General features: G+C 48.6%; 2 protein-coding genes and 1 non-coding gene across 3 annotated transcripts; 2 read left to right on the forward strand and 1 right to left on the reverse strand.

The window, feature by feature from the left end:
* The first annotated feature begins 11,479 nt into the window (after nucleotides 1–11,479).
* Nucleotides 11,480–20,212, forward strand: CCDC86 (coiled-coil domain containing 86). Its single transcript, NM_001038574.1, is given in 4 exon segments — nucleotides 11,480–12,237; nucleotides 17,152–17,281; nucleotides 19,024–19,098; nucleotides 19,277–20,212. Coding segments are annotated over 4 exon segments (1,065 nt in total). The 5' UTR covers nucleotides 11,480–11,497; the 3' UTR covers nucleotides 19,397–20,212.
* Nucleotides 20,087–28,933, reverse strand: PTGDR2 (prostaglandin D2 receptor 2). Its single transcript, XM_015461227.3, has 3 exons — nucleotides 28,729–28,933; nucleotides 25,201–25,295; nucleotides 20,087–22,870 (listed from the first exon to the last, which is right to left on the reverse strand). The coding sequence occupies exons 2-3, from the start codon at nucleotides 25,205–25,207 to the stop codon at nucleotides 21,642–21,644; spliced, it is 1,236 nt and encodes a 411-aa protein (XP_015316713.2). The 5' UTR covers nucleotides 25,208–25,295; nucleotides 28,729–28,933; the 3' UTR covers nucleotides 20,087–21,641.
* Nucleotides 28,934–42,730: 13,797 nt separating this feature from the next.
* Nucleotides 42,731–42,803, forward strand: TRNAF-GAA (transfer RNA phenylalanine (anticodon GAA)). Its single transcript has one exon. It is a non-coding gene; the product is annotated as a tRNA-Phe (tRNA).
* The last annotated feature ends 16,868 nt before the right edge of the window (nucleotides 42,804–59,671 follow it).

The following is a 59,671-nucleotide window of genomic DNA, read 5'->3' on the forward strand; positions in this document are numbered from 1 at the left end:
CTACGAACAAAGCTAGCGGAGGTGATGGAATTCCAGTTGAGCTATTTCAAATCCTGGAAGATGATGCTGTGAAAGTGCTCACTCAATATGCCAGAAAATTTGGAAAACAGCAGTGGCCACAGGACTGGAAAAGGTCAGTTTTCATTCCAATCCCAAAGAAAGGCAATGCCAAAGAATGCTCAAGCTACCGCACAACTGCACTCATCTCACATGCTAGTAAAGTAATGCCCAAAATTCTCCAAGCCAGGCTTCAGCAATACATGAACTGTGAACTTTCAGATGTTCAAGCTGGTTTTAGAAAAGGCAGAGGAACCAGAGATCAAATTGCCAACATCGGCTGGATCATGGAAAAAGTAAGAGAGTTCCAGAAAAACATCTATTTCTGCTTTATTGACTATGCCAAAGCCTTTGACTATGCCAAAGCCTTTGACTGTGTGGATCACAATTAACTGTAGAAAATTCATAAAGAGATGGGAATACCAGACCAACTGACCTGCCCCCTGAGAAACCTATATGCAGGTCAGGAAGCAACAGTTAGAACTGGACATGGAACAACAGACTGGTTCCAAATAGGAAAAGGAGTACATCAAGGCTGTATATTGTCACCCTGCTTATTTAATTTATATGCAGAGTACATCATGAGAAACACTGGGCTGGATGAACCACAGACTGGAATCAAGATTGCCGGGAGAAATATCAATCACCTCAGATATGCAGATGACACCACCCTTATGGCAGAAAGTGAAGAGGAACTAAAGAGCCTCTTGTTGAAAGTGAAAGAGGAGAGTGAAAAAGTTGGCTTAAAGTTCAACATTCAGAAAACGAAGATCATGGCATCTGGTCCCACCACTTCATGGGAAATAAATGGGGAAACAGTGGAAACAGTGTCAGACTTTATTTTGCGGGGCTCCAAAATCACTGCAGATGGTGATTTCAGCCATGAAATTAAAAGATGCTTACTCCTTGGAAGGAAAGTTATGACCAACATAGATAGCATATTCAAAAGCAGAGACATTACTTTGCCAACAAAGGTCCGTCTAGTCAAGGCTATGGTTTTTCCAGTAGTCATGTATGGATGTGAGAGTTGGACTGTGAAGAAAGCTCAGCACCAGAGAATTGATGCTTTTGAAATGTAGTGTTTGAGAAGACTCTTGAGAGTCCCTTGGACTGCAAGGAGATCCAACCAGTCCATCCTAAAGGAGATCAGTCCTGTGTGCTCTTTGGAAGGACTGATGCTAAGGCTGAAACTCCCATACTTTGGCCACCTCATGTGAAGAGTTGACTCCTTGGAAAAGACCCTGATGCTGGGAGGGATTGGGGGCAGGAGGAGAAGGGGACGACAGAGGATGAGATGGCTGGATGGCATCACCAACTCGATGGACATGAGTTTGAGTGAACTCCGGGATTTGGTGATGGACAGGGAGGCCTGGCGTGCTGTGATTCATGGGGTCACAAAGAGTCAGACATGACTGAGTGACTGAACTGAACTGAGTCACTAAGTTGTGTTTGACTCTAGTGACCCTGTGCACTGTAGACCACCAGGCTCCTCTGTCTATGGGATTTCCCAAGCAATAATACTGGAGTGGTTTGCCATTTCCTTCTCCAGGGGATCTTGCTGACCCAGGGATAGAACCTATGTTTCCTGCTTAGCAGGAGAGTTCTTTACCACTGTACCACCTGGGAAGCCCTAATATATATGTTTGTAACAGTACCTTAGCATAGTAACAGCTTCTGGAAAACCCAAGATCTCTCACTGGTAAATGGGCTTCCCAGATGGCTCAGCAGTAAAGAATCTGCTTGAAATGCAGGAGACATGGGTTAATCCCGGAGTTAGGAAGAACAGACCCAGGGTAGGTTAAAAGGTTGGTACCCTTTGAACTAATAACTTTCCAATATTTGTTTACGATGAAGAAATCATTTTTCCACTAGCGAAAACTGTAACCCTTCTTTCTTTATGTTCAAAATAGAGTTGTATCATGTGCACCAAATAGAACTCTAGTTATTTGGAGTTGTCTTTCTTCTGGTTCTTCCACCACTCTAACTGGAGAGCATTCCTCACTCAATTCCAGACTGCAGAGGTGACTTGCTGGGGGATAGTAACAAATCTTTTTCCAAATATAGCAGCCAGGTGTTTTCAAGTGTCCATGGTTTATTGTTCTGAAACTGTTATTCTCCCTGGAGTTTTCTTTTGCAACCAAACAGCTTTTTAGGAGTCATTTTAAAGGCTTGTAGATATGTTCTTGGTGAAGACCCTATTGCTGTGCACTATTTAGTTTCAGAATCTGGGCTTCCCAGTAATGCCCATTCCAGGGGCTGTCAGCTGACGGGTCTCAGGCTCTAACAGGCCAATGGATACAGCATCTTGCTATGCGCATCATAAAAACACCCCCACGAAGGTGGGTTGGTGCTAGGGAGGAGAAGTTTTTCTTCTTATTTAAGGTATTACCTACTTAAGTATTTAATTATCTACCTAAGGATATTAGAGCAAAAGGGACACTAATTTCCTTTCCACCAGCTGTGTGAGGATTTACAGGTGGAAATCCGAGTTAACTGGAAGCAGATCTCTGATGAATCCCTGTAATGTTTCAGTGTTCCTCAGAGTCAGCTGGGGAAGCTGCCCACCTGGACAGTCTCTCAATCCCCCCGGACCTGCCTCCCTCAGGAAGTCCTCCTAGATATCTCCTCACCCTCAGGAGCCTCAGTGGGTGAAACCCTACAGGTTTGTGACTGGGCCTCACATGCCTCTCTGGGCTGTTTGTCTTACCTCTCCAGCTGGACTCAACATAGCTTGACAACAGCATCCCCATCTCACATTTATCTGTGGTTCCCATGATACCCAGCACACAGAAGGCACAAAGAGATTGCCTAAATTGATTATTTTTCTTTTCTTTGGCTGTACCATGCGACTTTCAGGATCTTAGTTCTTCAATCAGGGATTGAACCTGTCCCCTTGGCAGTGAAAATACAGAGTCCTAACTGGACCTCCAGGGAACCCCCTGAATCAATTCTTATTAAGATTGATTCTAAATTGATTCTAGACTGATTCTAGATTGATCCTTTAGAGAGTGTCCAGGAAAAAATTAATCACACAAACTTCTTAGCATAGACCTGAAATCCCTCAACTGCTCATCATACAATTAATGATTCTCTTTTCCTTTAAGAAAAGCTTGGGACTCTCAACTATGAACTATTAGCCCTTAACTCTTTTGAGTGTGTTAGTCACTCAGTTGTGTCTGACTCTTTGCAACCGGATGGGCTATATAAACCCACCAAGTTCTTCTGTCCATGGGATTCTCCAGGCAAGAATACTGGAATGGGTTGCCATTCCCTTCTCCAGGGGATTTTCCAGTCCCAGGTATCAAACCTGGGCCTCCCACGTTGCAGGCAGATTCTTTACCATCTGAGCCAGCAGGCAAATTTCCGTATTATTCTTACTTCTTATCTAGTCTGTTCTCTACTATGATTCTCAGGAAATTTCCACTTCAATATGAGCTTGCCATTAGCTAAAAAATCATTTCCTATTATAATAACTAGAACCTGGTAATGTTAATGAAATTGTCTTGAGAAATCATTATCAGAATGATTGTGTCCATCAATGTGTCCGCTTGATGTTTCATATGCATTCACTCATTCGTTCAACGACTATTGAGCAACTGCTAACTGCCAAGCATTTACTAGTCTGGGCTCTAAGAATATAGTAACATACAAAATAGAAAAAAAAAATCCTGTCCAAGGGAAACTGACATTCTAGTCAGTGAGAAATAAAAAATAAACAAGTAGGCAAGTCAAATATATTAATATATTGTGACTAGAGAACAAGGAAAGGCTTGCTATTCAATTTGCCTCTAATGAAGTCATGAGGCTCCAATTGGGTGTCATCCTTGCCAATCATACATACCCTGGGAGAAGGTGCAAAAAAGGCCACAAGACATTCTCTCTTGAGACAGACTCCTGTTTATGAGAAAATACCTCCTGTTACAGTTAGTACTGCTGTATAACAAAAGTAACCATTTTATCATGCTTACGGATTCTGGGGCACAGAACTTGGACGTGGCATAGTGGGGAGAGGTTGTCTCTGCTCCACGATTTCTGGGACTTCTGCTGGGAAGACTCAAAGTGGGCAGTGACCTGACAGGTGGTGGCTAGAATCCTCTGGAAGCACCTTTGCTCATGCCTGTCAGACAATGTGGGTTGTCAGCTGGGACCTCAGCTGGGCTGTCAGCTGGATCACCTTCACCAGACTCTCCATGTGGTCTCTTCATATGGGGTGATTTTGGCTTCCTCACTGTGTGGTGACTAAGTTCCAAGAGCAAGCACCCCATAAAAGTCAGGCAGAAGCACATGGGATTCTTATGATCTAAGCTCAGAAGTCACAAAGCAACAGTTCTGCCATCTTTTTGCCAAGGCAATCACAAAGGTCTATCCAGGTTCAGGGACTGGGGGAGAGGGGGCAGGGCACAGACCCTACCACTCAAGGGAAAAGGTGTCAAGGTCACATTGGAAGAAGAGCCCATGGATGGGAGATACCATTGCAGCCAACTTCTAAAACTGCAGTCTTCTAAAACACCTTCTGTGACTAATTTCAACAACCAAAAAACTGGGGGGTATGTAGATCTACCCAGAGTCATCCCACAGGCAGAGAACTGAAACTACTCAAGCAGAAAGTGATAACATCTGAGGGTTATGTAATATTTTATTTTGAACAGAAAACAAAAGAGCGGTGGAATAACCCTTTAGTCGTCCAGCCCTGCTGTGTGTGGAAGGCTTACAATTTCTTAATGACCTGAAATTTCTGTCTTGGGACTTATTTTTAAAGAATGAAAAATTAGTCCTAGGCTAAAGAAAGAGTTAATTTTTTAATTTAGGTCAAGTGCTTAAAATATAAGAGGCAAGAGGTGTGGGCAAAGGCACCTTGGGAGGCAGAGTCATGGATTCCAATCCATTCTCTGCCTTTTCCCAACTGCCTGTCCCTGGACACGGTCCTTCACCTCTAAAAACCAGGGTGGTAGGGTTAATTTCCTCATGAGGTTTCCTGAGATTAAATGAGATAATACCTGCAAACGCCCTCCATGCTGGGCAGCCACTCTGGACAGAATCTTTATCTTTTAAACTGCTAATGGAACAGGTGTATTTTTGTATTTTTTAATCTATAGCAATAAAATGTCTTCTCATCAATGTTGCTATAATTTTTACATCCTTAAAATCTGGCATAGGGACTTCCCTAGTGGTCCAGAGGCTAAGACTTGGAGCTCCCAGTGCAGGGGGCTCCAGATTCAATCCCTGATCAGGGAACTAGATTTCACATGCCACAACTAAGAGTTCACATGCTGCAACTAAAGATCCTGAGTGTAGGAACTAAGAACCACACAGCTAAGTAAATAAATAAAATTTTGAAAGAAAAAAATTTATCATAAACACTGTGCTTTTAAATCTGTAAGCATCGGAATGGGCCTTTAGGGTGAAATGATCTATATGTTTCTACAACAATCCTTCAGTAGAGCAAGCCTTGGGGGTGTGAGGTCTGAAAGGATGAGCCTGGCTGGTCCACTGAGCTCTGGGAGCATGAACTTCTGGATGCAGAGTGAGAGGAACAGAGAAGCAAGATTAGTGACTAAGGGAAAACCTCAATGCTGCTCAGTCTGATACAGGGCTGATTTTTGTTCACCGCTAGAGTGTGCAGAGGTGGAGAGAGAGTGAAGATTCTCCCACCAAAGGGCCAGCAGATGCCCATCCTCAAGTTGGGACCTCATTGGCCAGTGAGTCAGAAAAGGGGCCTCATGATTTGTTCCTTGGTCACCAAGGCAAGTTCTCTAGGGGTTGCCTTGGAGACGAGACTGCCATATTGGATGGGGGAGATAACCCTCGCCGGAGAAGATATGGCATCAAGGAGGGACCAGAGCTGTAGAGAAACCAAATATTAGAGGAAATGAGAGGAGAGGGATAAGTGAACAGTGAGGAAGGGAGGGGAAGTGACTCACTGTGAAACTCTGTAGTTATCCTGGTCTCAGGAACTGAGTTGGGTGTGAGGGTGGGGGAGGGGTGCCTGCCTGTCTGTCAAGCTTGCCTTCCATCCATAAGGATGAAGCCCCCAGCTGTCATGTGTCCAGGGTCTGTAGCTCAGCCATCTAAACTCAGCCCCATGAAGCTGAGATGGCTCACAGCCAGGGGATGGCAGTCAGATTTTGAGTTGAGAAGTTCTGAGCTTAGGTTCTGCCACTTAACATCCACATGATTCAGCAAGACATATAACCTCTCTGTGATGCTATTTCCTCACCTGTGATGGGGCATGAGCTTCTGTGTCTCGCTTCTTGGGGTATCTTCCTCCCAGTTGGCATGGGTGTGAAACAGGAATGACAATTCCTGCTCAGCCTTTTTCAAAGGGCAGTTCTGAGACTCAAGTGTTTAATATCTGTGCCGCCAAGACACTGTAAGTGCCACTGAAGCAGGGACCATGACTGCCCTGCTCCCTGCTGTACTCTTAGTTCCTCTAGAGTAAACATTCCATCAATATTTGGTGAGTGAGTAAATAGGAGGATGATGGGAACTCAGGCTGTGAGCCATCCAACCAGGTAAAGCAGGAAAGCTTTCACTCCTTCTGCAGGACACAGGTCCTCCAAGTGTGGCCCACAAACCAACAGCCGAATCGCCTGGGATTTGTAGAAATGCAGAATCCCAGGCCTACTCCAGACCTACTGAATCATCATGTCTGGGGTCAGGGCCCAGAAACCTGGGTTTCAGCAAATCCTCTGTGTGATTCTGAAGCTCACCCGAGTTTGAGAAGCATTGCTGTTGGACACCGTGGAGTGAGGGTGAGATGGGGCATGAGCTTCCATGCCCCCCTTCTTGGAGTGCCTTCCTCCCACCAGGCACAAGTGTTCATTCCCCAGCCCACCCCAACCCTTGCTTGGTCTGCCCAGAGCAGGGGAATAGGCTGTGGAAGCTGTGCTGGGGGGTGGAGGGGGGCCAGCAGGAGGAGGTCTTGCTACCACACATATGGTAGCATGTCCACACCTTCCTGTTTCAGCAAAACCTGCAGATGCTGAGAGGGGATCAGGAGATAAGCTTTGCCGGTACACAAGAGCTTTGCAAAGGAGTCCTTTACCAATCCAGCCAGCCTCTCTGTACCCCAGCAATACCCAAGGTCCCAGGTGCCACTCCTGCCCTTCTTTCCCCCTGGTCCCTCTGCTGAAGTCTCTGCCCCGTCCTGTTGAGGACTGGAAACTCCCTACAAGCTGCTGGGAACACACAAAAAAGATAAACCTCCAAGATAAGAGCCTGTGATAAGAACTGATGCGATAACCCCACTCTTACTGCAGGTTCTCAGTAGAGCCTGATTCACAGTGCCCAGAGCAGCTGTTCACACACGCAAAGGAGGAGGGGTGGCAAACACTGAAGGTGGAGAGATGGGTCTCCCAAAAGGTCAAAGCAAAACACAACAAGGCCAAACGACAAGTCCTGCACTTGTCCAGAAAGGCCAGCAGCTCACGTCCAGCATCCTGGGATCGGCAGCTGGAACCAGATGGAGGAGTTCAATTGGCAGATGCCTGTTGAGAAAGGGGATGGCTGCCTGGCTGTAGTGACAGGAACCATGGAGCAGGGAGGGGACAAGTCCACTCAGCTCTCTGTGGGGCGGTCAACCCTGGGTACCTGTGGGAGCCCTGGACATCACATTCTGGAAGGTTGTAGACAACCAGTGTCTTCTCCAAGGACTGACTGTGTTGTGGGAAAGACAACTAGAAGAGCAGATGTCTGGTCAGGACAAAAGGCAAGTCTAAGGAAGCTACAGGATAAATGTCTTCAAATACTTGAGAACTCTTGAGCGGAAGAGAAAGCATCCTGGACCCATGTGACCCAGTGAAGGTCAAGCAGGGGCAGCCCAAGTCTGGAGATGCCGCCTCCTCATCCAGGTCCTGTCCTCACTCCCGCCATGCTCAGCCACGTCCCAGTCGCCAGATCCACCCTCCCAGACCAAGAAATTCCTTACAAGTCCTCAGCCGGTTTCCTGATCCTGAGCACAGTGGATGTGAGAGTGGGGGCTTGGATTTAGAATCAGGAAACCCCAAGTTCCAGCCCTGACCCCACACCTTGCAGTGAATCTTTGGGTCACCTTGTACCAAATCACAGCCTCTCCCAGCCTTGGATTTCCTTGTGGGTAAGCTGGAGAGGTTCCTCCCTGCCCCTTCCCTCATCCAGCCAGTGCTGCAACCCACCTCCTGCACCAGAGCCCCAGGGGATTAAATGAGCACCCAGGGGAGATGGACACTAAGTGCTCTGGGAGTGCCTTAGGTGATGTGACTGCCAGGATCCATTCCCCCACCATCTCCGATCTTGGTGCTGAGCAGTGGGTAGAGGTCCCTGCCATTTCAAACCCTCCCAACAACAGTGCCCATGGCTGGGTGGAGGATTGATGGCTCCCAGACGAACACTTGACCCGTATCTTCCATCATCTGTGGGTACACGGTTTCCTTCAGTCAGCAGATCTTAGGTTACATAAAAAGCCAGGGTATTGCTCATTCAGCACACTCTGCCCTGCCCATGTATGCACTGGGCCTCAGCTGTGGTGGGGCTACCTGATACCCAGCATCTCCCAGTAAGCCAACCAGGATCAGTGTGAGGAACCAGTGAGGGAGGCCCACGGGAAGGGCAGTTGCAAGGCAACTAAGCTCGCCAGTTCTGGAATTGTAGTCCTTGCTCCTTGATGTAGAGTTATGTGTCTTTAGGCAAACACCTTAGCTTTTCTGTGCCTTGGTTCCCTTACCTGGATAACAGGGAGATTCACTCTTAAGAGTTGTGGCTCTGCAGCCAGAAGCCCACATGTAGATCCCACCTCCACATTTCTCTGCTGTGTGACCTTTACAAGTGTTCCAGCTTCTCTGTGCCTCAGCTTCTTTATCTGTGAAATGGGAGTAATAATAACAGCACCTGCCTCATCGGGTGGTTATAAGGACTAAATGGGCTTGTACATACAGTGTGCTTGAAAGAATGCCTGACTCAATAATTGCTTGCCCCAGAGTTTTTGGTTGAGTTTCTCCATAGCCAACTCAGGGACAAGGATTTAAATGCAAATAGTCTATTCAGAAAACGACCCCAGCAAGCACCTACAAGGGAGTGGGAAACTGAGGTGGGGACACAGAAGAAACCAAAAGACGGTGTATAAATGACCAGGTTTCTTCGTAAGAAATGGGGCTCAATCCTGCTTGGGCCTCTGGGAGTCTGTAGAAGACCCACCCTTGTGAGCATCCTTTCCCCCAAGATCAAGAGGTTGGTCTATCTGCAGCAGAAAGACAGGGAGCACAAGAGAACAGTCTCAACAGTGACTGCCATATGAAGCTTTTCTGAAAAAATTCAGGAGTGTCCCCGGGACCCCTGCACACCACTTATAATGACAATGACAAACTGAGCCCAGGTGGAAGAGAGGGTTCTGGGCCCTTACTTCACTTGATGCCTCCACTGGGGTTAGGGGCCTCCTTACCTGATCTGAAAGATGTCTGTAAAGCATTGCCTGCTCTTAAACCCCCTGGCAGGGATCTGAGATCACTCTCTGAAGTAAGTTTAAGCAGAACCAGGATAGGATCCAACTGGCATTTGAGAGTGGGCTCTGCAGGATGGGAACTCAGGAAGCAGGGAGAATGGAAGGGCCCCTGGGGTAGGGCGGGGTGGTATGCAGTCTCCTAAACAGCCCTGGTGTGGATCCCAGTGGCAGACTATTAAGGCCTCCAGGTTGGGGCAGGGAATTTAAGGAACTGAGACTTGGGGGTTGGAAGAGCTGGGCAAAGAAGGGACTGAGTTGCTTCTGCCGTGGAGAGCTGCACTGCTGGCCTGGGGAAAAGCCTTGCTGCACGGCCTTCCTCAGTCCAGCAGTAAGGGGACCGGGGATGCTGAGCCTGTGGGTGGAGCCTCTGAGAGTGGCCAAGAAGGCAGGGACTGACACAGGATTTCAGTGCAAGGGTGCAACTATTTCTGACAACTTGGAAGAATACTGGTGAAGCCATGCCATCATCCTACCCTTATGGGAGGTAATTTCAACAAGCTAACCTCACTGGGAGGCACTTTGAAAGTTGTGTGGCACCAGCTAAGGGGTGAGACGTCTTAAGGGATCCTCACTCCTCTTTTTGATCATCCAGAAACCTTGCTGGGTTTTAATCCTCCTTACCTCCTCTCCATCAGCCGTCAAGACACCCGGGGCCCGATCTGACACTCTCACCCCTGCTCCAGTGTCGTGTCCACAGTGACTCAGCAGATGCGGGCTGTGCCCAGCACTGAAGCCCTTGGATGTCTGCCTGGCCTCTGAGCAGGCAGAGTCCTACTCTGGACAACTTCCCAGGCCTGTTCATAACTCCTTAGGTTAAATACTAATGGTTTCTAAAAGAAGTCGCTGGGACAGCAGGGCAGGGTGTCTGGATGCCTGAAGGGATCCCCAGGCAATTCCAAAAATACACTGGAAAAGAGCTGGAAGGTATGTGGTTGGGCGATTTCCAAGATGTTCTTCCTAAGAAAGGCAAGTGCTGTGAGTAACTCAAAGTCCCCATCTGGGTCTCACACAGAGGAGGGAAGGAGGCAGCCTCACACGTTGGGGCAGGGACAACTATGTTGGCTGAAAGAAAGCTCAGAGATGATCCGACTTCTGTTTCTAGAATGGAGAGGATACGCAGCTGAGCACCCGGGGGTGCCACAGTACAAACAAAGGTGGTACATCTCTCACTGGTCCCTTAACACTACGTGTAAAGCTGAAAATGTTGCAAAGGGAGAGCTGCAGATTTTATGCTTGAGCACAGAATGGGAGAAGAGAAAGCAAGGATTACACTTTCTTTTGGGGGGGCAGCACCACTCAGCATGAGGGATCTTAGTTTCCCCTTCAGGGATGAGGGATGGAACTCGTGCCCGCTGCAGTGGAAACTCTGAGTCTTAACCACCGGACCCAGGGAAGTCAAGTATTACATTTAACACACAATTCAGGACTTAAGAAATTTCCCACTTCCAGGATCCGCCAGCTACCACTCACTCTGGCGGTCAGGAGTACCCCGACAGGACCAAACTAGTGCAAAAGCATCCACATTTTGTACAAATGAGAAAATCGAGGACCCCTGTCCAATTGCACAGGAGTGAGTTAGCGGTAAAGTTTCCATCCAGCCTTGCCTTCAGATTCCCTGGATGTTTTCCCAATCCTCTTGTCTTCCAAAAATGGGTCCCTCTCTTCCTTTTTCCGCCTGCACATTCTCTTAGCCAGGAGACAGGGTTCTTAGGAAAAGCAACTGCGGGTCTTTATCTGGGACTCGTCAATCACAAGTAAATGCGCCAATGCGCTTTGCGCATGCACCTAGTGAGCCCAGCCCCACCCCCATCCCCGGACTCCAGCCACTCCTCTTCGCCCATCACCAACATGGCCTTTGCGGCAATAGCCTCTCTTGCCAGGCACAGACGTGGCGACTTCTGACGTCATAGGACGGCGCCGGTAGTCCCGGAGGCTGCACGTGGGCTCGGAGTTGGTCCTGGAGCCATGGATACGCCGCTGAGACGCAGCCGGCGGCTGGAAGGCCTAAAGCCTGAATCTCCGGAGAACCCTACCTCAGTTTTGCGGGTGAGACGGGCCCTTGTGGAGTTCGAGTCGAACCCAAAAGAAACGGGGGAGCCTAGGTCTCCACCGGGCCTGGGATCTCCTAGTCGTCAGCCGGAGACAAGCCCAGGATCACCCAGTCTGCCGAACGGGCCAGCCTTGGGGTCCCCTCGAAAGCAGCCAGAGCTGGACTCAGGGTCCCCCGAAGGTCACCGAGATCCAGGCCTGAATTTTCCCCAAAATCAGCCGGAATCGAGTCCTGAATCCCACCTACTTCAGCCAAAGCCAAGTGAGGAGTCACCAAAGTTCTCCCAGAACCAAGGAGAAGCGGACTCGGAGTTGCCCAAGAGTAAGGAGGAGCCGACCCCGGGATGCCCTCGACATCAGTTGCAGCAGGACTCAGGTTCACTAGAGCCTTTCCCCGGTCAGAAAGCACTGGGTCCCGAGCCCTCGAAACCACTGCAGGAGCTGACACCGCGGTCGCCCGGCTCCCCACGGGATCAGCATGAACCGAGCAAGCCACCTGCAGCTGGGGAGCCGGCGAGAGAAGGCCCCGCGCCAAAGAAGCGAGAAGGTTCTTCGGCCCAGGCTCCAGCGTCCAAGAAGCCGAAGGAGGAGATTCCTGTAATCCCGAAGGGGAAGCCCAAGTCTGGGCGGGTGTGGAAGGACCGCTCAAAGAAGAGGTGAAGTGGGAGACAACAGGGCAGCATTGGGGTTTTGTGTGGTACTGGGGCCTGGGTGCAGTCTGGAGATAGGCCATGGGTAAAAGAGAGCTCACATCAGTGGGAAGTCACACAAACAGGTCATTATAACCCGAATGTGGTAAAATGCCCTGAGATCTCAGGCGGGGGTGCCCTCAAAGGACCCCTGGATAGCACTCTCCTGTCTGTGTTCATTCAACACACAATTTTATCCTCGTCTCCGCCTTCTCTAATAATGGGGCAGAAGCAAGTATACCAGCAAGGGAGGTCTTCATGGACCAACATCCATTACAGTTATTTGCCTTTTTAATAAAGGCGTTAATAAGCACCTAGTATAAAGGATGCTCGGAGAAGGCGATGGCACCCCACTCCAGTACTCTTGCCTGGAAAACCCCATGGATGGAGGAGCCTGGTGGGCTGCAGTCCATGGGGTTGCTGAGGGTCGGACACGACTGAGCGACTTCACTTTCACTTTTCAGTTTCATGCATTGGAGAAGGAAATGGCAACTCATTCCAGTGATCTTGCCTAGAGAATCCCAGGGACGGCGGCGCCTGGTGGGCTGCCGTCTATGGGGTCGCACAGTCGGACACGACTGAAGCAACTTAGCAGCAGCAGCAGCATAAAGGATGCTACTAAGCATTCTAGTACCTATTGTCCAGGGGAAGGGTCTTTCAAACAGAGACCAGCATGCATCTTGGCATTTAATCTGCCCATCAGCTCTCTGAAAACAGCAGGCATTAAGATTATCCTCATTTTACATGTGAGGACCTCTTGGCTCAGGGAGGCTAAATGAGTGGTAGAGGCAGGACCTGAACACAGATCTGACTCCAAAGTCTGCATGAAAGCCTTTTACCTATGCTCTGTAGATCCCCCTTGCACTGGATTGCAACCTTCTTTTTTCTTTTAATTTTTTATTGGAGTATAGTTGATTAACAATGTTGTGTTAGTCTCAGGTGTACAGCAAAGTAATTGAGTTATACATATGCCTGTATCCATTCTTTTTCAAATTCTTTCCCCATTTAGGCTGTGACGTAATATTGAGCAGAGTTCCCTGTGCTATACAATAGGTCCTTGGGGCTATCCATTTTAAATACAGCAGTGTGTACATGTCAATCCCTAACTTCCCTGACTATCCCTTCTAAAGGGTAGGCATGAGGTCGTGTCTTTCTGTGCTGCAGGCAGTGAGTACTCAGTTAAATGCTTGTTGAATGAAGGAACAAAGAGGCTCAGCTGATTAAGGAAGTGTTTAGGTTGCCAGTAAGGAGAGGTCCTGGGAAATCCCATGGACAGAGGAGCCTGGCGGGCTACAGTCCATGGAGTCACACAAGAGTCAGACAAGACTTAAAATCACTTGGCAGGCAGGAACTTGTGACAGTGAGGGACCAGGGGGAAGGCAGTGATTTTAAGGAAGAAGCAGAAACTTCCTAAGAATTGACTGTATATCATGCTTTGTGTGCTAGGCCTTTTGCAGATGTCATATTGCTGAATCCCCTGAAGCCCAAGGCAGTGGGAATTATTCCCCTCCCGCATTAAATGGAGAAGAATCTAAAACAGGGAGTGATTTCCTACAAGTCACCAATCAGAGACTTTGGACTGTTGGATTTGGAGAAGTGGGTGGTGGCACTGCCCCTCCACATCAATGCCAGCAGGTCCCAGAGAATGCTGGGGCCACTGATGGCCAGGCAGGACCAGATGAAGAGGCTGGTTCTGGCGGGAAAAGGGTGATGAGCAAGTTGAGTGTGGGAGCCTGGTACTTGGGAGGTGGAGGGGGGAGATGAGCTCGCTGAGCGAGAGGGGGCTGCCTGCTCCCACGAACAGGCTCAGCAGAGGATACCAAGAAGCGAGAGAAACAGGATATTTTGTCCCAGCTCACTGCATGAAACCCTTCCTGATTTCCTGTCATTTGCCTGGAGACGTGCTCCAGACTTCTCCCTCTCCTCCACCATCACTGAGCATCTCTCACGCTGACCTCCCCTCCGTGTGCCTCTGTGGGTGATGCTCCCTCCCAGCTCAGGACGTTTGCACATACTATTCTTCTACTGAAAGGCTGTCCCCCTGGCCAATCCCTGCTCATCTCTCAGGGCTCAGCTTAAACTCCCTGGGAAAAGCCCTCTTTTTCCAGCCCAACAAGGGTCAAGTCCTCAAGCTATGTGTTGTCATTGTACTTCTCTTTTGTTAACACCACAACTTGCACAAATGCTTGTTTAGTTGTGTGATTCTTGTGGGCTGCCAGCTTCCCCTCTAGACCAGAGGCTTCAAGAAAGTGGGGATTTACCTCTAATGGCTGAGCCCAGCACATGCTAGACACTGAGTTGAACAAGTAGATGAATGAAAACAAAAGGTAGTTCATTCATGTAACCAATTTACATTGCATCGAGCTAGGGTCTGGGGGTAAGCGTGGCTGTAAACAAAACATTCTGGTTGTGAGAAACGGGTAACCAACACATGGTATGTCAGTAACAAGTAAAAGAGCGGAGAGTGTGGGCCGTTGTCACAGTGATCGGAGATAACTTCACTGCCCCAGGGATGTGAGCAGAGGCTTGAATGAACATATCGGAAAAGAGTATCCATGCAAGGGGAACAGGAAGTCCAGAAGCAAGCCTGTGCTCCTGTGTTTGAGAGAGAGTCCAGAGGCCTCATCAGTGGGCAGTAGGGGTGCCGTAGGAGGAGAGTGGTCAGAGGGGTCACGGGGCGAGGTCACGCGGGTCCTTGCAGGGACCCAAGTGCGCAATGGAGCCATGGGAAGTATTGAGCAAAAGAGTGATGCAATCTGACCTCTGGGAGGACCAGTGTGACCTGTGGAGGACAGACTGTTCCTAGGGCAGGGGCGAGAGCAGGGAGACCAGAAAGGACTGCTGTGGTAGAATTAAAGCACCTTCAGAAGCTGCACCAGACCTGTGGATAAGGGCCAGAAGGGTGGTGGAATGGGTGTTTGGGATCTTTGAGGAAGCAGCTCTGGCGGTTGGTGAGTGAGCCCCAAGACCATAAGGTGGGTGGGGGGCGGTGGGGAGGCCAGCACCTGCTACAGCTGCGGGGGGGTGGGGGTGGGGGGGTTCGAGGGAGGCAGCCAAGGCTGGGAAGGCCCACCTCCCATGTCCAGGCCCAATGCCCCCTTCTGCCCAGTCTTCCCGGAGTGAGCCAGCTCCCATCTCTAAAAGGTGGATTCACTGAGCACCTACTGTGTGCAAAGCACTGGGCTAAGTGTTTCTCGGGCCGAGAGCCACTAACCCTCCCACCACCCTTTGCAATGGCAATGACCCTCGTCTCCAGGTAACACAGACTCAGAGAGGCTACCTGGCCCACTGTCACACAGGTAGTAAGTGGTGGATCCACACCTGCCTTCCTTCAACCTCCAGGTTAAAAGCAGTGCTCTGAGACGGCACTGCCTCAGTGTCTTAGCTATCAGTCACCTATGGCTGTTTAAATTTAAATAGCATACAATTCAAGTTCAAAATTCAGTTTCCTGGTCACCAGCCACCTTTCAAAAGCTCAGCAGCCAGTGTGACTCAACGCTCCCTGATTGGCCAGCATAGATAAAGGGCATCTCCACCTCTACAGAAGGGTCTGCCTGACCGCTGCCCCAGGGGGATGCAGCACAAGTCCTGCCTGAGGCTCCGTGTGTCCGGCTCCCTTCTGCCTTGTCCCTTCGGGGGCCTGGTGCCCCAGTCTGAGATGCCCGGCAGTAAGGGCAGGGAGGAAGTCCATGCAGCAGGCCCTTGGGGAGGGCGACAGGGAGCAGTGGGGGGTGGGCTGGGGTGGGGCAGGCAGAACTGGGGAGGGAGGAAGCAGGCTGAGGATGGACAGGCCTGGGGTCAGGGTCCAGGCTGTATGTGCCAGACTCCTAGGGAGCAGGCAGGGGGAGAGATGAACTGGAAGAGCAGTATTGAGCCTTCCCTGGGGGTGGGAGTGGGGCCTGTGCGCGGTGCCCACTGCAGCCTTCAGAGCCCTGCTTACTGTGACCACTTGGGCTGTGATATAGTGGATGCAGATAAACAGGAGCTCTGGAAAGTCAAGAAATTATTGAGGGAGGTGGAAAGGCCACTACGAAAGGATCTGCTGAGAAGGAAAGAAGGCCCGTGGGACACCTGCACCCAAGGTTTCAAATCCTTCAGGAAAAAAGAAAGGGGAGGGGCATGGTTGCAGAAACCCCCAGGCCCACATCACCAGTCTAGGCAGCCCTCAGCATTTTCCTGGTTTTGTTCCTTGTTCCTTCTTGCTCCTCAAAGTGTTTTTCCTTTTTCCTGGAAGATTTTACAGCATATCCTACATAGGTCATCCAACCCCTAGATCCTGGTGGTGTTCTTACAGAGGTGATCTCACTCCTCCTGTGACCTTGTCACTGTCACTCTCTAGAATATCCAGACTTCCCTGATGTTGCCTAGCTCCCACTCTGTGTTCACATTGCCCCTGCTGGGAAGAGAGACTCTGAATCACTGCAAGGGACCTTGACCATTCACATGTTCTGAGATGAAACGGGCACCCCGGTAGGGAGTGAACCCTGCTCCAGAAGCATCCACACTCAGGGCCCCTGTGCTTGGCCAGAGCAGTGGAGCTTGGTAGCAGAAGCCGTTTGGCCTGGACTCTTGATCACAGACTGCTCCTCAGGAGCAGGATGACCTGGAGCAATTATTTAACCTCTCTGAGCCTTGGTCAGCACCTCTGTAAAGTGGAGAGAATGAGAGTACCCACCTCAGGCACATAACCAGGGCTTCAGAAATGGCCTTGGGTGTGACTGGGGGCCCTTTTCTGCCCCAGGCCCGGACGGTCAACTGCCCGGGAAGCTGGCAGGTGGGGAGGTGATTCTGACTGGGTTCTGGGGAAGAAGGCCCAGAGCCGAGAGGAGGGAGGGAAGCAGGTATTGCACCGGCTCCTTGAATGCCTGCTCCCCCGTCCAGGTTTTCCCAGATGGTTCAGGACAAGCCCCTGCGCACATCCTGGCAGCGGAAGATGAAGGACCGGCAGGAGAGGAAGCTGGCCAAGGACTTTGCCCGGCACCTGGAGGAGGAGAAGGAGCGGCGCCGGCAGGTGAGGGGCGGGCTGGGCAGGGGCTGAGCGGGTGTTGGCCATAACAGGAGCAGGTGGGGAGAGGAACTGTCCTCTAACCCAGAGACCTTGGGAAGACAGGGAGCTGGGCCAGAAGCAGGAGCGCAGTCCAGAACCCCAGGGTAGGGAAGCCCAGGGGAACATCACATTTAGCCAGGAGGCTTATGTGAGCCCCAGGGATGGGAGGAGGCCCAGGATGAAGCCCCCTGGGCCCTCACTGGTGATCAGAGCATTCAGTGAGATGGGTTCGGGGGTCCCTGCCCTGGACCTGCTCTGATGGGAAGGGCTGACGAATCAGAGGCTTTATCCTGGGTGTTGTTGCCAGTGTCCTCTGAGACACAGCTCCCACACATCAGCAGAGAAGGCTGCCTGCAGAATCCTCCAGCTCCTCCCTGATACCCAACCCAAGGCCACAAATATCCCATTAGAGGTTCACGCCCAACCTCTTTAGTCTCCAGGAAGCACCAGCAGGCAGCACCAGAGAGAGGGGTTGCTGGTGTTGGTTTACCAGGAGCAGAGTGGTCAGTGGGACCTCACTCACCCGGGGGTCCCAGGGGCCCCCAGAGAGGCAGACACCTCGTCCCCAGCTTGTGGGCCCTGCCCGCCCTCAAGGGGAGAGGTGGGCCAGTCACTCAGTCATCTGTCCCCCGCCTTGAGTCGCCCCAGCTCAGCTCCTGTGGCAGAGACCCTGCAGGTGGTGTGGCTGCCGCCGTGTACTGGGGCCTTATCTCACTTCCTGTGCGGCCCTGGCTCCTTGGGCAAGACAGAACCTTGTCACTGTCCTCTTCAGAGGTGCCCCTGCCCAGCCCCCAGCCCAGACCTTCCCCAGCCTCTGGGGAGCTCAAGTGTCAGTTCTCCTTTCTCCCCACGGGCTCAGGCCACCCCTTCTACCTTGAGTTGCCAAAGCCTAAAGAGGCCCCTGACCACACACAGCCTTGAGGCTGCCATCCCTGCCCCTGACTACCAGGGACAGTAGTCAGCGTAGCCATTCTGGAGGAAGACTCCATCTAGATTCACCTTCTAAGTGTCCCCAGTGGGCCGGTACTGTTCCAAGCCCTGTGTATGTATTCGTTCATTTAGTCCTCAAAGCAATCTTAGGTAATCACATCTTCACTTTAAAGATAGGAGGTAGAGACCCAGAGCTTAAACCACTTGGCCAAAGTCACCCATTTAGGAAGCAGCAGAGTCAGGATTCAGACTGACCCAGGTTGCTCTGGGGTCTCTTCTCTGTAGCCTTCGCCCTTCCTAGCCCTGCACTGGGGTGACCCTTGGGAAGCCAGCCCTCACCCTTGCCCTTGCATTCTAGGGGCTTGTGGACTTCAAGGAGGAGGGGGACGCTGAGAGGATAGAAATGAGGGGAAGGGCCAGTGATCCCTTCTCCCCAGGGGGCAGTTGATGAGGGGCATGGTGCAAAGGACCACTGTCCACGTGAGCCCGAGTTTTCAGGTGGGGTACCACCCATGTCTTACACCTGATCGGATGCCCACTTTCTCAGGTGGAGTCAGGAACTTCCTGCTATAGCAGGCCTCTGGGGGGTGGTCCCACGGGCACAGGGACAGTTTCCTCGCTGGCTCTCCACCCCCACAGCACCAGGAGCAACCGGGAGCTGGGATAAGTGGCCCTTTGGCCCTCCTCCCTGGGAATTCTCTCAGCTCTCACTGCCTCTGAGACCAGGTCGCCTCAGCACCCAGACCCATACATACTTCCTTCCCCTTTGTGTCCAGGAGAAGAAGAAACGCCGTGCCGAGAACCTGAGACGCCGCCTGGAGAACGAGCGGAAGGCGGAGATCGTCCAAGTGGTGAGTGTTGCCCTGCCTGGGGGATAGGCTGGATGTCAGGTTCCAGACACCCTGGCGCCCCTCCCCCACGGCCCCCCATTTGTGCCATGATCCCAGGCCCCCGCGGTGACCTCCCTTTCCTCAGGGAATGGGGTGGAGAGCCCAGCCACACTGATGCCCTCCCCTCAACCATTCCCAGATCCGAAACCCCGCCAAGCTCAAGCGGGCGAAGAAGAAGCAGCTGCGATCCATCGAGAAGCGGGACACTCTGGCCCAGCTGCAGAAGCAGCCGCCACAGCGGCCGGCCACCAAGGTCTGAGCTCAGGACAGCCAAGGCCTTAGGTGGCCAACCACCGTGTCACACACGGCAGCCCCTGGGCCATTGGCCACACACCTCCCCTGACCCAGCACTCTGGCTCCGTGGCTCCCAAACAGGGGCTCCACCCAAGCCGGGGCTCTGAGCCTTCAAGGGCCATCGGGCAGGTCTCTGTGGGGCAGACGGAGCCTGGAACAGAGACTGGAAGACGGAAAAGGGTCAGCCCTCTCCTCCCCCCTACTCCCGACCACTGCCCTCTTCTCTCCAAGTGCCTTCAAACTGAGTAATTTCTGCTTCCTCAAGGAGCTGAAGACTGGAGGGCGACTCCCCAGTATGTGTGGGCTCTGTCTCAGGGTCTTGGGTCCAACCCAGGCCAGGAGACTGGAAGTCAGGAATCTAGCTCCCTGCTGAACCTTTCCAAAGGCTGTTTTGGATCCCTCTGCAGCCCACTGACCCTGTCACCCAGGAGACTAAATCGAACTCCACCACACTTTGCAACAGTTAAGGTTGTTGTGAGGGAGGTGTTTTGCAGACTAAATCGAACTCCACCACACTTTGCAACAGTTAAGGTTGTTGTGAGGGAGGTGTTTTGCGGGCGGGGCGGGGGAGGGGGGCAGTGTCTCTCTATCTACCCCTTTCCTGTCTCAGACTCTGCAGAAGCCCCCAGAAATCTGATTAATTCATGCCATCCAGTCTCTAGCAAAAAATCTTTATTGAACATTTGCTGTGTACCAGCACAATTCTAGGTGGCAGGGAATACAGACAGAAGTCCCTGCCTTCAAGGAGCTTTCATTCTGATGGATAAAACATAATAAACAACTAAAGTGTATCGTGTGTCAGATGGTGCCAAGTGCTGAGTGAAGCAAGGGAGCAGGAAGGAGGGAACATGGGTGAGGCATCAGGATGTGATGTCTGTTTAGTCAGCTGTCCATCAACTGTTCCGTTTGCCTAGCATGGGAACAAATGAGTCAACACTGGGAGCCCCGCTGCAGGTGGTAGTACAGGGAGCCCTGAACCATGTCCCAGAAGTTTCTCACCCGGCTCTTCCATGGGTATTCCATCAGCCAGACGTGTACTGCACCAAATGCACCAGGCCTGGGATGCTGAGCCAAACAGACAGGATAGTGGAGGTGCTGCAGTAAGTTACCCCTCGCACCTGCCAACTGAGGGTCAGAGCTGCAGCCCCTGTGAGGTCAGGAGGAGAGGGACGCACAGATCTGGGGGTTACCAGCATTGCCTGGAGGGCATCCCACGGAACTGAAGGCCGACACATACGTCAGGTGAGCTCAGAAAAAGGGCTGTGGTCTCAGAGGTTGCCAGGCACATTCAAACACTACAGACCTCAGTACAGATACTCACTGTACTTTAACTAGCCCAGGTTTCCTGAACATTTGACCATAGCACCCCTTGCTTTTGCTATTTTGGGCAGTGCTGGGGTAGACAGAGATGGGGGCTCCCACGCAGCTACTATCTTAAGGACCTTGGATATGGGGTGGGGGGTAGGGGGGCTCTTTCACATACTAATAGTAATTGAACAGGTAAATGCCAATGGTTAGTATGCAGATCCTCTGTGTTGGGCAGGTTATTTAACCTTCCTGCACTGTAATTTGCACATGGTATCAATAAAAAGTGTGGCTAATAGAACTTGACCCTCTTCCCCAGACTGAGATAAAGCCTATATAGGTCAGTAAATGACACCTAAATGACCACAGTTGAAAAGGTTAGCCCCAAACAGCACTTCCCAAACCCTTCCTCTCACTTTCTGCTCCAAAACTACATGACTGGTTTAATGTAAAACTCGACCTCACCCATCACCAGCTAAAATAGCTCCAGGGAGATGCGTCCTGTGTATCCACTACCCTAGCTTGAGACGTCTTAGGGTTTTAGCCTTGCATTACTCTAGGGAACTTGTTGGAAAGAGGGAATTTCAGTCCCGCCCCCCTCCCCAGCCCCGCCGCGCGCCCTCGGCCGGGCCAGCTCAATCAAGACAGAATCCCTGGATAACTCCCGCGCAATAATGTTTGAGAAGCACTGCTTTAACTCACTTCTTTTCTGAAAAGAATTCGGTGAGTCACATGGGGGGCTTTAACACGCAGATAGATTCCTTAGCCTCCCTTAGACTAAGAGCCAGGGTATCTACATTTGGACGTCCGGCCCTGGGGAAGCTACTACGCGCTATCATTCCCAGCCCCTGCCTCCCCGGGGAGAATGGAATGGTTCTGAGCCGGGCGATTCGGGTCCGCGCCTTCTACCCCGAGGTGGTGCTCAGCGCCCGGTTCAGGGGGCCCCGCTCGTCCTGGGATGGGGTGCGGTCCCTCTGCGGGGGCGCCGCGGGGTCGCCCCGCAGCCAGTCGAGCAGGCGCGCGGGCCAGAGCGCATGCAGGCGGTGGCCGCTGCTCTCGGAGATGGAGGAAGCCGAGGCGTTGGTGGAGGAGGCGCGGCGGCGGCGGCGGTTACTGCCCCCGGCGGCCAGGTCGCTGTCGTCCACCAGCACGCTCTCCAGCACGCTCCGCAGCGAGCGCCGCAGCTTGCGCAGCACGTCGGGGCAGGTGAGCACGTAGAGCAGCGGGTTGATCACGCTGTTGATGAAGGCCAGGCTGGTGACGAAGGGCAGCCCGCGCCACACGAGCGGCCGCAGCGAAGGGTTCGCGTGCGCCCGAGCCTCCATCACGCTGAACACGTGGTAGGGGCCCCAGCAGAGCGCGAAGGCCGCCACCACGGCCGCCACCAAGCGTACGAAGCGGCTGGACCGCCGGCGGCCGCGGTGGCGCAACTGTGCGCTCACAGCCAAGTGGCTCGAGGCGATGATAGCCAGCGGCACGGCGAAGGCCAGCAGGAACTTGCTGACGGCCAGGGCCGTCTGGCGTGAGTCGCACGTGGCATTGCGGTCCGGCCCAGGGCTGAGGAGCAGCACGTTGTAGTAACACATGATGCGCCCGTCCAGCCGCGGGATAGTGTCCCGGAACACGAAGTAGGGCACAGTGTTGATCACGGCCAGGACCCAGAGCGCCAGGCAGACCTTGTGGGCCGCGGACACCGTGCGGTGGTTCTGCGCCCACACGGGCCGTACCACCTGCAGGCAGCGGTCCAGGCTGATGGCGCTGAGCAGGAAGCCGCTGGCAAACATGTTGAGGAAGAAGATGGAGGAGTGTAGCTTGCAGAAGGTGGTGCCCAGCTTCCAGGAGTGGCCCACGGCCAGGAAGTAGGTGAAGAAGGGCAGGGAGGCTGTAGCCAGCAGGTCGGACAGGGCCAGGTGCAGCACCCAGGTGGTGACCACGGTCTGGCGCATGCGGCAGCCCACCACGAAGAGAATGAGTCCGTTCTCCACCAGGCCCAGCAGCGAGGCCAGCCCATGCAGCAGCACCGACACGTGGTCCATGTAGCGGATGCTGGAGTTGCTGTGGCTTTGGAGGCGGCTCATCTGCTCCAGGAGGGGACAGAGCGGCTTCGTCGTGACATTGGCCAACATGGTGGGCTCTGCGGCAGAGAGGAAGAGGCGCTGTGGTGGGGGGCAGTTCTGGGCAACGGGGGACCCTGGCCAGGATATGGGACTGTGTCTAGGTTATAGGGTTGTTGGGAGAAATAAATGAATTAATAAGTATACAAGCATTTCAGGGGCTGCCCTGGTGGCTCAGTGGTAAAGAACCCACCTACCAATGGGAGACATGGGTTCAGTCCCTGGGCTGGGAAGATTCCCTGGAGAAGGAAATGGCAACCCGCTCCAGTATTCTTGCCTGGGAAATCCCATGGACAGAGGAGCCTGGTTGGCTACAGTCCATGGGGTTGCAAAAGAGTTGGACACGACTTAGCGACTAAACAACAACAACACCATTATAGGCATTTCAAGCAAGAGTAAGCACAAAGTAAGCACTATATCAATGGCGTGATTAAGTAGATAATCTAAGATCAATTGGAGAAATAGGTACCAAGGTCAGGCCAGGGGGGACTCACTTTTCCCAATCCCCAGAGCACTGGGGCATGAGTTAGGCTCCCCTAAAGGGCAGGAGGATTCAACTGGGCTGGGGGACAGGAAGGGAAGGAGTCTGTGCCTTTAAGGGGTGCCTTCCCTCCACCCACCCCTAGCACCCCCCAGACCTTGCCTCCCTGCAGATCTTCCTGCCCTTCACTCCTACAGTGGTGGCTGGTTGGGTGTGTGGCTGCAAACAGTGGAAGCAACCCCCTCTTTGATAGTTGAAGAGGAAATAAGATAAGAGCAGGGAGAGAGCTGGGCAGGAGGAACTACCAGATTTGGGCTCTGGAGGCCCAGTAGGGCCAAAAGACCTCTCCCCTGCCCAGGGGCGGCCACAAGCACTCTGCCAGTTCCAGGAAACCCAGCCTGATTCATTCATTTATTCACTCACTTACATACTCATTCAACAGCTCTTTATTGAGCAACTACTTAGGTAAGTGCTGGAGAAGCCAGCCTCTGGCCAGATGTGCAGACATCCCAGAAGTGCAGATCCACAGCCTCATCAAGAATCCAGGACCACCCAAAGTGGAGCCAGTGGAGATCAGTGAGGGCAGAGAGATTGGGTTTGGAGGCTGCCTGCAGGAGGTCAGCAGGGTAGCAGGGGGCAGGAAGTTGGATCGTCCTGGGCCCCCACAACATGCTAGGAGCCGTGGTAGGTCCTTTATGTAAGTGTTCTCCTGCTCATGGCTTTAGAAGAAAGAGGCTGGTACTTCTCTCCATCCCATTTTTGCAGATGAGGAAACTGAGACCCAAGTGTTTGCATCACTTGCCCAAAATTTCCCAAATAACACAGGCAGGAGGAGAAACAAGAGTTTAGCACTCAGTCTGTTCTCTTTCCTCTGCCTCTGAGCTCTAAGCATGAGGTGATGGAGGGAAAGAAGGAAAAGCAAGGCGGGGTCGGGGGAGGGGGGTGGTCTTCACTATCCATCCTTCCACAGGAGACACTTTTGGCCAGGATGAGAAAGTCCACACCCTTCTCTAGGGACCACGGTCCTTCATAGGATGAGGGCCCAGGATGTCAAACTAGAATTTCCTTGACAGGTGAGGCACCTGGAGCTGGGGACCTGCAGGTATGAGGAGGGGAGCTGTTGCTTCCTAGAACGCTAGAATTTCCCAAGTTCTAGAGTCTGCAGAGCAATTACACTCACAATGACCCAGTGAGACCCCATTTTTCAGAAGAGGAAACAGAGGTTCAGAGGAGCAAATATCTTACCCAGTGTCCCTCAGCTGCCAGGAAAGGGGGGCTGCAGGAACTCCACTCCCAGCAAACACACACATGCCAGCCCCTCCCTGTGCTGAAACGTTCCCTTTAGCCCCGTCTAAGTCCCCTGAGGATGCTGCGAAAGCATGTCCTCCTGTTCCCTGGGGTCTGAGCCAGAATGGACCTTCTGGCTGACAGAGTCTGGCCCCCAGCCTCCCAGGATTCTCAGGAAGCCTAGCAGCAAGGGTCCTGTTTTGACAGAGGGCTGGGGGCAGAGAACACTAGGTTTTTGGTGTCAGAGACCTGGCTTTGAATCCCAGCTCCTTGACTTCCTGGCTGGGTGAATTTGGGGTCCGTTACCTTAGGACCCGCTCTTGGAATCCTTCCACCCAGATGACTCCTGAGTCTTGAAAAAGAAGCTTTAATGGTCTATCACTGTGACTGCTGTCTAGTAATTACCTAAGGAACTGTGGTCCTTCCCTCCTCAGAGCAGTAAGTCCCCTCCAGTCTTCAGTAAACCCTACTCTCTGCCATCCTAGCTGGTAACAGTCCTCTCCCCTGATAAAACTATGCCCTCTCTCCTGGGTCCAGAGAATGCACTGAGGCTGCCCAGCCCCAGAGCCACCGTCTCCTTACCTGGCATAGAGGGCACACAGGATTCCAGCCCCAGAGGCAGTCAGCTCCTCGAGGCAGACAGGAGGCAGCGGGCAGGCAGAGAGAGGGGAGGGAGGCTGAGGGAGGAAATAGCTGTTAGCCCCAGAGTCAGTGCGTGTATATTTAGGGGAGGGGTGCGGGGGGAGGCGGAGACAGCTAGAGAGTGAGCTATTACACTGGTGTTCAAGTAACATTCATCTCCATTGATGGGGACTGGACGTAACTGCCAGCAGCCCAGCTCTTCCTGTCTCTCTTTACAAAGGCGATTTTGCAAAAGCCCAGGGTCAAGTGTAAGTGCACATGGAGAAATAGGTGCAGGGCAGAAAATGTGAGCCTGTGTTCATTTTGAGAGTGGCAGGTGTTTAGGAGAAGTGCTTGAGGAGAAGGGTGTCCTGTCCATCTGTCCTATCCTGGACTGCCCTCCCTGATGGGGTCCCCTGACCCCATCACCCTCAGGAAAGAAACTCATGTGGCTCCCGCCATGTGTGCAGGCAGCGCAGGGGCCAGGGGTAGGGGCAGTCTGGGAAGTGGCCCCGAGGGCTCTATGGCCAGGAAGGCAGGGTGGGGCTGTGGTAAGAGCATGGGTCTGGCTGGCCAGGCTGCCCACAGTCCTAGCCAGGAGGTAAGCCACTTCCCCTTGCCTGCCCCTGCTTGGCCATCTGTGACCAAAAGTGACAGTGTCACCTCCCAGGCTGACCAGGTGCCCTCATTCACAACGGAGCCAGCACACAGTAGGTGCTCATAGAAATCAGGTTTCTTCCCTTTGGAAGAAAAATGGGTATAGACTGTTGGGCAAGAGCAATACAGCTTTTATTTCAAATGGACTGGGAATTCCCTAATGGTCCAGTTCTCACTGCCAAGGGCCCAGATTCAATCCCTGGTCAGGAAACTAAAAACCCCACAAGCCATGCGGGGGAGGCCAAAATAATAATAAAAAGGTCTGGGCTCAGACCCCACGGATGAAATGATTGACCTCCTTTTGCTGACCAAGCTTCCTGAGGTCAGGATTCTTTCTCCAACCTCAGCATCTGCTGCTGCTGCTGCTACTAAGTCGCTTCAGTCATGTCCAACCCTCAGCGACCCCATGGACTGCAGCCTTCCAGGCTCCTCCGTCCATGGGATTTTCCGGGCAAGAGTATTGGAATGGGGTGACCTCAGCATCTAGCACCCAGGAAATACCCCAAACACATTAAGAACTCGGAAACCCACCCGCTGCCACAGGATTGACTCTAAAACGCTTCCATTTTTGGTACAGGCTTACTGTAGGGCCTGGCACTTGATAAATTTGCTGAGAGACTGCAGTTCCTGAGTGAGGAATGTGATGGGGAAACTTGCTCACTCTCATCCAAGATAGAGATTAGTAAGAGCCTTGATTAAACAAATGACTAGCACTAGGGCAATGTCCCCTCTCCTCTTAGTGACAGAGGAGCCCTGTCCTCTGAAGACAAATGCCTACAGCCCTCAGCGGGTGCTTCCATTCCACTTTGGGGAAAGTACCTTCATCTTCATCCCACCACCACCTGACCTGCTGAGCACGGACATCCTCTAAGGCCACGCAGGCAGCGGAGTGTGGCCAGTGACCTTGGGCAAGTAACATCGCAGCAGTAAAATAGTAATTTTTTTTAAAAGATGCTCCTGCACAGTTCCTGCCCCAAAGTGGTGCACAAACTGCTCTTTGGGCTTAGAAAGAATTCCCTCTTGGGGCTTCCCTGGCGATCCAATGGTTAGGACTGCATGCTCGAAATGCAGGGGTCCTGGGTTCGATCCCTGGTCAGGAAACTAAGATCCTACATGCCATGAGGCACACACAAAAAAGAATCCCCCCTTTCCTCCTAAAGGCACATTTTAGCTCCAGGGCATCAAGCTTGGGACAGGACCCTGCCCTCCTCCTGGCTCTCAGACTTTCCTCATCCGCTCGACCAGCACATACCCTTGTGCTGTGAACACCCTGTACAACCTCTCCTGGCGGCCCTGCCAAGGTGCTTCTCACCTGAAACCCTTGCTTCTCTGATCCTTCCCCCATCTCTCCAGTTGAAGACTTTTCCAGACCGAAACCCTCAGTACTCTGACCCTCCCTCCCCCAACCCTCGTTTCCAATCCCGTAATCACTGTGGTGACTTGCTTCCCAACCATCCGGGGATGGATATTTTATGAAAAGTTACTAAAACAAACAAGACAGTGCTCCAGATGAGCAGAGCCCTGAGGCATTTTCTAAACAAGGAGGCAGGGCTATTTGTTCCTGAGGGGCCTGCGGCTATGCTCCCATGGTGGAAACCGGCCTCCCGCGTGAGTCCCACAGGCTCCATCTGGAGGTTGCCTAGGCAGGATGGAGTTGGGGCAGGGAGCATGGGGAGAATGTGCCTCCTCTCCAGATTTCAGAAGTCTCAAGCGCTGGGTTTCAGCACCAGGCACTGACCAGAAGGAGTCTCATGAGTGCTGGAGGCTCAGAGAGGGGATCCCTGGCTGAGAGCAGAGGACAGGCACTCCCGGGAGAAGACACAATCAGAAAACCCTGTGGAGGCCTCCACAGTGTCAGGCCACTGCTGCAGGCAGGGGGACACCCAGACTAGCAGAGGGGCCCTCGTGGAGCCCAGAGTCCAGAGGAGAGTGACATGACCAGGGCTTTCAGCTGGTAGAGAATCCTCCTGCAATGCAGGAGACCCCGGTTTGATTCCTAGGTCGAGAAGATCCCCTGGAGAAGGGATAGGCTACCCACTCCAGTATTCTTGGGCTTCCCTTGTGGCTCAAGTAAAGAATCCGAATGTGGGAGACGTGGGTTTGATCCCTGGGTTGGGAAGATGCCCTAGAGCAGGGATAGGCTACCCACTCCAATATTGTGGCCTGGAGAATTCCATGGACTGTATAGTCCATGGGATCTCAAAGAGTCAGACACAACTGAGTGACTTTCACTTCACTTGGCAGATACACCAGCCCACCGCATGTTCAATGTGCGTCAGAACCTCCTGGGGGGCTTGTGAAGCCCAGATTTCTGGGTCTTCCCAGAGTGTTGGATCCAGCGTGTCTGTGGGGGCTGCCTTGGTGTTTCCATTCGTGTCAAGTTCCCCGGGAGATGCTGACACTGCTGGTTCTGCTAGGATGGAGAGCTCTGGGTCCTTGGATCTGGTGCCCTCAAAGCCGGGAGCAGCAGGGTCCTGGTAGCACTGGAAGGAAGGGGGCTGTCCACTGACACCCCCCACCCCAGGACCTAGAGACAGATGCAGCCACCTCCAGACCACAGACCCTAGTCCCTGAAGCACAACCTTCTCCGTGGCTTACAACCTGATGTCAGAGCCAGATAGAGCCAAAGTCAGGTCCGTCTCCACATGAAACACATGTACCGCCCTAGAGGAGACAAGCTGGAGCCTAACAGAGCTCTGCGGGGGCTCTGCCAACTGTGGAAACAGTCCAGACTCCCAACGCCACCCTCAAGTCCTCTTGGGATCCAGTGCAGCACCCACCCATCCCCGACCCCTTCCCAGTGTCCCCAGCTACCCCATCCCCTCTGCTCACCTCTGTGCCTTTGCATATGCTGTTCCTGCTGCCTGGAATACCTTTCCCCCTCCCTCGCTTATCCTGCAGGGCCCTTTTCTGAGACCATCAGTGTCTCTGGGCTCCCAAAAGGATGCTGTCGGCATCAAGTGTATTTAACGTACAGTCAAGGGAATGGGCCAACTGCCCCCCAGCCGTGGGGCCCAGCCCAGAAAGACTTTCTCCCTCTGGCCCTGCCTTAGGAAGTAGGTTTTCATGTTCCTTTCTGACCTCTTTAAAGAAGTAATCAAACAGGAAGTGAGATGCATGACAGGAAGCAGGTGAGGCCTACCCTAGAACCCTCCAGCCCACTATACTCAGAAGGCCGTGGAGTTGACCACACACAGCAGAGTAGGACCCCCCCCCGCCCCGACATCTTGCGGGAGGCCTGGGTGGAGCTCCCCAATGCCATCATCATACACAGTGGAGGCTTAGCTCCTCACATGGTCAGTAAGCCCCTGGGTGACCTAGCCCTGCCTGTACCTCCACCTTCATTTCTGCTTCTCCCTAATCACTTCCTAACATCAGTCAGCATTTAGCACCACCTCGCCACACCCTGTGCATATCAGACTATTACTGTGCCCTCGCTTATGCTGTTTGCTACCTGCTGTATAATACCATTTCCTCCCTTGGCCTCTTTGTGAACTCCTATTCATCCTTCAAAACCCTGGTCAGAGGTTACCTCCTCTGGGAAGCCCTGGCTGAGCCTCTCAGACCCTACCTCCTACATTCTTGCCTCACTTCATATACTGTAGCTTTGCCCTCCATAGTAACTTTCATAGGCCTGCTCCCTATGCTCATCACCTTCATCAGCAACTGAAGAACCAGAGATGATTTGTATTTTATCTCATCACGAAAGCCAAGCAGAGGACCTGACACGTGGGAGGGGTCTCAATGAATGTGAGCAAAAAAATGAATCTCTAGTATCGGAGATTAGACCTGAAAAAGCCCCCCAGCTCCTCATGGCGACTCGTCTGGACCCACTGTTACTCATGGGTACAACCTTGGGGACTAGTCACTTCCTGTTATCATTGTTGCAGAGAAGAAGCCAATTCTGACTCCATGTTGGAACTGTTTCTTTGATTTGCTTTTAGTTGCTTTTGTTATTATAATCATACAGAATGGCCTGCCTCAGAGCATCCTGCCCCTCTGCTTGCCTGTCTCAGTGCATTTGTTCAAAACCCTGTCCATCTGGAGATGGCAGAAAGAAAGAAATGAACACATCCCCTGCCTGAGGCTTGCCATTTTAGAAGATGTCTGCAAGATTCATGGCCTTTTTACTTTGCTTCCTTATCTATGCCCCCAATCTCTAATCTATAAAAGAACCTGGCATCCAGACCCCAATAAGATGATTACCTTGAGATGCTAGCCTGCCATCTTCTCAGTCTGGTAGCTCTCAATTTAAGTCTCTTCCTTGCCTCAACCCTTCATTTCTCAGATTCATTGGTTCATCATGCAGTGAGCAGAGTGAGCTTGGACTCGGCAGCATTATTAACTAATAACTTTCTCAGACCCATGTGTATGCCAGTTACTCCTCACCAAAAAATGTACATGTATATGTTTTATGTGTGTATATATATGTATGTATGTATATATATATATATATATGGATTTAGGCCCCACCCAGATAATCCAGAATGGTGTAGTTTTGAGGTCCTTAACTCAGCTACCACCCTTATGGCAGAAAGTGAAGAGGAACTAAAAAGCCTCTTGATGAAAGTGAAAGAGGAGAGTGAAAAAGTTGGCTTAAAGCTCAACATTCAGAAAACTAAAATCATGGCATTGGGTCCCATCACTTCATGGGAAATAGATGGGGAAACAGTGGAAACAGTGTCAGACTTTATTTTGGGGGGCTCCAAAATCACTGCAGATGGTGATTGCAGCCATGAAATTAAAAGACGCTTACTCCTTGGAAGGAAAGTTATGACCAACCTAGATAGCATATTCAAAAGCAGAGACATTACTTTGCCAACAAAGGTCAGTCTAGTCAAGGCTATGGTTTTTCCAGTGGTCATGTATGGATGTGAGAGTTGGACTGTGAAGAAAGCCCAGTGCTGAAGAATTGATGCTTTTGAACTGTGGTTTTGGAGAAGACTGTGCTGTTGAGAGTCCCTTGGACTGCAAGGAGATCCAACCAGTCCATCCTAAAGGAGATCAGTCCTGGGTGTTCTTTGGAAGGAATGATGCTAAAGCTGAAACTCAAGTACTTTGGCCACCTCATGTGAAGAGTTGACTCATTGGAAAATACCCTGATGCTGGGAGGGATTGGGGGCAGGAGGAGAAGGGGATGACAGAGGATGAGATGGCTGGATGGCATCACCGACTCGATGGACATGAGTTTGAGTGAACTCCGGGAGTTGGTGATGGACAGGGAGGACTGGCGTGTTGCAATTCATGGGGTCGCAAAGAGTCAGACACGACTGAGCGACTGAACTGAACTGAACTGAACTCAGCTACATCTGCAAAGCCCTGTTTTCCGAACAAGCTTTACATTCACAGTTTCAGGGGTTAGGATGTGGATATATTTGTTGAGGAGCAACTACGCAACCTATTTCAGGTAGTATCTATCAGCTACATCTACCAGGTGCTTCCTATGTGCCATTCAGCAGGCTAGGCACTTTACATGTGTTAGCTGGTTTAATTCTCTCAAGTACCCTCTGAACCTGAGGTAAGGACCATTATCTTCCTCACTCCCAGAGGAGAAAACAGAGAGGTTGAGTGGCCCAGCCAAGGCTGCTCAACCAGTGAGCAGAAGAGCTGGAACTCAGAAGCAGATGCTCCAGGGAATTCCCTGGTGGTCCAGTCATTAGGACTCTGTGCTTCCACTGCAGGAGTCACAGATGCGATCCATGGTGGGGGAACTAAGATCCCACATACCATGCAGTGCAGCCTAAATAATTAAACAAGAAGAAAAAAAAGAAGCAGATGCTTGCTCCAGCACTGTGTTGGAAATGCTCTCAAATGGTGTTGCAGGAATAAAATAATCAAAAATGGCTCGGCAAGGTTAAAGAAAGTTAAAAAAAAGCTCTTCACTTCTGCAGAAGGGTGTGCTACAGACAAAGGACAGAGCAAGGACACCCAGTGGGAAGTCCACTCGGTTTTTATCCCTAAAATGCAGTTTCCCTCCCTTGCCTTCTCATAGGCTGAGGACCACAGAGTTACAAGGTTTCCCAGATACAGCCTAACTTTTTATTGGACGATTGGTAACTATTTTCTCCACCTTTTTAATTCTTTGTGCAGGTCCAGGATAAAGTCCGTGAGCTTAGCCCGCCAAAATGTTCTTATGAGGAAAGAGAATCAGGAAGTGAAAACAACAAAGAATTAACTAGCCACCATTTTAGGAATCTTGTTCACAAGCCAGCTGTATACCTTTCTGTTCAACTATCCTGAGAACGAATCACTTCTTTATTTCTTATAACTTCTCCTTTGATAGAAAAGACCATGCCTTTCTTACAACTAGGACCCAGCTCTTCACAGATGACTGGACTCTCAGAGGTTTATTGTTGCCTGCAGGAGAAGTAGGACTGCCTTCCAGCTGTTAAACGTGCTCCACAAGCTTTGGGAAGCGTCTCTGCAGTCCACGGGGTCCATAGGTGTTACTACTCGCCCCAAACAGGCCAATAAATCCAGAGAGGAGTTGTTGGGGCAAGACTTTATTCAGAAAACCAGGAGACCGAGAAGATGGTAGACCTTGTGTCTCAAAGAATCAACTTGCCCAAGTCAGAATTCTGTCTTCATTTATACTAAAAGTGTGTGTGTGTGTGTGTGTGTGGATTGGGTAGGGGGTAAAAGTCAAACATTTCCTGGTTCCAGTCAGACTCCAGAGGGGACGTGTTAATTTCTTTTTTCCTATAGCCGTTCACACTTGGGCCTGGTCATGATGTTTCCTGTAAGGTAAACAAAGGTATTTTAGCTAGGCCGTTATGTATAATTTAAGCTCAGGCAATATCCCTTTAGTGATTAACTTGTAGCCAAAGAAACAGAATATAAAGGTTAAAGTAAAAGAAGCAGATCCTATGTGGAGTCACATTTGTTCTTCCCTGTAAAACAGGGACCATGGTCTGTGGGCTTCTAGGTGAAGTGACCTTCTTCCTGCTGGTTCTCATACATGCTCTGGTCCCTGTGAGGATGTGTGGGTTCCCCACCAGCCCCCAACACCAGCTGAGGTGTTAGTCACTCCGTCGTGTCCAACTCCTTGCAACCCCATGACTGTAACCCACCAGGCTCCTCTGTCCATGGGATTCTCTAGGCAAGGATACAGGAGTGGGTAGCCTTTCCTTTCTCCCGAGGATCTTCCTGACCTAGGGGTTGAACCCAGGTCTTCTGCATTGCAAGCAGATTCTTTACTGTCTGAGCCACCAGGGAAGCCCCAACACTAGCTGGGTGTCCTGCAATTCAGGTCTGACACTATCTCCGTGGAGATATAACATCAGATCCCATAAGTCAAGGGCTCAGTCCTACAAGACCATCCCCTCCACCTACTTCAGACATCAATCCCAAGTCCAGATGTCAGCTGGTTCTTGATCTGAGGTTCCAACAACCCCCTGGTTGGATTCAATTAATTTGTCAGAAGGGCTCAGAGAAACAGCCAGATAGAAGAGATGAACAGGGTAAGGTGTGTGGGAGGGACTGTCTGGGTGCCTCTCACCAAATCTCTATGTGCCCACCAACCTGAAAGCTCTGAACACCATCCTTTGAGGATTTTAGGGTGGTTTCACTACACAGACAGGACTGATTGACTCATTGGCTCTTCGTGATGGACCTCAGCCTCCCGCCCCTCTCTCCTCGAAGCGGGTGGGGAGAAGGCATGTGTGATTGGAAGTTCCAGCTCTCTAACCATGTGGATGTCTCCCTTGGTACCAGCCTCCATCCCTAAGTTCCTTCCAAAAGGAACCTCATCAACGTAACAAAAGACACCTTTGTTTTTCTCTCCTTAAAGGAAAGTCCAAGGGTTTTAGGAGCTCTGCTAGGATGCAAACAAAGACCAAACATATATTTCTCTCTCTCTCTTTTTTTTTTTTTGGCCATGCTTCATGGCTTGTGGGATCTTAGTTCCCCAACCAGGTACGGAACCCACCCCCTTGGCAGTGAAGCACAGAGTCCTAACTACTGGACCACCAGCGAATTCCCCAAATGTGTATCTCTTACCGTAAATCACAGTATCCCAGTGCCCCTCAGCCTTGTCTTTCTAGCCTAGAAAGGCCCCTTCCTTCACTGGTGCCCTTCTTCCATCCCTGGCTTTAATTACCAGAACGGATGGGGTGGAGAACTACCATGCTACTCTCAGCACCCCAATGAGGTTGACCTTATTTTTAATCCCATTTTACAGAAACTGAAGGCCAATTTTTAAAAATAAAAAGATTAAAGGTACCTGGAGAAGACTCTTGAGAATCCCTTGGACACCGAGGAGATCGAATCAGTCAATCCTAAAGGAAATACTGAATATCCATTGCAAGGACTGATGCTGAAACTCCAATACTTTGGCCACCTAATGCGAAGAGCCAACTCACTGGAAAATATTCTGATGATGGGAAAGATTGAGGGCAAGAGGAGAAGGGAGTGACAGAGGATGAGCTGGTTGGATGGCATCACTGACTCCATGGACATGAGTTGGAGCAAATTCTGGGAGACAGTGAAGAACAGGCCTGGTATACTGCAGTCTATGGGGTCACAAAGAGTCGGACCCAACTTAGTGACTGAACAATAACAAAGTTTAAAAAGGTAAGAAAGATGGGACTTCCCTGGTGGTGCAGTGACTAAGACTCCACACTCCCAGTGCAGGGGGCTATGTTCAATCCCTGATCAGGGAACTAGATCCCACATGCCGCAAGTAAAGATCAAAGATCCCCTGTGTCACAACTAGGACACAGCCAAATTATAATTATACTTTTTTGGCACAGCCAAAAAACAAGTAATTAAAAAAAAAAAGATATGAAAGAGATAAACTGAGGTTTGGGAATAGACTAAGGGGGAAGCCAATATTTCCAAGTCAAGTCACTCTGATCTGATCCTGTCCTCATCCATACAGAATGAGGATGGTTTTCATCTCTATTGAGTTTGATTGATTACCACATGCAGATTGCTCTCAGTGCTTTACATGGATCATTTATTTAATCCTCAGAGCAACCTGACACACTAGGTATGCTTCTATTAGCTCCATTATATACATGAAGAAATGGAATCACCAAGCCGGTAGGTGACATTTCTGAGGTCTCCAGAGGGTGAGCTTTGGAGTTACAGGCTTGAGGCAGGAGACAGATGGGCCCCCGGGTGAGCAGCCAGGCCCTGCCCCAATAAGAGATAAAAGACCACATATTCCTCATTCTTGAAGTCAAGGAGACCTTCCCAACTACACAGGGTAGAAAGGCTCCTCGAAAGTCAAAGAAAGGTGAGTGGGTCACCTCATAGTAAGTAATGTCAACTACCCATAGAAACCATCTTGGCTAAGAAAGTGCGCTCACACACATGGGAGGACCCTGAGATAAACCAAATCTGGACTCAAAACCAGGCAGAGCAAGATGATCGGGCAAAGGAAACCCAGAGGGAGGCCCCATATAAGTGATTCAAACCACCACGAGGGCAGGACTCTCTCTGAGCCCACCCGTGTGTCCATCCACACATAAATACTTGTTTCACTACTTTCCCTCTCTATGTGGAAATTTATTTCTAACAGTTGATGGGCCAGGGCCTTGTCACTGGCCACTGGTCCCTTGTGATCTAGTGGCTAAGACAGCGTTCTCACTACCTGACCTGACTTTGATCTCTGGCTGGGAACCAAAGCCCTGCTGAAGCTGCTGCAGGCCAAGGTCGTCCAAGATCAGACTGATGAGCTCTGGTGCCGAGTCTTTGCGAGAGTGTAGAGTCATGGTCGAGGGCTCAGGGCTGTCTCGCTCCAGGACAGCTCAGCACCACTTTTTTGAAAGGTATCCTTCTGCCCTTGGCAATGAGGAAGTCCCCTGCTCTTCACTGCCTTTACAGGGACCTGGAAGAGATGCCTTCCTCACAACAAAGGTTGGTGATTGGTTAGAAAATACCTCTCTGGGTGTTGCCTAATTCCACACCTATTTTACAGATGGGAAAGGGCGTTTGGCTTCTGAGAGGTGAATGCAGGATCAAATCCCAGTCTCTCAACTCCTCTGTTTGGTGCTGTTCCTGGCACCTAAACCCCCCATCAGGGAAGGCTCTTTGTTACAAACTAATCAATCCTAAAGGAAATCAACCCTGAATATTCACTGGAAGGACTGATGCTGAAGTGGAAGCTCCAATACTTTGGCTACCTGATTCAAAGAGCTGACTTTTTGGAAATGCAGGGGAAAATTGAAGGGAGGAGGAGAAGGGGTCGGCAGAGGATGAGATGGTTGGATGGCATCACCGACTCTATGGAAATGAGTTTGAGCAAGCTCAGGGAGACAGTGAAGGACAGGGAAGCCTGGCTTGCTGCAGTCCATGAGGTCGCAGAGTCAGACACGACTGTGGCTGAACAACAACAATAGAAAGTAGAGCAATGTGTTAAAAGGAATGATGGATTGGAGAATCAGCACCCCAGTGAGTGAATGTTTCCTGAGGGACAGGATAATTACATAGTCTCAAAGTATCTCCCAATAAGATGATTCATATTTACAAATAGAAACACAGTAGCTATAGAATGGAGGAAAGTGGCCAACCCCATCTTACTGAATAATCAGATGAATGGATAAAGATGTGGTACATATATGCAATGGAGTATTACTCAGCCATAAGAAAGAACGAAAGTGAGTCATTCGCAGAAATGTGGATACACCAAGAGTCTGTCACACAGAGTGAAATAAGTCAGAAAGAGAAAAACAAATACCATATATTAATGCACACTTGTGGAAAATGATGCACACTAGAAAAATGCATACACATTTTTTAATGCACACTAGAAAATTGATACAAAGAGATGAACCTATTTGCAGGGCAGGAATAGAGAGGCAGACACAGAGAGCAGACATATGCACACAGGGGGAGGAGGGGAAGGGAGCTGAATTGGAAGATTAGGGTTGACATATATACACTACCACATGTAAAGTAGATACCTAGTGGGAAGCTACTGTAGAACACGAGGAGCTCAATTCGGTGCTCTGCAGTGACCTCAAGGATGGGATGGGGGGAGGAGAGAGGTCCAAGAGTGGGGGATACCCATGGCTGATTCACTACATTGTACAGCAGAAATCAACACAACATTGTGAAGTAATTATACTCAATTTTTTAAAAAGTTCTATCAGCAGTAATCGGGCAAGCCAGTTCCAGGAGCCTCTGGTTATAAGGCACTGCTGCTGCTGCTGCTGCTAAGTCGCTTCAGTCGTGTCCGACTCTGTGCGACCCCATAGACTGCAGCCCACCAGGCTCCGTCGTCCCTGGGATTCTCCAGGCAAGAACACTGGAGTGGGTTGCCATTTCCTTCTCCAGTGCATGAAAATGAAAAGTGAAAGTGAAGTCGCTTGGTCGTGTCCGACTCTTAGCGACCCCATGGACTGCAGCCCACCAGGCTTCTCTGTCCACGGAATTTTCCAAGCAGGAGTGCTGGAGTGGGGTGCCATTGCCTTCTCCATATAAGGCACTGAGGACACAGCATTACCTCTGGAATCTTCCTGCCTATTATGGGCTGAACTGTGCCTCGATTCACAGATTGAAACCCAAACAGTACCTCAGAATATGACTGTATTTGGAGATGAGATCTTTAAGAAGTGATGAAGTTAAAGTGGGACTATTTAGGGTGGATCTTAATCCAATCAGACTGGTATCCTTAGAAAAAAATATTGTTACTCCTTTTGAAATTTTTGTTTTGCATTGGGTATGGCCAATTAACAGTGTTGTGACAGTTTCGGGTGAACAGTGAAGGGACTCAGGCATGCATATACATGTATCCATTCTCCCCCAAATCCCCCTTCCACCCAGGCTGCCACATAATATTAAACAGAGTTCCATATGCTCTATAGGAGGTCCTTGACTGTTGGTTATCCACTTAAAATATATCAGTGTGTACACGTCCATCCCAAATTCCCTAACTATCCCTTCCCACCCCCGCCATCCTTTCCCCTGGCAACCATAAATTCATTCTCTGAGTCTCTTTCTGTTTTGTAATTAAGTTCATTTGTATCACTTCTTTTTAGATTCCACATATAAGGGACATCATACGATATTTCTCAGAAGAAGAATTTTGAACCCACCAAGAGATGCCAGGGGTGAATGTACACATGTGAGGACTTAGCAAGAAGGCAGCCACTTGCAAGTCAAGGGGAGACGCCTCAGAAGAGACCAGACTTCCTGACACCATAAACTTTCACTGAGTCTGTGCTATTCTGTTATGGCAGCCCTAGCAAAGCCATTCAGTCCAGTTCAGTCACTCAGTTGTGTCCAACTCTTTGCGACCCCGTAGACTGCAGCAAGCCAGGCTTCCCTGTCCATCACCAACTCAACAAGCTTGCTCAAACTTATGTCCATTGAGTCGGTAATGCTATACAACTATCTCATCCTCTGTTGTCCCCTTCTCCTCCTGCCTTAAATCCTTCCCAGCATCAGAGTCTTTTACAATGAGTCAGTTCTTCGCATCAGGTGGCCAAAGTATTGGAGTTTCAGCTTCAGCATCAGTCCTTCCAATGAATATTCAGGATTGATTTCCTTTAGGATTGACTGGTTCAAGGGACTCTCAAGAGTCTTCTCCAACACCACAGCAAACCTGTACACTGCCAAAAATGCAAAGCGTTCCACTAAGCAGGAGGAGAACCCAGACAAACCCAAACGAGGGCCATGCTGCAAAAGAATTGGCCTGAATGCCTCAAAAACATCCATGGTGTGAAACACACAGACAGAGGGACTGTCCCAGATTGGAAGAGGCCCAAGGAACATGATCCTCACTTTGGATTGGATCCTAGCTGGGGAAAAAAACAAAAACAAAAACTTTTTCCTTTTCTGTAGAAGTGTGAGGACAATTGGTGAATTGAATAAGGTTTGTAGGTTAGACAATTGTGTCATACCACTGCTGATTTCCTGATTTTGATCTTTTGACTGTGGTTACTTGTTTTCTTTCAGCAGTACACACTGCAGTATTTGTGGGTAAAGTGTGAGGGGTCAGTCATGTCTGCAACCAGCTCTCTCATGGTATGTGGAAGAAAGCACTTGTGTGTGTGTGTGTGCACATGTGTGTGTGTGTATGTACAATCTGAGAGAAAGTGAGTGCTAAAACAAACATAGAAAGAAGTTAGCAATGTTTGAGGAATCTGGATGAAGGATGTATCGAACTTTTCAATAAGTCTGGAAGTATTTCTTTTTTTTTTTTTCTGAGTATACTATTTTATTAACATTTAAATTTCACCAAGGTTTCAAGTATATGCTAGCTGGATGTTCAGATTTTGAGATGAAGATAAAATGGACAAACAGCTTTAAAGCTGCAATGTATTTTAACACTACACAATATATTCACCAACTACAGTCTAGGGATGGTGTAATACACACTTTGGAGTACAAGTATAGGGACAAGCCCTGGAATGGAAGGAAAGACCGTCCATTCAGGACTGAACAGAGGTCCTTGGTTGCTGATAGAACCTCCCCTTGACTTCGGACTTGAGACAAACCCAGGGAACTTGTCAGTATACAAAAACCACTGAATTCTGAATGAACAGTAGCAGGATAGATTTATTGTTGTTTTCAGTCACTAAATTATGTCCAACTCTGTGACCTCATGGACTGTGTAGTCCCCCAGGGTCCTCTGTCCATGGGATTTCTGAGGGAAGGATACTGGAGTGGGTTGCCATGCCTTCCTCCAGGGGATCTTCCCAACCCAAGGATCTAACCTGTGTCTCCTATGTCTCCTGTACTAGCAAGCAGATTCTTTACCACTGAGCCACCAGGGAAATGTGGCCTGTGACTGTGGGGGCCTGTCTGAATGGCCAGAGCCTGTTCGGACTGCAGGGGCCTGTCTGAAGCAAGCAGGGCTGGAAGGAGACTGCAAATGTTACAGCTGCCGTCCAGGACTGGTAGATGTGAGCAGCCATCTTCTAAAAATGGCCGATTTCCAAACAAGTGCCTAAGATGTTTTTCCCAAACAGGGGGAAAATATTTCAAACTAGGAAGTTGAAAAACTCTACTGTCCCAGGAAAAATTCAGCTCAGTAGCCCCTTCCCACCACCACTCCAGCCACCTTTGCCCCCATTCCCAGCCAGCTTGATCCCACTGTTCTCCCAGTTCTCTATGCCCTGCCCCTGAAATTCCGTCTCCCTCAACACAGTAGCCCCCACAGCACCCCCGGCATCCACCGGCTCCCCAGCACTGCTCAGGAAACCTGTCCTCCAGAAATATGCCCACAGACCCACCCCAACCAACACCCCACCTCTGGGTTCACAGCCTCTACCTGCTCTGCTGCCAGGGCCCTTAAGCCACCAAGCTTCCCCTGAGCACAGGTTGCAGGAAAAGTTAATCATTGCCAAGCATTCAGTCATTACTACAAATGACTTATCACCCCCAATATTTGTCTCTCTCAGTCTCTTGTCCACCCTGCGAGGTAAGCGTTTTGTGTGTGTGTGTGTGTGTGTGTATGTGTGTGTGTGTGTGTTTGCTCAGTCGTGTCTGAATCTTTGCGACCCCCTGGACTGTAGCCTGCCAGGCTCCTCTGTCCCTGGAGCTTTCCAGGCAAGAATACTGGAGTGAGTTGCCATTTACTACTCCGGGGGATCTTCCTGACCCAGGGATCAAACCCAAGTCTCTTGTGTCTTCTGCATTGACAAGTGGATTCTTTACTGCTGAGCCACCTTGGAAGCCCACCAGCCCCAGTTCACAAACTGGAAACAGAAGCTCAGAAAGATGATGTGTCCCCAGTCACAGTGTGAAAGTGGTGGGGCTGAACTGCAATCAGACTCTAACTGCCCAGCCACGCATCCTTCCTGCTGCTGTGAATCATTAATATGAGGGACCGATGTGGACTAACACTCGCTGAGCTGGACTCCGCTAGGCCCTCCACTAAGGCTTCCAGGCGATGAGGAGGGTGACAGCCCCTCCCTTGGAAGATGGGGCAGATGGCCGGTAATGAGCTAATTCAAGGGGCCCTGGGACTGTGTCCAGTGAATGGGAAGCAGCCTAGTCTGTGAACCAGGCTTGTTGTTGTTACCGGACTTTCTTAGAACTGTCCTAGATTTTCAGAAAACCCGAAAGGACAGCACAGAGAGTTCCTGTATATCCCATTCTTGGCTTCCTCTATAATTAACATCTCACATTAGGATGGCACATTTATTACAATTAACGAACCAATGTTGACACATTGTTATAACTAAAGTCCATTTCCTTAGCTCTTACCAAAGGTCTTTTTCTGTGTCAGGCTCCCAGGCAGGAGGCCACGTTATTCAGTTGTCCGTTTGTGTTTGTCATCAGTGGTATTAATGACCTTAATCCCCAGGAGACCTCTATGAGGTACTTCTCCTAAGAGTGGAGTCTTCTTAGCAGAGCCCAGCGGCCTCTGGCTTCACTCTTCATCTGTGACTCATCCCTCCATCCCTCTTTCCCCTCCCCCCATTCCAGATGAAGTTGGGAACCAATTTGAGGTGAACAACTGCTCTGTCTGTTCTGCTCTGTCTGCTCTGACTGCCAAGCTCCAGGGGCCCCACGGTCTTCTCTACTGATTACAAAGGCTGCCATGTGCTGGGGGAGACCCCACAGCTGGGAACCAGTGTCAGGTTGGAGAGGACCCTCAGGGACCAGGGACACATTGGAGCTCAAGACCACTCAGAGAGCTAGGGGGTGAGGGGGACTAACTCCTGGGCACCCACTCCTCCTCTGCCTGGATGCTGCTCCCCTGCTGTCCCCCGGCTCCTGCAAGATGGGTGCCCCCACCTGAGGGTGTTCATAGAAGCTGTGGAGTTTTTTCTTTTTATTTGGCTGCACCAAGTCTTAGTTGCAGTACACAGGATCTTCGATCTTCATTGCAACACTCTGAATCTTTTATTTTTTTGGAAGGAAATGAACCCATTTATTGGAGGACAGAACTTCAGTGTGAAACTGAAAGCAATCTGATATTTCCACAAATGAATAAAATGTGTATGGTTGGTATAATTCAATGTGTAAAACAGCATGCTAACTCTTGGTTGTGGCATATGGGATCTAGTTCCCTGACCAGGGATCAAACCCAGGCCCCCTGTGCTGTGAACATGGAGTCTTAGCCTCTGGACCACCAGGGAAGTCCTAGAAGCTGTGTTGCCTGATGGTCACTCTGATCCATCCCAAACTTGATCACACCTGGACTGCAGACTCCCACATGGCAGATGTGGGGACACTAGCTGGTTCTGCTGGATGAGCTGGGTGCCACCCACCTGTAGGAAGAGACAGCTGGGCAACACCCTCCCATGGGGCAGTCCTGGGCACCAGTGCTGGGCCATTCCCAGCACCAATTCCAGCAGCCTCAGTGGCCATTTTGGCAGGGGAGTGGTAGTGATGCTGGAGAGCCTCAGGCTGCCTCCCCACCCTTCCACCTCCTTGACTTCTCTTTCCCAAGTGTCCTTTCGGTGACAGCTCAGGACTCAAATGGTGGTGATGGGAGGGCAGTGCTGCCCTTTGTCTCATTACCAGCGCTTCACTGTAACCACCTTTGATCTCCTGGACCCTGGCTCCCAGAGAGTCCTCCTGTACCCACTGGTACCTACTGGTCAGAAGCAGGTCTCCCTCTTGTCTGCTCGTATCTGCTAAGTGGAGATAACTTGTCATCGAATCTCTCCAGTCAACAGAGGGACTGGAGGTCCCCAGATGGGGCTTGATCTTCCTGAGTGCTGTGGAGGGCAGTGAGCCCCAACCTGCAAACCACTCCAGAGGGAGGGAGGGAAATGCCAAATCAACCTAATCTGAGCCGGGCATGGTGCCCTAGAATGGCCTCATTTCTGAGTCTAGAAATGATGAGTCGAGCATAATTCTGCTTTGAATTTTTATCACATAGCTTCCTTGGAAGGTAAATATAGATACATTAAGGGTATATTTAGAAGTAGCCGAAATAGCTCAGTTGGGAGAGCGTTAGACTGAAGATCTAAAGGTCCCTGGTTCAATCCCGGGTTTCGGCAATGGTTTTAGGTGTCACCACCAATGGCAGTTTTATTGCATGCCAAAGAATTGATGCTTTTGAAATGTGGTGTTGGAGAAGACACCTGAGAGTCCCTTGAATAGCAAGGAGATCAAACCTGTCAATTCTAAAGGAAATCAACCCTGAACGTTCATTGGAAGGACTGTTGCTAAAGCTGAAGCTCCAATATTTTGACCACCTGATTTGAAGAACCAACTCATTGGAAAAGACCCTGATGCTGGGAAAGATTGAGGGCAAGAAGAGAAGGGGGTGACAGAGGATTAGATGGTTGGATGGCATCACTGACTCAATGGACATGAGTTTGAGCAAACTCCAGGAGACAGTGAAGAACAGGGAAACCTGGCATGCTGCAGTCCATGGGGTCGCAAAGAGTCGGGTATGACTTAGCAACTGAACAAAAAGAACAAGGGTATGTTTAGGTTTTTCAACATAATCTACAAATGGCACCATAGGACACATACTACTGCTTAACATTTGTTCTACCAAACCAGATACATCTTTCACATTAATAAAGACTGATTCCTGTATATTTTATTTTGTTAAGATTTATGTATTTATTTTTGGCTATGATGGGTCTTCATTGCTTCATGTAGGTTTTCTCTAGTTGCCGCGAGTTGGGGCTCCTCTCTAGTTGTGGTGGGCAGGCTTCTCATCACGATGACTTCTCTTGTGGAGCATGGGCTTTAGGCGTGTGGGCTTCAGTGGTTGTGGTGGATGACTGGTGTGCTGGGATTTTCATGGACCAGGCATCGAACTTGTGTCTTCTGCATAGGCAGATGGATTCTTAATCACTGGACCATCAGGGAAGCCCATTCCATCAGGGAAGCCATTTCATCACTGGTTAGCACCTGGGAGGGTGGCTGAATAATCAGCTCTGCTGTGTACTTCTTCCTGAGCCAAGAAATCCTAACCTGTTGGATGAAGGGGTACCTGTTGGATGGGCTGCTAAGGGCTGTGTTGTTAATTGCTAAGTTACTTCTGACTCTGTGACCCCATGGACTGTAGCCCTGCAGGCTCCTCTGTCAGTGGAATTCTCCAGGCAAGAATACTGGAGTGGATAGCCATGCCCTCCTCCAGGGGATCTTCCTGACCCAAGGATGGAAGCCAGGTATCCCTCATTGCAGGCAGATTCTTTACCTCCTGAGCCATGAGGGAAGCCTAGGAAGCTGAAGGTTGGTTCAGGTCAGTTTCTCCTGCTTCTACTCCTTTTGGAAGCTGCCCATGGCCTTGTGTTTCTGGAAGCAGTGGTAACCTCTTACCTTACCTTCAGTCATTGGTCATCGAGAGCCAGAAAAAGAGGGCACCAATTATCGGCTCTCCTGCTGTTGGTCAACACCAAGCAAAGAAAGAAAATCGACCCTCCCAGGGGGACCCTGCAGGTTGAGCCAGGGTGCTACCAGGTGTAGTGTTTCCTGCCCGCCCAGTCCTCTAGTGTAGATGTGAGCCATCCAGAAGGAGGAAGGCCTGGACTCCAAATGCATAAGCAGCACACATGGCTCTGTACCTCGTGGGACTGGGGCTGGTCAGTGTGCCCAGATCTTTCCCCGTCTGCCCGGCCAGCAGCACTGTGGACCTGGGCTGGGTCCCAGATCCCATGTTCCTATTTCACTGCTTCCTGCCTATGGCTCTGAGCCAGCCCCGTGCCTGGACCTTATTCTCGTCCCACAAGGTTTACTTCCTCTGCAGCATCTCTGCCTGCCTCCCCTGGAGACCTCAAGTACATGTAGATCAGGGATTGTGGGTGAGTCTGGGGTTGGGGACAGGATGGGGGGTTCTTTGTTTTCCCATCTGCAGGCCTGTTCCTGGCTTCTGGGTCACATGGTGAGCAGGACGGCCGTGATTCTCAGGTCACCCCAGTGACACTGCCAAGCCCAGAGCATGGGGAGCTCTGCAGGTCCCTGGGCTTTGAGGATTCCTCCAGGCAGGACTCCACGCTCGGGCCCTCGGGTACCAGGCCTTTGGGTCAGCCCTTCAGGCCTCGGGCCCCCGGAGTGTGCCAATAAAACGGAGAAGTTCTGGCTGTAGTGAGGGCAGGAGATGGTGTAACTGCATTCACTGGGGAACTAAACAAAGGTAGTCATGGTCCACCTCATCTGCATCTCAGTTTCAGCTCTGCCCACTGTGATTACAAAGATCTGGGGTAGGGGAGAGGATGGGAGGGGTCCTCGCCCAACCCTCCATCCTTCAGACCCTCTGTCTGGCAGGTTCCACCTGGAACTATAACCCAAGCCGTCTCCTCTGGATAGTTCTCTTGCTGTTGCCCTGGTCTGAGGGGTTGATGTCTTCGTGGGCCTGAGCCAGGCCAAGTCCAGAAGCTCCAAGAAGGCAAAGGAGAGTGAACAGGCTGAGTAGACCCTCGTTTCAGCTTAGTGAAGGCAGGTATGGAAAAACTACTGGTGATGACTGACAGAATCTTTCTTGTCTTAAGACACTTGCTCCTTGGAGTCAGCTCCGTCTTCTCAGAATTGCGGCCTCTATTATGGGGTGGTGGCTCAGTGGTCTAAGAACCCGCCTGCCAATGCAGGAGACATAAGAGACCAGTTCAGTCCTTGGGTGGGGAAGATCCCCTGGAGGAGGAAATGGCAACCCACTCCAGTATTCTTGCCTGGGAAATCCCATGGATAGAGGAGCCTGGCTACAGTACATGGGATCTCAAAGAGTTGGATACGACTGAGGTGACTAAACAACTACAACACATTTCATGGACAGAGGATCCTGGTGGGCTACAGTCCACGGGGTCCCAAAGAGTTGTCATGACTAAGTGACTAACACACGTTATGCGGTAGACTCCACTGTCTCCCAGGACTGAATTGGGGAGACTGCCTCCCTGCAAGGAAAGGCAGCATTCTCAGGTAAAATAAGCAGAATGAAAGAAGGTGGGGGAAGTCAATTCATTGCAGAGTCAAAGAGCAGCCCTAGCTAGGTATGGGGAATGGCAGGGCTAATGGCCCCTTGAAGGCTTGTCACCTTCCGGCAGATACGGGAGTTCTGACCTGGTGTCTGCAAAGTGCTGCTTGGCTGCCATTGTTGATGAGGGAACCCAGAATTTCCAGGGCCTAAAGAACTAGACTTAAACAACCTCCTCCCAGCCCCTCTCTGAGCCTTCCAGCCTCCCATGGAGGATGCTGGCTACTTCTCCCATCGCCTGCTCCCCTCCCCTCTCCCTTGGTCCGCAAGACTGGTCCACACGGGGATGGTCGGCACAGGCTAAATGGCAGTCCATTGACCCTGATGCTTCCTGGTATCCCAGTGGCCATGGCCATTGGACAGGTCAGTACAGGTGCTGGTGTGGTGCTGACCTTCATCTGCTCATATATGATGCGGGCCTTCATCACTAATTTGTCAGTGTAGAAAGGCCTTTGCTGCCATGTAGAGGTTCTAAAATGGGAAAGGAAGGCTGGGTACCTAACCCAACCTAGGCAGAGTGGGTAGGGTTCAGTCTCTGGCAGCTGGACAATCTGGGAGGAGGAATACAAGCCAGGATGTTTGAGTTGTGTGACTCTGCCTCTTATTAGCTGGGTAATGTTGAGTTATTGAACTCTTCAGGGCCTCAGTTTCCTATCTGTAAAATGGGAATAATACCTATCCCCATGGGGGTGTTGGATAAAATGAATTAGTAAATAAGAATCCTTAGAATATTGTGTGTATGCTAGGTCGCAACTCTGTGCGCCCCTATGAACTGTAGCCTACTAGGCTTTTCTGTCCGTGGAATTCTCCAGATAAAAATACTGGAGTGGGTTGTCATGCCGTCTTCCAAGGGATCTTCCCAACTCAGGGACTGAACCTGCGTCTCTTTAGGTCTGCCGCATTGGCAGGTCGGTTCTTAACCACTACCCTCACCTGGGAAGCCAAAATGGCAACATTTACTGAGTGCCATTAACTGCTAGAATTTCTCCTCCTGCTGCCCCAAACCTAATGCTTACCTAATATTTTTTTCCTCCCCTATATGAGGACAAGCTGATAGTTCAAGATAAGGAGGGGCTGAGAGAAGCGGCTGCCTCAGGCTTTTCCAGCAGAATAGAGCGCTCAGGCAGGAAGACACAAGACATTTGCTGTGGAAGTTGGTTAAGGAGCTCCCCTTAGCTAGACTGTTTACCCACTGTGACTAGGAATGACCTGTCCTGTCCAACCTCCTGGCTTGTACAGGGCCTGTGGGCTGTGCTCTTCAGGGTTAGTGTGAAGTAACACTTCTCAGTTTTGTTGCTGCTTGGAGGAGCCAGGCTGACGTGCTCTGAGGGGTCAGGGATTCAAGTTCCATCCAGGGCCAACTCTTCCTACCACCACCCTCATCACTCAAGCTCATCGTGAGCATTTAAACAGCCCGGGAGGGTGGTTCTGGGAATGGCACCGATGCTGTGTTTAAACCAAGTATGAATTTACACATTCCAATTGGAATCACAATGTATAACTGACTTTTCTCTTTTAACTTTTTTCATGCAAAGGTAAACCTCTTGTGTCATTGTTTATCATTTTTAACAGCTGTATTCTCCTCCATATCATGGTTGAACTCTATATTTAATCTCATGCTTTAAAACTTTTTAATAAAAAAAAAAGTACTGGCCAGGCAGCTTGTTTGATCTTAGTTCCCTGACCAGGGATTGAACTTGAGCCATGGCAGTGAAAGCACCAAATCCTAAGCACTAGACCCATGAGGAACTCCCTGATCTCCTTTTGATGAAAATCAAGTCTATTGTTAAGGATAACAGGTGTTGAATACAATTGCATGCATGCATGCTACGTCGCTTCAGTCAACCCCATGGACTATAGCCCGCCAGGCTCCTCTGTCCATGGGATTCTCCAGGTAAGAATACTGGAGTGGGTTGCCATTTCCTTCTCCAGGGGAACTTCCCGACCCAGGGAGTGAACATGGGTCTCTTGTCAAGTCTCCTGCATTGGCAGGCGGGTTCTGTACCACCACCTGGGAAGCCTGAATATAACTGCCAATGTGTGTAATTTTTTGTACACCATTTTCTTGGAAGAAATTCTTAGAACTGCTGGGTTGAAAGCTACATCCCTCCTGACTGTTGGGTTCTGGTGGTGTATGGGTGCTTGTTCCCTCACAGCCTTGCCACTACAGATCATATCATTCTAAAACTTTGCCTATCTGAGCATCACTAGGTAAACAGCATCACTGATTTAAAATAGGTTTCTCTGATTAGAGGTTAAGCATTTTTTTTCTTTTTTTAAAATTTTATTTGCTATTGTTTTTTGTTTGTTTTTCAGTTTTATTTATTTATTTACTTTACAATATTGTATTGGTTTTGCCATACATTGACATGAATCTGCCATGGGTGTACATGTGTTCCTCATTCTGAACCTCCTCCCACCTCCTTCCCCATCCCACCCCTCTGGGTCATCCCAGTGCACCAGCCCTGAGCATCCTGTATCATGCATCAAACCTGGACTGGCAATTTGTTTCACATGTGATAATTTACATGTTTCAGTGCCATTCTCCCATATCATCCCACCCTCGCCCTCTCCCACCGAGTCCAAAAGACTGTTCTATACATCTGTGTCTATTTTGCTGTCATTTATTATTTTTATAACCAAACAAAAATATGTAAAAGTTTTAAAAGCCCTTTAGGGCAGATAATTTTTTTTTTTTTTGTATTCCAAATTTCTTATTCATCCAATAATGTCTTAATACATATATACTTTTTTAATTTAAATTTATTTATTTTAATTGGAGGCTAATTACTTTACAATATTGTATTGGTTTTGCCATACATTGACATGAATCCGCCATGGGTGTACACGTGTTCCCCATCTGGAAACCCCTCCCACCTCCCTCCCCATACCATCTCTCTGGGTCATCCCAGTGCACCAGCCCCAAGCATCCTGTATACTGCATCGAACCTGGACTGGTGATTCATTTCTTATATGATATTATATAGGTTTCAATGCCATTGTTCCAAATCATCCCACCCTCTCCCTCTCCCACAGAGTCCAAAAGACTGTTCTATACATTTGTGTCTCTTTTGCTGTCTCACATACAGGGTTATCATTACCATCTTTCTAAATTCCATATATATCTGTTAGTATACTGTATTGATGTTTTTCTTTCTGGCTTACTTCACTCTGTATAATAGGTTCCAGTTTCATCCACCTCATTAGAACTGATTCAAATGTATTCTTTTTAATGGCTGAGTAATACTCCATTGTGTATATGTACCACAGCTTTCTTATCCATTCATCTGCTGATGGACATCTAGGTTGCTTCCATGTCCAGGCTATTATAAACAGTGCTGCGATGAACATTGGGGTACACGTGTCTCTTTCAATTCTGGTTTCCTAAGTGTGTATGCCCAGCAGTGGGATTGCTGGGTCATAAGGCAGTTCTATTTCTAGTTTTTTAAGGAATCTCCACACTGTTATCCATAGTGGCTGTACTAGTTTGCATTCCCACCAACAGTGTAAGAGGGTTCCCTTTTCTCCACACCCTCTCCAGCATTTATTGCTTGTAGACTTTTGGATCGCAGCCATTCTGACTGGCATGAAATGGTACATCATTGTGGTTTTGTGATATTTTGTGATTATTTCTCTGATAATGAGTGATGTTGAGCATCTTTTCATGTGTTTGTTAGCCATCTGTATGTCTTCTTTAGACGCTTACTCCTTGGAAGGAAAGTTATGACCAACCTAGATAGCATGTTCAAAAGCACAGACATTACTTTGCCAACAAAGGTTCGTCTAGTCAAGGCTATGGTTTTTCCTGTGGTCATGTATGGATGTGAGAGTTGGACTGTGAAGAAAGCTGAGCACCACAGAACTCATGCTTTTGAACTGTGGTGTTAGAGAAGACTCTTGAGAGTCCCTTGGACTGCAAGGAGATCCAACCAGTCCATTCTGAAGGAGATCAGCCCTGGGATTTCTTTGGAAGGAATGATGCTAAAGCTGAAACTCCAGTACTTTGGCCACCTCATGTGAAGAGTTGACTCATTGGAAAAGACTCTGATGCTGGGAGGGATTGGGGGCGGGAGGAGAAGGGGACGACAGAGGATGAGATGGCTGGATGGTATCACTGACTTGATGGACGTGAGTCTGAGTGAACTCTGGGAGTTGGTGATGGACAGGGAGGCCTGGTGTGCTGCGATTCATGGGGTCGCAAAGAGTCGGACACGACTGAGCAACTGATCTGATCTGATCTGATCTGATGTCTTCTTTGGAGAAATGTCTAGTTCTTCAGCCCATTTTTTTATTGGGTTGTTTATTTTTCTGGAATTGAGCTGCAGGAGTTGCTTGTATATTTTTGAGATTAGTTGTTTGTCAGTTGCTTCATTTGCTATTATTTTCTCCCATTCTGAAGGCTGTCTTTTCACCTTGCTTATAGTTTCCTTTGTTGTGCAGAAGCTTTTAAGTTTAATTAGGTCCCATTTGTTTATTTTTGCTTTTATTTCCAATATTCTGGGGGGTGGGTCATAGAGGATCCTGCGTGATTTATGTCGGAGAGTGTTTTGCCTATGTTCTCCTCTAGGAGTTTTATAGTTTCTGGTCTTATGTTTAGATCTTTAATCTATTTTGAGTTTATTTTAGCAAGTGTTCTAGTTTCATTCTTTTACAAGTGGTTGACCAGTTTTCCCAGCACCACTTGTTAAAGAGATTGTCTTTTCTCCATTGTATATTCTTGCCTCCTTTGTCGAAGATTAGGTGCCCATGGGTGTGTGGATTTATCTCTGGGCTTTCTATTTTGTTCCATTGATCTATATGTCTGTCTGTGTGCCAGTACCATACTGTCTCGATGACTGTGGCTTTGTAGTAGAGCCTGAAGTCAGGCAAGTTGATTCCTCCAGTTCCATTCTTCTTTCTCAAGATTGCTTTGGGTATTCGAGGTTTTTTGTATTTCCATACAAATTGTGAAATTATTTGTTCTAGTTCTGTGAAAAATACCGTTGGTAGCTTGATAGGGGTTGCATTGAATCTATAGATTGCTTTGGGTAGTATAATCATTTTCACTATATTGATTCTTCTGATCCATAAACATGGTATATTTCTCCATCTATTAGTGTCCTCTTTGATTTCTTTCACCAGTGTTTTATAGTTTTCTATATATAGGTCTTTAGTTTCTTTAGGTAGATATATTCCTAAGTATTATATTCTTTTTGTTGCAATGGTGAATGGAATTGTTTCCTTAATTTCTCTTTCTATTTTCTCATTATTAGTGTATGGAAATGCAAGGGATTTCTGTGTGTTGATTTTATATCCTGCAACTTTACTATATTCATTGATTAGCTCTAGTAATTTGCTGGTGGAGTCTTTAGGGTTTTCTATGTAGAGGATCATGTCATCTGCAAACAGTGAGAGTTTTACTTCTTCTTTTCCAGTGTGGGTTCCTTTTATTTCTTTTTCTGCTCTGATTGCTGTGGCCAAAGCTTCCAAAACTATGTTGAATAGTAGTGGTGAAAGTCTTGTTCCTGACTTTAGGGGAAATGCTTTCAATTTTTCACCATTGATGATAATGTTTGCTGTGGGTTTGTTATATATAGCTTTTATTATGTTGAGGTATGTTCCTTCTATTCCTGCTTTCTGGAGAGTTTTTATCATAAATGGATGTTGAATTTTGTCAAAGGCTTTCTCTGCATCTATTGAGATAATCATATGGCTTTTATTTTTCAATTTGTTAATGTGGTGTATTACATTGATTGATTTGCAGATATTGAAGAATCCTTGCATCCTTGGAATAAAGCCCACTTGGTCATGGTGTATGATCTTTTTAATGTGTTGTTGGATTCTGATTGCTAGAATTTTGTTAAGGATTTTTGCATCTATGTTCATCAGTGATATTGGCCTGTAGTTTTCTTTTTTTGTGGCATCTTTGTCAGGTTTTGGTATTAGGGTGATGGTGGCCTCATAGAATGAGTTTGGAAGTTTACCTTCCTCTGCAATTTTCTGGAAGAGTTTGAGTAGAATAGGTGTTAGCTCTTCTCTAAATTTTTGGTAGAATTCAGCTGTGAAGTCGTCTGGACCTGGGCTTTTGTTTGCTGGAAGATTTCTGATTATAGTTTCAATTTCCATGCTTGTGATGGGTCTGTTAAGATTTTCTGTTTCTTCCTGGTTCAGTTTTGGAAAGTTGTACTTTTCTAAGAATTTGTCCATTTCTTCCAAGTTGTCAATTTTATTGGCATATAATTGCTGATAGTAGTCTCTTATGATCCTTTGTATTTCTGTGTTGTCTGTTGTGATCTCTCCATTTTCATTTCTAATTTTATTGATTTGATTTTTCTCCCTTTGTTTCTTGATGAGTCTGGCTAATGGTTTGTTAATTTTATTTATCCTTTCAAAGAACCAGCTTTTGGCTTTGTTGATTTTTGCTATGGTCTCTTTTGTTTCTTTTGCATTTATTTCTGCCCTAATTTTTAAGATTTTTTTCCTTCTACTAACCCTGGGGTTCTTCATTTCTTCCTTTTCTAGTTGATTTAGGTGTAGAGTTAGGTCATTTATTTGACTTTTTTCTTGTTTCTTGAGGTATGCCTGTATTGCTATGAACTTTCCCCTTAGCACTGCTTTTACAGTGTCCCACAGGTTTTGGGTTGTTGTGTTTTCATTTTCATTCATTTCTATGCATATTTTGATTTCCCTTTTGATTTTTTCTGTGATTTGGTGGTTATTCAGCAGCGTGATGTTCAGCCTCCATATGTTGGAATTTTTAATAGTTTTTCTCCTATAATTGAGATCTAATCTTACTGCATTGTGGTCAGAAAAGATGCTTGGAATGATTTCAATTTTTTTGAATTTACCAAGGCTAGATTTATGGCCCAGGATGTGATCTATCCTGGATAAGTTTCCGTATGCACTTGAGAAAAAGGTGAAATTCCTTGTTTTGGGATGAAATGTCCTATAGATATCAATTAGGTCTAACTGGTCTATTGTATCATTTAAAGTTTGTGTTTCCTTGTTAAATTTCTGTTTAGTTGATCTATCCATAGGTGTGAGTGGGGTATTAAAGTCTCCCACTATTATTGTGTTATTGTTAGTTTCCCCTTTCATACTTGTTAGCATTTGTCTTACATATTGCAGTGCTCCTATGTTGGGTACATATATATTTATAATTGTTATATCTTCTTCTTGGATTGATCCTTTGATCATTATTTAGTGTCCTTCTTTGTCTCTTTTCATAGACTTTGTTTTAAAGTCTATTTTATCTGATATGAGTATTGCTACTCCTGCTTTCTTTTGGTCTCTATTTGTGTGGAATATCTTTTTCCAGCCCTTCACTTTCATCTGTATGTGTCCCCTGTTTTGAGGTGGGTCTCTTTTACACAACATATATAGGGGTTTTGTTTTTGTATCCATTCAGCCAGTCTTTGTCTTTTTGTTGGGGCATTCAACCCATTTACATTTAAGGTAATTATTGATAAGGATGATCCCATTGCCATTTACTTTATTGTTTTGGGTTCAAGTTTATACACCCTTTTTGTGTTTCCTGTCTAGAGAATATCCTTTAGCATTTGTTGGAGAGCTGGTTTTGTGGTGCTGAATTCTCTCAGCTTTTGCTTATCTGTAAAGCTTTTGATTTCTCCTTCATATTTGAATGAGATCCTTGCTGGGTACAGTAATCTGGGCTGTAGGTTATTTTCTTTCATCACTTTAAGTATGTCTTGCCATTCCCTCCTGGCAAGAATTCAAGAGTTTCTATTGAAAGATCAGCTATTATCCTTATGGGAATCCCCTTGTGTGTTATTTGTTGTTTTTCTCTTGCTGCTTTTAATATTTGTTCTTTGTGTTTGATCTTTGTTAATTTGATTAATATGTGTCTTGGGGTGTTTTGCCTTGGGTTTATCCTGTTTGGGACTTTCTGGGTTTCTTGGACTTGAGTGATTATTTCCTTCCCCATTTTAGGGAAGTTTTCAACTATTATCTCCTCAAGTATTTTCTCATGGTCTTTCTTTTTGTCTTCTTCTTCTGGGACTCCTATGATTCGAATATTGGGGCGTTTAATATTGTCCTGTACGTCTCTGAGATTGTCCTCATTTCTTTTAATTAGTTTTTCTTTTTTCCTCTCTGATTCATTTATTTCTAACATTCTATCTTCTACTTCACTAATCCTATCTTCTGCCTCCATTATTCTACTATTTGGTGCCTCCAGAGTGTTTTTGATCTTATTTATTGCATTATTCATTATATATTGACTCTTTTTTATTTCTTCTAGGTCCTCGTTAAACCTTTCTTGCATCTTCTCAATCCTTGTCTCCAGGCTATTTATCTGTGATTCCATTTTGATTTCAAGGTTTTGGATCATTTTCACTATCATTATTTGGAATTCTTTATCAGGTAGATTCCCTATCTCTTCCTCTTTTGTTTGGTTTGGTGGGCATTTATCCTTTTCCTTTACCTGCTGGGTATTCCTGTCTCTTCATCTTGTTTATATTGCTGAGTTTGGGGTGGCCTTTCTGTATCCTGGCAGTTTGTGGAGTTCTCTTTATTGTGGAATTTCCTCACTGTGGGTGGGGTTGTACGGGTGGCTTGTCAAGGTTTCCTGGTTAGGGAAGCTTGTGTCGGTGTTCTGGTGGGTGGAGCTGGATTTCTTCTCTCTGGAGTGCAATGAAGTGTCCAGTAATGAGTTATGAGATGTCAATGGGTTTGGAGTAACTTTAGACAGCCTATATATTGAAGCTCAGGGCTGTGTTCCTGGGTTGCTGGAGAATTTGCATGGTATGTCTTGCTCTGGAACTTGTTGGCCCTTGGGTGGTGCTTGGTTTCAGTGTAGGTATGGAGGCATTTGATGAGCTCCTGTCGATTAATGTTCCCTGGAGTCAGGAGTTCTCTGGTGTTCTCAGGATTTGGATTTAAGCCTCCTGCTTCTGGTTTTCAGTCTTATTTTTACAGTAGTCTCAAGGCTTCTCCATCTATACAGCACCATTGATAAAACATCTAGGTTAAAGATGAAAAGTTTCTCCACAGTGAGGGACACCCAGAGAGCTTCACAGAGTGACATGAAGAGAAGAGGGAGGAGGGAGTTAGAGGTGACCCGAATGAGATGAGGTGGAATCAAAAGAGGAGAGAGCAAGCTAGCCAGTAATCACTTCTTTATGTGCGCTCCACAGTCTGGACCGCTCAGAGATGTTCATGGAGTTATACAGAGAAGAGAAGAGGGAGGAAGGAGACAGAGGTGGCCAGGAGGATAAAGGGGGGAATAAAAAGGAGCGAGACAGATCCAGCCAATAATCAGTTCCCTAAGTGTTCTCCACCGTCTGGAACAAACAAAGAGATTCACAGAGTTGGGTAGAGAAGAGAAAGGGGAGAGAGGTGATAGAGGCGACCTGGTGGAGAAAAAGGAGAGTCCAAAGCTGGAGAGAGCAGTCAAGCCAGTAATCTTGCTCCCAAGTTAAAATGGGTACTGAAGATTGGATTCTTAAAGGTACAAAATTGATAACAAATACCAAAAAGCAAAGATTAAAAATCTAGAGTAGAGGTTGGATTTTCAAAAATACAATATTAAAGAAAAAAAAAAACACAAAGTCACAAAAATCATAAAATATATATATGAAGTTTGCTTTAAAAAATATGGTCTTTTTTTTGCAAAGTAATAGTAGGTTATAAAAATGAAAATTAAAGGAGTAATAGAGGACTTAAAAATTAAAAAAAAAAAAAGAATGATCATAAAAATAGTAAAAATATATCTAGGACCTTCTCTGGTGTTGTTGTGGGCAGTGTGGGGTCAGTTCATTTTCAGATAGTTCCTTGGTCCGGCTTATGTCTCTCAAGATCTATAGGCCCCTTCCTATGTAGTCAGTACTAAGTACAGGGTTTTAATCTATTGTACCTGTCACTTCCAGGGCAGTTCCCTCTGTTTTAGCTTCTTCTGTTTGCTGGTCTCTTCAGTGTCTAATTTCTGCCCTGACACAAGGGGGTGGTGGTGGACACTTTTTTAGGCTCACTTGTTCAGTCGCGCTGTGGAGAGGGAGGGACGCTGCAAACAAATAACACTGGCGTGTGCTCGCAGTGCCTCAGCCACACTGGGCCTGCCCCCACTCACACTGCGTGTGCCCTCCCTGCCCACGCTGCTCAGGCTCTATGTTGCTCCTCCGGGAACTGTCCGAGGCCGGCCCTGGGCTACGTGCACCTCCCAGTTCTAAGCCGCTCAGGTTCAGGCACTCCGGTAGTCCTCAGAGGCACAGACTCGGTTGGGTGTGCGTTTTGTGCCCTTCCCAGTTCTGAGCAGCTCAGGTGACGAGGTGTTTGGTGAGCGTGGTCGCTGCAACTTATCGTCTCCCCTGTCCCTGCCCCTCAGTTTTCTGGGTGTACAACCAGCGCACCTTCTCAGGCGGATGTTGACTGTCCAGAACCCCAAGAAGTCTCAGTTAGCAAAGAAGCCTGCTTGGAGTTTGGTAGATAATGTCTCTCTGGGCTGCGATTGCCCCCTTCTGGCTCTGGCTGCCTGTCACAGGAGGGGTATGGTCAGCAGCCGACTAGCTCTGTACAGTCCTTTGTTCTGTGAGCGGGCCTGGCGTTGTCTTAGGTTAGGGCTTTTCGCGTGGTAGCTATCCCACAGTCTGGTTTGCTAGCCGAAGTTAGTTCCCTCAGATTGCCCTCAGGGCATTCAGGCCTGGTCCTTACTCCAAGCAATGCAGCCCGCGCTTCCCTGCCCAGCCCCTGCTTGCTAGTGGCGGGTGCAGGTGTCTTCACTGCTTCTCTGCTGGGGGAGTTACCGTTGGGCACATAATCTGTGGGTTTTAATTATTTATTTATTTTTCCTCCCAGTTATTTTACCCTCTGTGGTCCCAAGGCTCACCACAGACTTGGCAGTGAGAGTGTTTCCTGGTGTTTGGAAACTTCTCTCTTTTTAAGACTCCCTTCCCAGGATGGAGCTCTGTCCCTACCTCTTTTGTCTCTTTTTTTGTCTTTTATATTTTTTCCTACCTCCTTTCGAGGACAATGGGCTGCTTTTCTGGGTGCCTGATGTCCTCTGCCGGCATTCAGAAGTTGTTTTGTGGAATTTACTCAGCGTTTAAATGTTCTTTTGATGAATTTGAAGGGGAGAAAGTGGTCTCCCCGTCCTATTCCTCCACCATCTTAGGGCCGCCCCTCCTATGTGCTATTGTTTTAAATTGGCTGCGTTGGGTCTTAGTTGCAGTTGTTTCATGCAAGATCTATCATTGGTGTGTGAGTTCTCTAGTTGTGGTGTGCAGCCTCTGGAGTTCACGGTCTCAGTAGTTGCCCCACTTGGGCTTTAGTTGCTCCAATACATATGGGATCTCAGTTTCCAGGCCAGGGATCGAACCCACATCTCCTGCATTGCAAGATGGATTCTTTTAATTGATCTACTTTTAATTGGAGGATAACAGCTTTACAATATTGTGTTGGTTTCTGCCATACATCAACATAAATAAGCCATAGGCACAAGGCAGAACCTTAAACCACTGGACCACCAAGGAAGTCCCACGCCAAGAATCATTTATAGTCTCTAACATCTAATAAATTGCTTCTTCGAATCTCTTATCTACTCTCCCAAGTTTGTTTCCTTGTTTGTTAAGAGCTTTCGCAAGTCAAGGGGTGGATATCCTCATCTTTTAAGTTTCCCACTGAGTTGGTCATGAATTTTTCTTCATAAGGTCCTTCCATCTTGCTGTTTGAAAGGATTATGTAACAATGGGTATCATTTCCCTTTTATTTTTCCTCTTTGAACTTGGAAAAGACCTTTGCTACCCTATACAGTCAGAAAAGTAGCCATTTCCTGTTTTGTGATGCTCCTAGATCAAAATGCAGGAGTTTTCCTCCCACGGTTGCATGTATACAGGCTCAGGATTTTGAAGGTAGCTTTGGCAAGTGCAATTTCCATGGTATACAGACTTCTGTCAACACTCCCACTTCAAAGGGTTCTGTTTGAAGAAGCAAATGTACTAAGAATGTGAACAATGATGACCCCTGCAGTGCTAAGTTTCCTGTGCTTTCTCTGGAAAGAAGCAGTCTAAGCTTTGACTTTCCTGAATGTCTAAATTCAGTTCTGCTGCTGCTGCTGCTGCTGCTGCTAAGTCGCTTCAGTCGTGTCCGACTCTGTGCGACCCCAGAGACAGCAGCCCACCAGGCTCCCCCGTCCCTGGGATTCTCCAGGCAAGAACACTGGAGTGGGTTGCCATTTCCTTCTCCAATGCATGAAAATGAAAAGTGAAAGTGAAGTTGCTCAGTTGTGTCTGACTTTTAGCGACCCCATGGACTGTAGCCCACCAGGCTCTTCTGTCCATGTGATTTTCAGATTTGCCCAATTTAAAACTTCTTCCTTCCCTGAAACCACCTCCTGGTATGAGAAAGCACCTGAGCCTCAGGAACAGTTGAGTCAGACCTGATGGGGTTGATAACAACCTATTTTTGCTGACCTGTGACAGGAAGCAGAGCTGCTTGGCAGCCTGTCAGATTTTCTGTCTTCCTGCCCCTTGGGGAGAGGGCCAGGGGCTGTGTCAGCTAGGTGAGACCAAAGAGGATCCTGTATCTCTCCATCTACACCAGGATCCCTCATCCTGACACTGAGGTTGTGGTGTGTATGTGTACTTGGTCACTCAGTCACGTCTGACTCTGTGTGACCCCATGGACTGAGCCCACGAGGCTCCTCTGTCCATGGGATTCTCTAGGCAAGAATACTCAGTGGGTAGCCATTCCCTTCTCCAGGGGATCTTCCCAACCCAGGGATCAAACCCAAGTCCCCTGCATCTCCTGCATTGGTAGATGGATTCTCTTACCACCGAGTACCTGGAAGCCCACACTTTGCCTTAAATAGAAAGGAGAACATGTCACAGCCTGTTTCTCCAACTTAAGTAAAATTCAGTTTTGTAAAGTGTGACTCCATGCCCAGGCATTTCTGTAAGAGCGTTTTACCTAAAAGTGCTACTCTGTTGTAGCAGTAGGAAGACCAGATAGCCAGATCAGTCTTCCGAAGTAAACAACTATATTTATACATGTGTATTTAAAAACGTTGAGTTCATTGCTGAACTAATTTTTTTTTAAAGGTTATGCACAGAGGCCAAAAATAAAGTAAAAGCAAAACCTCTGGGAAGTGAAACCGGCTTCTATTCTGGGGATTTCTGCGGAAGCCTGGAGGTCCTGGCGTTCTGCTTTGATGAGCACACAGACCACAGATCAGCCCCGGGGCTGCCAGAGGCTGGAGCTTCCAGGCAGACTCTCTATCCAAGCTGGGACTCAGGGGGCCACATTCTCAGGCCAGAGAGAAGGAGAAACAAACCCACTGCATGGAAGAGGACCACATGGGATCTTGCATGTCTTGATCATGGTGATGAATGGATGGATGGATAAGAAAAAAAAATCTCCGCTGAGAATTAAGAGTACAATTCTCTTTTCTCTGGTCCAAATTCTTAGTCTAGGGCAGGGGTGAAGGCTCTCAAAAATTCAATCTGGAGAAAATTCAAGGGCTGAATTTAACTTAAAGTGATCCCAGGGTTATAATTAAAGTAGTCCCTGGGCTCAAGGAGAAGCAGATGGAAAGTTTGACTGGAAAAAAAAAAAAAAAAGATTTCAACCAAAGTCTGAAAGAATTCTCAGGGTCACAAACGAAACAAGAATTTCACAAGCCAAAAATCACAAGATACCATAAAAAAGAGTGAGAAATCAAGGCTAACTGGGAATATATTTGCAACACATTGATAAGGGATTACTATCCAAAATGTTTATATATATATATATATATATATATATATATATATTAAACTGCTACAGATCAACAGGAAAAATAATCCAAATAGGAAAACAGGCAAAGGCCTTTCACAAAAGATAAACTCAAATGGCCTACAAGTGGATAAAAATATGCTCAACCTCATTAGCAATCATGGATGTGAAAGTAAACTTCAAGATGCTGTTACAGGACTTCCCTGGTGCCACAGTGGATAAGAATCTGCCTGCCAA

This window comes from Bos taurus, chromosome 29 (genome assembly GCF_002263795.3).
Source record: "Bos taurus isolate L1 Dominette 01449 registration number 42190680 breed Hereford chromosome 29, ARS-UCD2.0, whole genome shotgun sequence".
NCBI classification, from domain to species: domain Eukaryota; kingdom Metazoa; phylum Chordata; class Mammalia; order Artiodactyla; family Bovidae; genus Bos; species Bos taurus.